The following is a 71,084-nucleotide window of genomic DNA, read 5'->3' as shown; positions in this document are numbered from 1 at the left end:
TTTATTTTGTCTCCAAACCTTTTCTCCCAAAGCAGTTTCCTCAAACTCACTTTCTTCCTCCAAAAATCATCTCCTGCAGCTGATTCAGCCCCAGTATTACTACATGAGGTCATCCAGGGCTGGTGGGTTGGCCCTGCCATCATCCACATGTGGGTTTCACGAACGTACCTAAGGAGGTGCTACAGTTGCTGCCACTTCCCAATTAGCAGGAAGGTAAAAAACAGGCAAAGAAGGACATTTAGTGTTGTCACTGAGAAGATGCAGTAGTCAGGGTAAGCAATCTGAGATGCCGTAACAAATAAGCTCCCAAGTCTCAGTGGCTTAACACAATAAAACTGTATATATGTCTCACTCACACAATGTCTAATGCGGGAGTTCCTTTTAGGGAGATGGTCTTCAGAGACCCAGTTCCTTTTCTTTTATGGTTCTGTTATCCACTGCATACTCAAACTTCTCTTCTGGATCCTCTGTCCAGCCAGAATTTGGGGAAAGAGAGAACACAGAGGATCCTGTGGTGACTTGTCCTGGATGTAGGTCATGTATTTTGATTGCATTTCATTGGCCAGAACCCAGACGCAGGCCAGACATAACTGCAAGAGAGACTGGGAGGGGCTTCCCTTGTGGCGCAGTGGTTGGGAGTCCGCCTGCCATTGCAGGGGACACGGGTTCGTGCCCCGGTCTGAGAAGATCCCACATGCCACGGAGTGGCTGGGCCTGTGAGCCATGGCCGCTGAGTCTGCGCGTCCGGAGCCTGTGCTCTGCAACGGGAGAGGCCACAACAGTGAGAGGCCCGTGTACCGCAAAAAAAAAAAAAAAAAATTTTCTTCATTTGATTCCTACTAACTTGGGCAGGATTATTTCCAGATATTTTAAAGTTTTTGTTGACAATCTGAATGGGATCCAATTTTCCACAATTTTCTAGCAGCCTGGTGTGTATTGACGTTATGACTTTTTATAAGTGATCTTGAATCCAGCCTCTTACGGAAGCTCGTTCTAATACTATATCAGCTTGTTCTCTAGGATTATTTCTAGGTAAATACAGATGCACTTTTTGCTCAGGGTCATTGCTACTCAAGATATCATTCTTTGTGCCATCATGAGGCAGCATTTGTTAAACGGTGCTGTTTTTGTCTCCAGGATTTTCCTCCAAGCCATTGTCACCCATGCACAAGGTTAGATGTACGCAGAGAGCCGATGACATCTTCAGGTGGACAGCTACCTGGCTGACCTTTGTTGAAGAGGAAGCCTGGATTCAGACACGTTAAAATGAGCGACCGAGAATTGATTAAATATGACATTATTATCCATCCATACGTTTATGTATATATTTTCTGAATCATTTGAGAATAAGTTGCAGACTTCATGCCACATTATCTCCAAATGCTCAAATGTGAATTTCCTAAGAACAAAGACATTTGCCTATGAAATTACAGTTACAACAATCAAAATCAGGAAATTCAGCAATGATACAATTATCTAATCTATGGAGCTTTATCAAAGTTTGTCAATTGTTCCAATTATGACCTTTATAGCAAAAAAAAAAAAAGTTTTTTTTTCCTTTATTTTATCCAGCCAGGATGACATATTCCATTAACTATCATACTGCTTTGGAACAGTCTGGAACTAGTCTGGAACAGTTCCTCAGTCTTTCTTTGTGTTTTATGACATGGACGGTTTTGAAATTTCATGTCAGTTATTTTGTAGAATGTCTGTTTGGGTTGGTCTGATGTTTTTTCACGACCAGATTCAGGTTATATAGTTTTGTTTTGTTTTGTTTTGATTTTTTTGCGGTACGTGGGCCTCTCACTGTTGTGGCCTCTCCCGTTGCGGAGCACAGGCTCCGGACGCGCAGGCTCAGCGGCCATGGCTCACGGGCCCAGCCGCTCCGCGGCATGTGGGATCTTCCCGGACCGGGGCACAAACCCGTGTCCCCTGCGTCGGCAGGCGGACTCCCAACCGCTGCGCCACCAGGGAAGCCCCAGGTTATATAGTTTTTAAAAAGAAAGACTGTCGTAGAAGTCATTCTGTGTCCTCAGTGCATCTTATCTGGAGGCAGATGATGCATTTTGTCCCATTACTGGCAATGGTGATGTTTCTAGCTGTAAAGTTACTCTTTTTCCTTTTGTAATTAATCTGCAGGGAAATACTCCAACACTTCGTAAATATCAGTGCTCATCAGACCTTCCTCTGCTTGCTTTAGATTACTTAATTTTTTCCACAGACTGCTACCCAAGAGCCATCCAGTATTGGACTTCCCTGGTGATGCAGTGGTTAAGAATCCACCTGCCAATTCAGGGGACACGGGTTCAAGCCCTGGTCTGGGAAGATCCCACATGCTGAGGCCAACTGAGCCCATGCACCACAACTACTGAGCCTGCGTGCCACAACTACTGAAGCCCGTGCGCCTAGAGCCCATGCTCCATAACAAGAGAAGGCACCACAATGAGAAGCCTGCACACGGCAGTGAAGAGTAGTCCTTGCTCGCCACAACTAGAGAAAACCTGCGCGCAGCAGCGAAGACCCAACGCAGCCAAAAAAAAAAAAAAGAACCATCCAGTCTACACGATGAGGTCCCCAAATGATGTACAGAACTCTTCAAAAGCAGGGCTATAATTAGTGCTTTTCTGTCTTTATATATTATTCTGTCATCATATCTTTTTCACCCCAGAAGTGTAGGACAGCCTAATCTCAATCCCTTCATTAACCCTCTCCCAGTACAGAAATGGCAAGGACCATATTCAGCAAAAATGCTCTCAGGGGTCCTCATTCATGTCTGCGACCATTAAACGGCAGTGCATGGGACCATTTGCACAGATTTCTGCCACCCTCTTTTCTTCCCTGGCAAAAGTGTCACAGACGTTAAATTTCTGGAGGGGATGATTTTGTACTCTGGAAGCTCATTGCATGTTTCACCTTGGGGCATCTGTCGTTGTGGGTTAAACTGATGTAGTTTATTCCATTTATATGGCGTACATCCCAGCTTGTGTGCAGTTCTGATGGGGACAGGTACTGTGAACCTGGATGACCCAGTTGTAGCAGCTTGTGCCCCTACAGGGGCAGGGAGCAGCTGCGGCACCGATGGAAATAGATGTTAGCCGCGGTGGGCCTGAAACACCCGCCAGCAACACCAAAACTGCTTCTTGCTCCAGATCCTGCTCTGATCCATACACCTTGTACCTCAATCTTCCTTGGACCCCCCACTGGATATTCTTTTGATTAGGAAGTTAGGAAAGTGAGGTGGCAATGGACCAGAGATACACAGATAGCGGCAAAGCTGGGGTTTGGACACTGGCCTGCCTGGCCGCAAAGACTGGGATCTTGACCTTGGTGTTTCCAGAATTACCCACTGAGTTATCTGGAGGTCTTTGGTAAGCCATTCAATAACAGGCAGGTCCAGCCCATGGATCCTTAAATATCCCTGCAAAGAGATACCTTCTCCCCAAATGACACCTTTTGTCCTCAAAACAAGTCTTGGATTCTTAGGGCTCTAAGACCAAGGCAGGGTTTTCAGCCTCCCATCTTCCCCCAGTAAAACACCCCCTCCTCCCAGAGAGTGGGCAAAGTGAGATCAAGTAGGAGAGTTCCCTCTACCTTATGCTGCCTTCAGGAGTGTGGCAGATTTTATTTTCCGGAGATGGCCACAAAAATGTCTCACATCCCACATGCTCTTCTAGAACCTTGCCATTCCTGCATCAAGAGTGGAGTCTGTGTCTCCTTCCCTGGAATCCGAGTGGGCCTTGACCAATAAAGTGGAAGTGATGTTACGTAACTCCAAAGCTAGCTTGTAAAAATGCTACGCACTTCTGAGTTGTTCTCTTGGGACGCTTGCTCTTGAAAGCCAGCTGCCATACTGTAAGGAAGCTCAAGCAGCCAGAGGAAGAAACCATGTGGAGAGGAAATGAGGCCTCAAGCCCTCAGTTCCAGCTGAGCTCCCAGAAGACAGCTCACATGAGTGTGCCATTTTGAAAGCAGATTCTGATGCTCTCCAGGTGATACCATGTGGAGCAGAGTACTGTCACTGCCTTCTCCAAATTGCAGGTTTGTGAGCAAAATAAATAATTGTTGTTTTAAGCCACCAGGTTTTGGGGGTGATTTGTTATACAGCAATAGATAACCGAGACAAAAAAACTAAGCCACTACCAGTTGTCTCTCTGTCTCCACAGGGGATTGGTTCCACGAAACCTCCCCCCCCCACACACACACACTGCCATGGGTACCAAAATCCTGAGATGCTCCAGTCCCTTACATAACATGCATAGTATGTGCATATAACGTACACACATCCTCGCGTGTACTTTAAACCATCTCTAGATTACTCATAATACCTAATACAGTGTATTTGCTATGTAAATAGTTGCTGGAGCATAACAAATTCAAGTTTTACTTTTTGGAACTTTCTGGAATTTTTTTCAAATATTTGTGATCTGAGGTTAGTTGACTCCGTGGATGGGGAACCCCTGGATACAGAATGACTATAATCAGAAAATGTCACAGTTGGTGCCTAGGTCCAGAAAGCACTTTTTGCACTGAGTCAGGGCCACACTCAAATCCAAATCCTGTCTCTCTTCCTAAATAGTGTAGTCCAGAAGAGCAGAACCCTTGGAGCCAGGCAGACATGCGTTCATAATCCTGATTCCAATACTTCCCAGTTGTGTAACCTTGGGCAATTTAATGGGCCTTTCTGAACCTCAGTCTCTTCTTCTATGAAATAGGCACAATAATTTTTCTCCCTAAATCTATCAGGAGGATTTAGTGAGATTATGTATCTTAAGTGCTTAGCCAAGAACATAGCACATAACAAGTGCTCAGTAGCTGTTAGCCATGATTTACCAGGACAATTATATGGTTGGATGTTGAAAGCCCCTTACTGGATAAGCTCTCTTGAAGGTAGATTGGGAGCCTTCTGGATCCCATCACACTTCCTCTGTGCTGAATTTCTCTGCCTAGAGTCAGAGAGACCTGGTTTTAAATAACTCATGGCTCCTCCAGTTTCTGGCTGTGTGACCTTGGTCAAGAGACTTAACCCCTCTGTTTTTGGAGTCCTCATCTGCAGAAAGCGGGAGGGTCATATTTCCTCCTTAAGGGGTTGCAATGATGTTGGATAGTGTGCAAGGCATGACACAATGCCTGGCACACAGTAGGTGTCCATAGCGTGTGCTGAGAGAGGGAGAGGCTATTCCTCCATCCTCTGCAGAATCTGCAAGGATCTCTGTCCTCTCTCTGTCCTCCATCGCGAGCCTGACCAGGTGGCTGGTGGTGGTGAGCGCTCCAAAGAGGAATGGAGGGGAGGTGCGGGGTGGGGGGGTCTCCTAGCAGGGCCAGACCTGTTGTTCTCTCATTTCCCACCAGCGGGCGCTCTGGTGAAGTTAGGATTGCAACTCACCGCCATCGCGGTGACCATTGCTACCGCCATTTGTGCACATAGTGGCTGAGCGCTTTGGTTCACTTAAATGAGTCGGGATTCTCAATGTCTTCCTTAAAAGTAAGAAATCTAGCAGAGTCACAGGCTTTTATTTCCATTATGTTTGTGGGAGAAAAGTGCCAACGATCCTCTTCGGATTGAGAGAGAGAGAGAGAAAACCGACATTTATTCCTTTTAACAATAGAGATGATGTTATCACTATGGCAACAAATGATCAAGGAAGAAAACCAATCAGAATTGCAGATTTCTCTCGGAGGTTATTTTTCTCAAGATATGGCAACAATTTCAAGGAGACTCTCAAAGACTCTTTTGTTCAAATTATCCTTCAAGGACAGTCTTAAATGAACAGAACAGGTTGGTGACAGGAACTCGAGCCTCCAGCTTGCACAGGAAAACCAGATGGGTGTTCTCAGTTTGTTTCCTTATGGGGCAGATTCTTTAGATGGGCTTTATTATGCATGTAGCTGCAGGGAAGAGAGAACATCTTCACCTCTTTTACTTTTTACTTTTTTTTTGGCCGCGTGGCATGTTGTGATCATAGTTCCTTGACCAGGGATCGAACCCGCGTCCCCTGCATTGAAAGCGCAGAGTCTTAACCACTGGACCGCCAGAGAAGTCCCTCTTTTTTATTTATTTTTTAATTTAATTTTATTTTTTTGCGTACGCGGGCGTCTCACTGCTGTGGCCTCTCCCGTTGTGGAGCACAGGCTCCGGACGTGCAGGCTCAGCGGCCATGACTCACGCACCCAGCCGCTCCACGGCACGCGGGATCCTCCCGGACCGGGGCACGAACCCGCGTCCCCTGCATCGGCAGGCGGACTGTCAACCACTGCGCCACCAGGGAAGTCCTCTTTTTTACATTTCAAACATTATTTTTATTAAAAATTTAAAATCACTTTTTCAAACTGCATTGGCTACTAGTTGAGAACTTGCATTTTAAGGAGCTGATTCTGAATCTCCTTGGTTGACACCACAGGCAAAAAGCAGCATCTTGATCTTGGACTTCTCAGCCTCCAGAACTGTGAGAAAATATATGTCTGTTGTTAAAGCCACCCAATTGAGGGTATTTGTTATCAAAGCGTGAGCAAACTAAGACATTGAGTTCCCTTCTTCCGCCCCTAGGCTCAGGGGCCCACAGAGTAACACACACCTCTCCTCCAACCCCATCCCCTACACACCCCTGAACAAGGGTGTTTGTCCCGGATCAGCCTGAGCGGGTAGAGGTTGAAAAAAAAGTTCTATTTTCCTAGAATTCGTCTTTAGTTGAGGCACTGTCATAATAACCACCCTTCATCTTGCTCCCTTTCCAGCTGTGCTCTGCCTGGAATAGAGATACACTCACAGAAATTGAGCTCTGTAGAGTTGTGTCTTCTCAACAGAAGCTACTCCAGGTGTTTCAAGCAGAGGAAATTTAACGCAGGGGATTTATCACAAGGGTGTCCAAAGGGCCAGGAGAGCAAGAGCCAGAAGGGGATGGTGGGGGGGAAGAAAAGAAGTAGTGTGTATCAGTCCTTCATTCCTTCTTTATGACTGAATACTATTCCATTGTACAGCTACACTGTACTTTGTTTATTCATTTATCTGTTGATAGCCATTTGGGCTGTCACTACCTTTTGGCTGTCATGAATAATGCTGCTGAGAAATTGATGTACAAGTTTTTGTTTGAACACTTCAGGATTTCTGTTGTCGGGTGATGACAATGTTCTAAAATTGATGGTGCTAACGGCTGCAGAGCTCAGGGAATGTACCCCAAACCACTGACTAGTACACTTTAAAAGGGTGGATTTTTCTGGCATGTGAATTACATACCTGTCAAGCTTACAAAAACCCTGAAACTGTTCGAACTTAATTTTATATTTACTCACATAAACTTATGATAGGAGGCAAAGCACACAGATTCTTTTCAAAACTCCAGCAGTTTCTCTGGCCCTTCTGCTCGAGGTGATTTAATTATAACTGGATTAGTGACGATGTCATGAAGGGTTAAATCTCAGACTTGAGGGATAAGTTCTATTTCGCGCACACACAATAATTAAACACACCTCCCGGTAGCAAACGTGTAAGCCAAGTTTGTGGTCATCTCAGCCTCAGGGTTAAAGATGAAATTCCAGAGATTTCCCTGGTGGTCCAGTGGTTAGGACTCCACTCTTTCACTGCTGTGGGCCCAGGTTCAGTCCCTAGTCCGGGAAGAAAGATCCCACAAGCCATGCTGCGTGGCCAAAATTTAAAAAAAGAAAAAGAAATTCCAGAATGAATGAACACAGGTGATGATGTGGAAAGGCACCTCTCATTAGCAATCTGTTGGCTAAGAAACCAGTCAGGAAACACTCTTCTGTCACAAAACGGAAATCATTTGTATAGATCCAACCTTCTTTTTTAAAAAATTTATTTATTTATTTATTTTGGCCGCGCTGGGTCTGAGTTGCAGCATGAGAGCTTCTTAGTTGCAGCATGCGAACCCTTAGTGACCACATGCGTGTGGGATCTAGTTCCCTGACCAGGAATCAAACCCGGGCCCCCTGCATTGGGAGCTCAGAGTCCCACCCACTGGACCACCAGGGAAGTCCCTAGATCCAACTTTCAATCATTCATTCCTTCGAGAAATATCTTTTGAGCACTACTGCATGCCAGGTGCTGTTCAAGGCTAGATTCTCTTGAAACCAAATCTATTGACGTTTGGGGCCTGTATTGGTTTCCTATGGCTTCTGCGACAGATGATCGCAAATTTACTGGCTTGAAACAACACACATTTATTCTTTGACGGTTCTAAAGGTCAGACGTCCAAAATGGGTCTTAATGAGCTAAAATCAAGGTGTCAGCAGGGCTGTATTCCTTTTGTGGTGGTGGGGCTTTAGTAGAGAATCTGTTATCTCTTTCCTTGCCTTTTCCGGTTTCTAGAAACCACGTGCTTTCCTTGGCTTGTGGCCCCTTCTTCTATCCTCAAAGCCAGGAACATCAGGCCAGGTCCTTCTCATGCTGTCATCTCTCTGGTTCTCTCTTCTTGTTTCCTCTTCCACTTTTAAGGATTCTTATGATTACCTTGGGTCCACCAAGATAATCCAGGATAATCTCCCCATTTTGTTTTATTTTTAATTCCTATGCGGTTGGATTTATTTATTTATTTATCTAGGCCGCACCGCGTGGCTTGTGGGGATCTTTGTTCCCCAAACAAGGCTCAAACCTAGGCCCTTGGCAGCGAGAACTGGGAGTCCTAACTACTGGACGGCCAGGGAATTCCCAGTCTCCTTAATTTAGGTTGATTTAGCAGCCTTAATTTCATCTGCCACCCTAATTCTTCTTGGCCATGTGTTCTAACATGTTCCTCGGTTCTGGGGATTAGGACACACAGAGCTTTGGGAGGTCATTATTCTGTCTGCCATGGTCAGGATCATTCTTAGGGGGGTGTGTGTATGTGTATGTGTTCAGGAGGCTCTCTTGTTCACTGTGGGGCATTTAGCATCCCTGCCCCACCTCCACTTCTGACTCCAGTTGTGACAGACAAAAAGGTTTCACTGCCAGATGTCCCTTGCCGCCCCCCCCCCCCCACCCCGGTCAAGAGCTGCTGTTCTAGGTCCTAGGAATCCAGAGGTGGACAAAACAGACAAGTCTGTGCTCTTTCGGATTTTCCATTTTTCCAGTGGAACTGGCGCATTAACCGCATCTCACCGGGAAACACTGTGTCTCCAGTCCCTCCATTCAAGGTTCCCATTTGTACCTTTGGAACTCGTCACCCATGGTTTGCATGTAATTGCAGCCGAGGCCCAATGGGACCTGGTGCTCCGGCAGCCGGGCTGGGTGCGAGAGCCGTATAGGGAAGACATCAGCACGGAGATGACGTGGGGACCATCCCTGAGAAGTGGGAGCTCCACGCCCACCCCCACCCCCACCCCCCACCCTACATGAATGACAGGCGTCAGCCCTGGGCTTCTGTCTTTTGCACTCTGATCATCTCTCTGATGGCTTCTTACCAGCCTCCCCCAGGGCCTCCCCTTCCCTGGTCTGTGCATGGTACATGGCTGACCCCTCCCCCCACCCCGTGCTCAGGCCCTCTAGGCATCTTCAGCCTTTCACCCTGATCTTATTCATCTCTATGCTTCTCTCTCTAATGACATTTCCGGTCTGCCCGCCTGCATCTTTGTCCTCAGCCCAGCCATATCAGTTTCCTGTTGCCGCTGCAACAAGTCACCACACATTGAGTGGCTTAAAATAACACGTACGCATTTTCTTACAGTTCTGGAGCAGAGGTGATTGACGTGGGTTACATACGACTAAACTAAGGTGTCAGCAGGGCTGTGCTCCTTCTGGAAGCTCTGGAGAGAATGCATTTCCTAACCTTTCTCCAGCGTCTAGAAGCCACCTGCCTTCCTTGGCTCGTGATCTTGAGACAGGCTGGGACCTGGGACCCTTTGCTGCCATGCTTGCACCTGGACCCACCCCTCCTCCAGCAACAAAATACAAAGAAACTGTGTGGGACTAAAAATAACTGCGTGCATGTGCACTTGGGGCAAATTCTGGACCAAAGATACAAAGAGACCAAAAAACCCAACTGCCACTTTTGAAGAGCCTGGAGCGAAAGCAGGGTACTGCTGCATGCCCCCTGCACACACCACCACCTCAGGGGTGGGCAAAACACCTAAGCCACCCCTCCGGCCCGGCCCCTGGACACACCCCTACCCTCACCCCATATAAGGAACAAGCTCGCCCCCCAGCCCCCTGGCCCCAGGGAGTGAGCCAGCAAGGGAAACTGTTGTTTGTTCTCGCTCCCCTCTGCTGCAGCAAGGGCCCCAATAAAGCCTTGCCTGAATTTCTTGTCTGGCCTCTGATCAATTTCTATTGATTAAGGAGGCCAAGAATCCTGGTCAGTAACCGTCTCTTCTCCATCTGCAAAGCCAGCAGCAGAGCATCTTCCATTCTCTCCCTCTCTGACCTCTACCTCCACCATCACATCTCTCTCCCTCTCTCTGGCATCCCTCTTTTCCTTACTGTATTAGTTTTCTAGAGCTACTGTAACAAAGTACCACAAATTGGGTGACTTGTAACAACAGAAATTTATTATCTCATGGTTTTGGTCCAGTGGTTAAGAATCTACCTTCCAATGCAGGGGTGAAGTATCGATCCCTGGTCGGGAAAATAAGTTCCCACATGCCTCAGGGTAACTAAGCCCGCGCGATGTAACTACTGAGCCCGCGTGCTCTGGAGCCCCGGCGCCACAACTAGAGACAAGCCCGTGCGTGGAAACGAAAGATCCCGCATGCTGCAACGAAGATCCCGTGTGCCGTAACTAAGACCCGATGCAACCAAATAAATAAATAAATATATTTTTAAAAAAACAACAAAGGAAATCAAGGTGTTGGCAGGGCCAAGCTCCCTCTGAAACCGGTAAGGGAATCCTTCCTTGCCTCTTCCAGCTTCTGGGGGTGGCCGGGGCATTCCTTAGCTTGCAGCTGCATCACTGCACTGTCTGCTTCCATCTTTACATGGCATCCTTCCCTCGCATCCTCACCTTGTCTTCTTATAAAGACGCCAGTTATATTGGATTAAGAACCCATGCTACTCCAGTCTGACCTCATTTTTTTAAAAATTTATTTTATTTATTTATTTTTGGCTGCTTTGTGTCTCCGTTGCTGCGCGCGGGTTTTCTCTAGTTGTGGCGAGTAGGGGCCACTCTTCATTGCGGTGCGCAGGCTTCTCATTGCGGTGGCTTCTCTCGTTGCGGAGTACGGGCTCTAGAGCGCAGGCTCGGTAGTTGTGGCGCACGGGCTTAGTTGCTCCGCGGCATGTGGGATCTTCCCGGAGCAGGGCTTGAACCCGTGTCCCCTGCACTGGCAGGCGATTCTGAACCACTGCGCCACCAGGGAAGCCCAGACCTCATCTTAATTTAACTAATTACATCTGCAACATCGCTATTTCCAAATAAGGTCACATTCTGAGGTCCTGAGGGAGAGGACTTCAATATATCTTTTGGGGGAAAGTTCTGAGGTCCCGGGGGAGAGGACTTCAATATATCTTTGTGGGGAACGTTCTGCGGTCCCGGGGGAAAGGACTTCAATATATCTCTTTGGGGAACACAATTCAACTCCTAACACTTATCAAGACCATGGTGTTTATAGTGGGCCTACCCAAGGAATCCAAGATAACTCTTGATCTCAATAGCCTCTTTTTGTTTTTTTTGGCCACTCTGTGCGGCATGTGGAATCAGTTCCCCCACTAGGGATGGAACCCATCCCATGCCCTGCGGTGGAAGTGTGAAGTCTTAACCACTGGACCGCCAGGGAAGTCCCCGATCTCAACAGCCTTAAATTAATCACAGCGAAACATTCCCTTTTGTTATGTAGAGTAATATTTTCACGGGTTCCGGGGATTCAGACGTGGACATCTTTGGGGGCCATTATTCTGCCGACCCCACCAGCCCTGTGTCTGAGTTCCGGGCTGGATAGCCAAAGGCTCCGTGGATGCCCCTCCCTTGGTGTTCAATGAGTTATTTTTTAGAATAAGTATGTACGGATCATTGCATGGGACATACCTTACACTAAAAAAGGTATTCGATGTTTTTCTGAGATTTAAGTTTAACTGGGTGTCCTGTGTTTTCTGTGTTTCATGGAGTCCGAATTGTTAAAACTCCCCAGTTTGTCACATATTCTGTTGTTTACCAGCATTTCCCACCAGATGGAGCCGTGGTCATATTTATAATCACCTTAACTCATGTACTTGGGATAGGCAACCTCTAAGATGGTCTCCAACGATCCCGCCACCAGGCATTTACATCCTTCTGAGATTTATACCCCTTTGGGGGTAGGTCAGATGTAGTGGCTGGCTTCTAACAAATACAATATGGCAAAAAAAAAAAAGGTATGTCGCTTCTGGGATTAGATCACAAAGCCTCTGGAGGATGGAAGCTCAAGAAAGTGAGAAAAAAGGAATCATCAGGAGGACCAGGGGTAGCTGTGATGTAGAAGAACAGTGAGAGACACTAGAAGCCAAAGGAAAGTGGCTGTGGAGAAGGAGGAGGGCGTTTATACATTGAACGATCCAACAGACATTTATCAAGTACCTAGAAACTGGAGTTCACAATTTTGTGGGTCAGGAAGTCAGAAAGGCCTTGGTTGGATGTTCATCTCGGCTCTGCGTGGCATCAGCTGAGGCAGCTGGGGCTGGAGGATACATTTTCAAGATGGCTTCTTCACTCACAGGCCTGGAGCTTCGATTCTCCTGGGCCTTCTCACTGCAGGATGCCCTTGGGGTAGTTGCAATTCTTACATGGCAGATCAGGGCTCCAAGAGGTCACAATGGAAGCTGCTTGTCCTCTAAAGGCTGGGTCCAGGACTGGCATAATGTCACTTCTGTCATATTTTGTTGGTCAAAGCAGTCAGGTGTTCTGGCCCAATCAGTCTAAGACCACCAGAAACAAACCTATTGTATTATTTGTTAGGGCTGCCGTAACAGTACATATCGCAAACCGGGCGACTTGCGGTAGATACAGTCCTGCTGTTCTCTCACTGACCACCAGATGGCGCGCTGGATCCGATAGCAATACTTGCCATTAGCAGGAGAGTAGACGTTGTGATAAACGCTTTTGTTAATTTAGTTGGGATGAGACTTTCGATTTCTTTGTTAAAAAGCAAGTCTAGAAGAGACTTGGGCCTTTATTTCATAATGTTCGTGGAAGGATAGAAATAGTCTTTTCCTGATTTGATAGAGAAGACCTATGGTTATTTATTCTTTAAAAAATAGACTATTTAATCTTGTTAACACCATGGCAACAAATATCAAGGAAGACAGCCAATCAGAAAAGTAGGCTTCTTTGGGAGGTTATTTTTCTTTGGAAATTGCAACAGTTTCTAAGAGAATCTCCCAGACTCTTGCTCAAATTCTCTTTCCAAGGACAGGCTTAAATTGAACAGAGAACAGAGGAGGCTGGTAACAGGAAAATTCACTCAAGCCTCCTGGCTGTACAGGAAAACAATATGGATGTTTGGGGATTATTCTCAATCTGCCACTTTATGGAAACTGATTTTTATTTTATTTTTTAATTTTAATTTTTGTCTTTTGGCCACACCATGCGGCTTACGGGTATATTGGTTCCCCGACCAACGTCCTGGGCAGTGAAAGCGCAGAGTCCTAACCACTGGACGGCCAGGGAGTCCCCTCGAAGCTGATTCTTTAGAAAGACTTATGATAAGAGGTAGTAACCCTCCCACTGAAGCTGCAGGAGAGAAGGGACAGCTTCATCTCTCTCTCTTTGTTTTAATGTTTAACAATAATTTTTGTGGGCTTCCCTGGTGGCGCAGTGGTTAAGAAGCTGTCTGCCAGTGCAGGGGACACAGGTTTGAGCCCTGGTCCAGGAAGATCTCACATGCCATGGATCAACTAAGCCCATGCGCCGCAACTACTGAAACCTGCATGCCTAGAGCCTGTGCTCTGCAACAAGAGAAGCCACTGCAATGAGAAGCCTGCACACCGCAATGAAGAGTAGCCCCCACTCACGGCAACTAGAGAAAGCCTGTGTGCAGCAATGAAGACCCAATACAGCCAAAAATAAATAAATAAATAAAATAAGTTTATTTAAAAAAACTTATAAAAATTATTTTTTTCGGTGGGCATGAGTGCACCTCAGTCGTTAATAATGTTGATTGGCTGATCTAACAATCACTTCCAGCCCCTTTCCTACATACTACTGTGATACTATAAAAGCTAAAAAAGCCAGCTCCCTTCTTTCCCAGACTCCCCTGCAGCTACTGGTATGCAGTGAGCCAGTTCTGGCCAATGAGTATGCTGAGGGCTTTTGGGAAATATTTTCGCTGCTGGATAAAAGAGGAGAGGCATGAGAGGAAAGGACTCTCTCATCACCCCCACCTCCCTGCTTTTTGCTTTTTGTGTGAAAAGGTGATGCCTGGAGCTTGGCAGCCATTTTGTAACCATAAGGCAACAAGCTGGAAGGCAAAAGCTAATAAGTGGAGGAATAGAAACATTCTAGGTTCTTGATAACATACTTGACCGATTAAACCCAGAAGCCTCCTTCCTCCAAAATTTTAGTTAAAAATCTAAGAAATATCCTTTTTGCTTATGTCTGCTGTCAGTTTGGTTATCTGTAACTTGTAGCCAAAACACCCCTTGCTGATCCATGCTCCTTTCCAGATTGCGCTAGAGCAGAGCTCCCAAACTCAGATATCCAGAGACCAGGTAGCTGATGTGAAAATGAAGCTGCTATAACTTTATTTTCCTTTTACTTACATAAACTTATAAAAGGAGAAAAAGCACACCAATCTGTTTCTTAACTGCAGGAGACCCTTCCCACTTTCTGGACAAGGTGAGTTAATTATAACAGGATTAGTGATGCTTTAATCAGGGAGTTAAATATTTCCAGCTGGAGTGATGCATTCTATTTCCTATTTTTTAGATGTGCAGTGAATGAAGTTTCTCACCACAAATATTTTTTTAAATTAATTAATTTATTTATTTTTGGCTGCTTTGGGTCTTCGTTGCTGTGCGTGAGTGGGGGCTACTCTTCGTGGCGGTACGTGGGCTTCTCATTGCAGTGTGGATCATGGGCTCTAGGAGCGCAGGCTTCAATAGTTGTGGCATGTGGGCTCAGTAGTTGTGGCTCACGGGCTCTAGAGCACAGGCTCAGTAGTTGTGGCGCATGGACTTAGTTGCTGCGCGGCCTGTGGGGTCTTCCCAGACCAGGGCTCGAACCCGTGTCCTTTGCATTGGCAGGCGGGTTCTTAACCAGTGCGCCACCAGGGAAGCCCCTCTCACCACAAACATTTGAAACACGCTTTGTAGGAACTATGGCCTCAGGGTGAAGAGTTACATTCCAGAAGGTATCAACACAAAACCAGTAAGGTTAAAATGGCCTCTTACAGGCAAGCTTCTCATTCATTCATACATTCATTCATTCATTCAACGAACATTTATTTTCTTCTCTGTGCCACACACAGTGCAGGGCATTGGGGATTTAACAGTGAACAATCAGGCACTGGTCCCTGTTTGTAAGGATCTTACATTCTTGAAACTTAACCAGAACCTTCCCCCACCTGCCTGGAAAATATTTGTGTCAACAGTCTCTCCAGGCCAGAGTTTCCTATTGTTATGGGCTGAATTGTGTCATTCTCCAAATTCATATGTTGAAGTCCTAACCCCCCAGCACCTTCGAATGTGACTGTATTTGGAGATAAAATGCTTAGAGAGGCAACTAAGTTAAATGAGCTTAAATTGGATTAAAAGGCCCTAATCCAATAGGACTGATGATATAAGAAGAGGAAATTAGGACACAGACACACACACAGGGCAGAGCTTGTGAGGACACAGGGAGAAGACAGCCACCTGCAAGGCAAGGAGAGAGGCCTCAGAAGAAACCAACCCTGCTGACACCTTGATCTCAGACTCCTGGCCTTCAGAATTGTGAGAAAATTAATTTCTGTTGTTTAAGCCACCAGGCTGTCATGCTTTTTTATACCCATCAGCACCTTTGGAACTTGCAGCCAACAGCTTCAACCCTAGTCCTAATCAATGCAGAATGTAAGTCCTTGAGAATTATTTTTAAAAATTTCCAAGAATTCCCTGGCGGTCCAGTGATTAGGACTCTGTGATTCCACTGCAGGGGGCACGGGTTTGATTCCTGGTCAGGGAACTGAGATCCCACATGCTGTGTGCAGCCAGAAAAAAAAAAAAAAAGGATTAAAAAAATTTCACCAGAAGATGAGTGATTCGTCACCATGCATATATACCCAAGCTTCCTGTTGGAAAACAGGAAACTTGGGTATATACATTCCTCCTATACTCTTGGGAAGTCCTTCTTTGAACAGTCCTAAAAGGTTTCTGGATTTGCTCACTTTCCTGGGACATACATAGTAAGCCCAAATTACAAATACATAGGTTTCCCTCAGCCATTAGATCTAAATCTTCTGCTACAAAGGATTTGTTTTGGGTGGGGTTCTCTACCCTCCATCAAATGGTATAGTGTAGTTTAGGGAACAAACTCTTAGTGCCTCAGCTGGGATTCTCAACTGCAGCGTCTACCCACAGCCTCTCCATGTGGCTCGGCCTTCCCAAAACTTGGCGGCTGGGTCTTCCGACAGAGTTTCCCGAGAGCAAATGTTCCAAAAGTCCGTAAGCAGAAGCAGGCAGCCTCAATGTGACTACCACTTCATTCTAATAAACTCCACCTCCAGATGGGGAGAAGGATAAAGAATTTGCACTTACCTTTAATTCATCATATTACTCTAGTAATTTTACATGCATTAACACCATCAGTCCTCAAGCAATCGCACGATGTTGACATCATCGTTAGGTCAGGGTTACAGATGAGGTTCTGAGATGCAGAGTGGTCCCCGGCCTGGGCAGCCCTGCTGTTATGTCTTCTTCCAGCAGAAGGCGCTCCAAACCCACGCATCATCCCAGCCTCCAGCTCCTAACACCCTCATAGCCAAGGCTTAGGTTTATCTCGTGCCCTGGGCTGTACTAAATGCTTTTCATGAACGATCACAGCCCAACCTCATAAGAACACCCGAAGCTGAATTTTACAGATGAGGACGTTGAGGCTCAGGGCAGCAAGGCGCTCAGCTGAGGACAGTCTGATCCCCAAACCTGACAGACAAGTGCACAGCCTAGTGCAGGAGACAAGAGCTCAAAAGCCCCACGGGAAGAGGTTTTGCCTCTGCTGTGTGACGGTGGAGGGTTAGATTATTCTATCGTTCCATTCGTTCACCGATCCTCTAAGGAGGGTACACATTCCTGATTGTCGCCAAGGAGCTGGCGACTCCCAAGAATCAAGGCGGCTTGTGATTTGCCTTGGTCCAGTTGCGAGGGGATGTGCCGAGTGCCCGATGCCAGCGGAAGCTGTGACAGACGCTGCAGGTTTGGCCATTGACCTGCCAGCATCAGAAGAAGACACCCAAATGAGGGCTGCCCCTTAGGCTTCTAGAATGGGGAGTATCCACAGCCCACTGCACAGATGTGTAACAACACGCCTGAGAAACAAGCCTTTGCTGCCGCGAGCCGCTGAGATGTCGGGGTATTTGTTACAGCGACACCTACAGTCACAGCTATGACTCATAAGCAGTGAGTCAATCAGAAGCAGCCCCACACGCCCCCGCCACCCGCCGCGTGTCTCCAGCAGGTCATAGGTAACCTGTGCTAACGCAGTACAAGTCAGCACGGGATGCGCTCGATTTTATAAACCAGAGTGGATTCGGAGCTGTTTCTATAGCAACCACACTCTGCCCCGCTTTCATTGTCATGTGATTTCTGGAGGGGGCAGGAAGAGGCAGAGTGCATCCAGAGAGCTGGGAATTACTGAGCTTAATGGAACAGGCTTTGGAGCCCAGAAGGTTTGGGTTCAAAGAGCCCAGCTCTGACACACACCCTTTGTGTGATGATGCAGAAGGCTCTAAACTTCCCTGGGCCTCATTAAAATGGAAATCATAGTAACTCCATTATAGGGGTGCTGCACAGAGTCCATGAGATCAGGCATGGGAAGCACTTGTATCGCACATTCCATGGTATGTGAATCGATTAGGAATAGTTTTCTTGGTGACAGTCAGCCCAAACTTGCCAGCCAAAGGGGTGAGGTATCTTAGAAGAGGATCCTTAGCTCTCAGTAGAGGTATCCCTAGCCAATGCCGCATGGAGAAGAGATGAATGTGTGCAAAATATTTGTTGATTTAAGGCATGAAGTTTTGGGGTAGTTTGTTATTCAGCAATAGATAACCAGAACATGTATGAAATACTGTTTACTGCCTATCCACAAAGCTATCCCTGCCCCTCTTTCTTCCTAACAAAAACTGGATTTTATTCAGGTGTCAGACAGAGCTTCCTTGACCTTAATCAACTCCACCCTTTGTCAGGGGGGTAGCCATGTGATCACGTACTGGTCAAAGTGATATAAAAAAGGAGGTCTGCTGGAGGCTTCTGGGAAAAGGCTTTCCTACCCTTAAGGAGGAGAAATTTCCTGCTTTCTGCATTCCCCTACTTCCTGTCTTTGAACATGGTGTATGAATATGATGTCTGGAGCTGCTGCAGCCATTTTGTGACTATGAGGAGAAGCCAGGGAAATTGCACACTCTGAAATTCACATTGTTGAGCTGCTAAATCAAACCCAGCACCTCCCACTGCTTGACTTCTTGCTATGTTTAAATCACTACTAAATGAGTATTCTTTAACTTGTCCCTGAAAATGTTCCTAATGAGGCACTGGGCTTCCTTTTTGCCCTGTAATGAATCTCTGCTGTAATTTCCCTATCTGTCTCAATGTGCCCTAGATCTAGACAGGACGGAAACTGTGAATTCCTATGGAACCAGAAGGTGCTGTTAAGAAATGAAGGAATCTGCCCTTGAGCCCATTACATACATTTTACCTCTTAGTCCCAAGCAAATCCTTATATGCATGAGCACGTGCTGTGATGGAGAATGGAGAAAATCCCAGGAACTGCCAACCATTTCTCCCCCTATGCAAATGCAGCTTTAATTTGTATGGTTTGGCAGAAAATGAGCCAAGAAATGATAAAGATCTCTGTGGTGATCTTACAATATGACCACAAATTCTTTGATGCTCTTCCCTTCAAGAGGTGGAGCTTAATTCTACTTAGCCCAGCATCGTCTCATCCTACTTGCTCAGGATGAGATGATGCTGGGCTAAGGGCCAGGCGGGGGCCCAGGCACTGAAGAAGCAAAGGACACTGGGTGTAAAACAGAGACAGGGTGTTTCCAGGGTGTTCTGGCCACACATCAGCCATGACACGTGGGCATGTGTTACCCAGCCTCAGATGCTCCCCTCCCCCATTGCACGGAACACCCAGAGACCAGGCCAGGTGCTTAACTCAGTTGACTGCAGGATCCCAGGTGACACAGGGAGAAGTCGCACGTGGGGCCTCGCCACCCCACACATTGCCGGAGGCTGCTCAGCCCAGGGCCAGGCCCCCAAGGTCCCTCAGCCTCCCGGGGAGGAAGGGGCTTTGTCCCCAGCCCCAGGTCCACCCTGGCCTGTTCCAGGGTCGGCTCCTCTCTGTCCCCGGGAAGGTCCCTGCAGCCCAGAGGGGGCCACTTCCGACCACGACCGGGGAAGCAGCTCCTGAGTCACCTTCTGCCCCTGGGTGTCCCGAGGTGGGGCTCGGACCGTCCAGCTGGGCTGTGGGGACACCCCCCCCCCCCAGGCCCCTGTGCCTCCCTCGAGATGTGCAGGGCTCCCTCCCGGCACGGGAACTTGGACACAGATACACAAATGGCCCCAGGACAAGGGGACCTGGAGGGGCAGTGGTGGAGATAGCGATTCAGGGAAAACATTGCGATGGGCAGAGGGGGCTGGTGCCCGTGTCACCACACGGACGCGGACACAACCCGGAAGCGTCTTCACTTGGACAGCACGTGCTGACCCCTGACAGCGCCAGGCCAGGCTACTTGGGGGGACTCTAAGGCCAGGATGTGGCTCCTTTCTGGGGGCATTTCCTCCCCTCTAAAGACAGGTCCTGGGGCAGCTCCGACACTGGCCCAGACCAGCCTCAGTCCCTCACAGGTCCCCCCTCAGAGTTCCCTCTGGCCTTTGATTTACTCAGACAGCGAACTGGGGAACCCTATCACCTTAAGTCAGGGGCTACCAGGCCAGCGCTGAGGGGAGTCAGCCCATGGGAGGTGGGGGCAGCTCGTGGGACATGCAGGGGGAGGCACCGGCCCATGGGAGGAACACCGCCTGGTACTGCAGAGAAAAGCCAACACTCTGTATGGGAATTGTCCCAAATTGAAAATGTTGCAAATAGGACGTCCCTGGTGGCGCAGTGGTTAAGAATCCCCCTGCTGATGCAGGGGACACAGGTTCGTGCCCTGGTCCGGGAAGATCCCACAGGCCACAGAGCAACTAAGCCCGCGCACCACAACTACTGAGGCCCACACGCCTAGAGCCCGTGATCCACAACAAGAGAAGCCACCGCAATGAGAAGCCTGAAAACTGCAACAGAGTAGCCCCGTTCGCCGCAACTAGAGAAAGCCTGCGCGCAGCAACGAAGACTCAACGCAGCCAAAAATAAATGAATAAATATTTTTTAAAAAGGAAAATGTTTCAAATAATACCCATTTTTTGAAAACACCGTGCAGGTTGAGTGACAGATTCAGTGTCTGGGCACCAGCAGGTGGCTCTGGCCTTGAGGAGCTGGTGCATTTGTACCAGCTACATACACTTCAGATGGGCAGGGCAGGTGTGGGTCTCTCTCTCTCTCATCCTTCCCCTCCTTCCTTGGTCCTGGTCACCAGAGCCCCGCCCCTCCCTTTCCCTCCCCCACCTCTTTTCCCCTCCCCCAGGAGCAACCCCTCTGCCTCTCAGGCTTCTCTTCCTGGAATCATCTCCTCCCCCAGCAGGGAGGTTCAGCCTTCCTGACTGAAGGCTCAGCTACATCCTGACACCCCCGCGCGGCTGGGTGGCCGAGCCTCCATCACAGAGCCCGGCCCCCATCAGATTGGGGTGGAGGACAGGGGCACAGAGACGCTGGCCAGAAGCATCAGTCTGGAAGGGATCGGGGCTCTACGAACAGCCAGAAAGAACTCACTGGCACTGCTGGCCTCGCCCGGTGCCCGGTGTCCATGGACACGCTCACCCCTGCGCTAACGCGGGAACCCAAAGACAATCCCGCTGGGGGGGCCCTGAGACCCCGTCCCATCACCTAGGGCTGCTGCCTCCGCGGGCGCCCGTTACACTCTTCCTTCTTCCCTTGGGCTTGCTCGCGCCACCTGCAAAGAAGGGACTGAAAGGACAGGGGAGCGAGCGGTGGGCGGACGCGCACCTTAGAGCTCAGTGCCCACGGTTCAGAGGTTGCCGCCTCCGCGGTGGGGAGGGCCGAGGGGCGGAGCTGGGGCCCCACCGGCAGCTGCAGCCTCGCCGTGGCCTTAGCGGCACTTGGGGCGCAGCCTCTTGCCCCGACCAGCCTTCTTCCCACGCGTGGACTTGGAGCCGGCGGGCGGCAGAGCCCTGGGCTGGCCGCCCTTGGCCTGCGCCCCAGCGCCCGCGCGCCCCTTCCTGCTATTGCTTCCTGCCTCCTCGTCCTGGGCTTCCGTCTCGGAAGGGATGCCCAGCCCGCCGGGGCCGCCGCCTCCCCCTCGGGTTTTGCGGGTCCCCGACGGGGCGGGAGCCGCTGCCCAGCCCGCCCGATCCGGGGCCCTAAAGGCCAGGCGGGCCCGCTTGGCCCGGGGCTTCCTGGACGCGCGGTCCTCGGGCTCAGACTCCTCGCTCTCCACGTCCTCCGACTCCCTGTTCCCGCGGGCCGCCCGCAGCGCCAAAACCTCCCCGAGGTTGCCTTTGGCGCATCTGAACCTCCCGCTCTGCCAGGCCTTTTCCTTTTCTTCCTATCACCTCGGCCATGTCCTGGGCATCCAGGAGCACCGCTAGCTCCAGGAGGCCGCCCTCATCTTCCTCGTCCTCGCCCCAGCCCCCCAGCGGGCCACCGGGAGCCTTCTTCCCTTTGCAGGTGGTCCGAGGCTCAGCCCCGGTGGAGATGCACCCCAGCAAGTGAGCGCCGGCTTTGGCCTTCCTCAGGACCACGGCGTCCACCTGGCGGCCCGCCTCCTCCACCTTCACTCGGGTTCCGGAAGTGTCCTTGGCCATGACGGACAAGACCTCGGGCAGGGCAGCTTTCTTGTCTTTCTTTTCGCTCCAGCCCAGCGACTGGATCACAGAAGCGATTTTCAACGTCTCCCTGCAGGTTTTGATGTCTGATGAAATCTTGTAGGCCATGATGTCTAGAACTCGGGGTTCTCCATGCCCTTCTGGGTGACCTGGTTGCCTCATTCCTCAGACTCACCTCCTGAAGCACTGCCCTTGAGCACCTCAGCAGGTGTGTCCCTCGTGGCCACGAGAGCCACCGTGTTGCAGATGCCGCTCCTGGCTTCTGTGATCAGCTCAAGCTGATCACCTCGGGGGCTCTTTCTCTGTCACTTTCTTCTTGGCTTTGTCCAAAACGGTCCCCAGGGCCAAGAACTCCATGGAGACTGACTGCCTCATCCACGTCTCTCTGCACGGCTTCCTCGCAGCCGTTTGGAGTGTTGCGTAGAGCGCGCTGGCATTGCCACTTATCCCTGCCCAAGTCCTCCTCTTCCAGCTCTGCGATCTCGAGGCCCAGGCTCTGATGGAAGAATCCTTTGCAGAGGTAAATGGCGGTCCTCCTCGGCCCCTCTTTTTGTCTCTGGCTCTATTTCTGAGACCCCCCCCCGCCCCGCACTGCCCTTGCTAGCCCTGCTGGCTGCACCAGGAACGGGGCCTGGGTCTCTGAATCGGCAGGTGAGTCCCTGGGGGCCCTGGCCACTGCGGCCCGTGGGAGCCTTCCATGCAGCAGCTGCCTCAGGACAGTTTCTTCCGCCTCAGGACTCTCGTGTCCTTGCACAGAACCCTCCAGACGCCGTCCTTGCCCGGGGTCCCCCTGGGGGTGGCACCGTGATTAATGTCTGCCACAAACTCCATGAAGGCGGCCTTGGCCTTCTCCTCCCTCACGTCCCTCGTGTTCCTCAACCTGAACGTGCCCTGGCGCGGGAAGGCTGGCTGCAGGACCTGCCTTTTCCAGGTCCTCCGGGATGCTGGTGACCAGCAGGGCCCTGTGCACGTCCACAGCCAGCCCCCTGCACGAGTATGGGCCTCCTGGGTGACGGATCACTACTCTCCCTCCCACTCCAGCCAAGTGTGACACACACCCCCTCCCGCTTCGTCCTGCCAGTTTTTCCGCATCTGCATCAGAGTGGGCAGCAGGCTTTGGCTCCCGGGCATTGGCAGCTCTCCTTCCCCCACGGGCTACTGCCGGTTCCATGACAACCGCTTTCAGGCTGTTGCCAGGGTCTGAGCATTTGTTTGAGGAGCCCAATGGAAATGAGAATATTCGCCTTGTAGTTTCACTGGGCAGGCCTCACACAGAAAACTCAGCCCCGCTCACTCGCGGATCAAGTCTCAGGAGGTCCAGGCCTTAATGGGGGGTGATCAGCCCTCACTCGGGGTTACTCCGGGTCTGGAGTGAGTTTGATGCTAGGGCCAGGAGGCGGGGTCTGGACTGAAGCTGAGGCCGGGGATGGGAGCGCAAGTGGCAGGTCTGTGTCCCGGTGGGGCTAAGGGCCCCGAGGTGGCTGTGTGAGATGGAGGCTGAGCCCGAGCAGTGGGCCAGGCCTGGTTCAGGGGCACGACCGCTGTCCGGGTTTCACAGCCCTCCGGGCAGCCACAGCTACCAGGACCGCGGTGGGACCTTCTCTGTAGATCAGAGCGGGTGGTGTGCTCAGAGGGCAAGGCATGCTCGTGGGAAGGGCCTGCGGCCACTGCAAATCATATCATAGTGACCCCCAGGGGGCCACTTGAATGATATCTCAGTAATTACCCCATTAACACCCCAAGCTACCTCCAGAACTGCCCCTTCAAGCCTTAGGGCCTGTCCCTCCCCTCCCCTCCCCTCTCCTCCCCTCCCCTCCCCTCCCCCTCCCCTCCCCTCCCCTCCCCTCCCCCTCCCCTCCCCTCCCCTCCCCCCTCCCCTCCTCCTCCCCTCCCCCTCCCCTCCCCCTCCCCTCCCCTCCCCTCCCCCTCACTTGGGACCTGGACACACTGTGGTGGTGACCCAGGCCCCAGGCTGCAGGATGAGCCCCAGGTAATGACGTTCGTTCATTCCCTCCTTCCATCTGGGCAAACTATTAGAGATAAAATCAGATTCCTTTCTCCTCAGCCCATCTGATGGCTGAGCTGCCAGTCTGCGCAAGCGTGGGCCCATCCAGCAAACACTGACTGAGAACTTTCCTGCCATTGGGATGCTTCCAGAGCAGCAAGACCGCCTTTACTGGTTCCCTGTTGGCATGAGACCTGGGGCCCCAGGAATGAGGCAAAAAGCCTCAGGAACCTATGGCAGGTGACGGTGCCGGGTCTGAGAAGTCAGGAAGACCCTTCCCTGGTCCCCTCAAGTCCTGCTCCAGCACTTGGAGCCAGAGGTAATGTCTGGCAGGGTACTGAGAGGCCCCTGTGCCCCTCCTTCTTGGGGGCTTGGAGAATGCTTTAGGGGGAACCAATTACACAGGACACTTTGAGTTCCAAGTGCAGAAACCGAAGCTGTCCTGGATTAAGCAGAAAAGGGAATTCATTGGCTCACGTTACTATAAAGTCCAGGTTGTATTAGCTTCAGTCATGGCTGGTTCCAGGGCCCCTTCATTCATTTATTCAACCAAAGACTCTGGACCAGCTCCCATTGGATCAGCTGGGTCACGTGCCTGCCCCTGCACCAATCACAGGGACTGGAGAGGGAGGGAGTGCTTTGATTGGCCAGGCTTCGGGGAGTGATGGGTGAGGGTTAGTGATTCCCACAGGAACCACCTGGCTCCCTCCACATGAGGGAGGGGATGCCACAAGGAGAAATGGAGGCAAATCAGTTAGGAGACGGGGGTGGGAGTGTGGGGGGTGGATACTGGGCTGGAAAGCAGGAGATTCTGTCCCCAGGGGAGGAAGGGCAGTAGTGAGACTCACTGTACCTGGATAGGGGAGGGCCTGAAAGGGAGTATGGGGCCCTCTCCTTGGCTGGGGGTGTCTGTTGTCGAATCTCTGGAACACTGGTTGGGGAAGAACATTCACCCTTTCAGGTGCTCACTGAAGTCATTCCCGCCCAGAGACTTCATTCACTCATTCATTCAGTGTTTCTCTAGTGGCTGTCCTGGGACCCACCTGTGCAGGTCGCTGGGAGCAGTGATGACTGAGGCAGGCTCTGCCTCCTGGAGCTCAGGAGCGGAAGCGGAAGCGAGTGCTAGGAGGGAAACGCCTGCATTCTCAGGGGAGGTGGGTCGGAAGAGCTGCAGCTGATTCTGGATTGGGGCCAGCTTCCCGAAACAGGTGACACTGAGCTGAGTCTGAAGGGAGGAGGTGACCCTCTGTGAAGTAGGGAAGAAGTGTTTTCGAGGGGGTTGGTGTATGAAGACCCCAGTGGCTGGATGGAGGACAGGAGACCTGAAGAGCTGAGGGGAATGAGGTGTGGCCGAGTGGGGGAAGAGGCAAGGCCAGGTCCACGGGGAATTGTGAGTTGGTTACACCAGGGATGTGGCCAAGGAGCAAAGGGCGGTTGGGTCTCCAAGGCCAGAGTGGGAAGCTTCTCTGCAGTTTAGGTGCTGTGTGACGCTGGGAGAGTTAAACAACATCTCTGAGCCTCACTTTCCTCCTTTGCACGATACTTTGAGCTGCTGTGTTGGCTTAGGCACGTGGAGGGTTTAGCACACGTCCTGGGGTGCAGTAGGGCTTTCAGTAGCGGTTATTGGTATTAATCCTCTTCAGTATCGTAATACCTTTTTGTACGAAGAGCGGGCTGAGTCGCTGCTTTAGGGATTTGCTGGGTCAGAGCGTCCTCTGGTGGGCACAGGGAGACGTGGCTCAGAGAAGAAAGATGGACCAAAGGTTTAAATTTTAAAGATCTTTCTTCCCTCTCTCCCTCCGTTCCGTTCTCCCTGTCGTCTTTCCTTCCTTCCACACACATCCCCCCAGAACCTGCTTCCACCTATCTGGAGACCCAGTGGTGACTGTGACAGCCCAGGCCCTGCCCTCCCGGGATTCACAGCCTAGTGTGTTTGTGGGCAGAGGGGTGCCCGTCATAGGACACTCCTGAGTAGAGCTTAACACGCAAGCCGGATACTTTAGGCTGGAAAGAGACCCGGGAGGAGGGCGGGACCGCAGTATGCAGAGCCTCATAGGACAAGGCGAGGAGACTGTGCTTTCTCCCGAGGGCACTGGGGAGCCATAGAGAGGTTTAGAGGAGAGGAGAGACAGGGTCAAGTTTGTGATGTCACGTGGAGGATGAATGGGAAGGGCGGGAGTGGGGCTGGATCAGACTCTCGCCCTCCCTCGGAGTCTTCCCAAGTCTGGCAGTCTGATGGCAGCTCCCCGACACACACCCACGGACCTGGCCCAAGTCTCCAGGCCAGTGTCCACACACAGAGCTCCAAGTGGCGGTGGCACCCCCTCAGCCTGCAGGTCCAAGCTCCCTGCGCCCCAGGGCAGGTTCGGTTGGCCTTGGTGAGCCTGAGGGAGAATCTGGCGGGCCCCTCCGGGCGGGGTCCGTCCCTTCATGGGCAGGAGCAACCTTCCCGGCTCCAAGAGCGGGGCGAGAGTGGGCGAGGGGTGAGGCGTCGCTTGGTCCCTGCATGCTCTCTGGCGGTCTCCTTGTGGAGTTGGTGGGTTTGTTCCCGTGTTATAGATGAGGATGTGGGTGTTTCGGGCTGAGGCATGTGTAGTGTATCTGTGTGTTTCATTTGTTAGGGCTGTGTGTGTCTCTCTGTGGATGTAGGTGGGGCGAGTCTCGGGGTGTCAATGAATGGGTTTCTGTGTATGTCTCAGGTTATGTGCGAATTGTGTGTGTGTGTGTGTGTATGTTTGTAGGAGGGAATAGAGTAGCTCAGTCCAAGTGTGTGTCAGTGTCACCTTGTGTGAATGCAAGTGAGTGTGTGTGAGCCAGTGTGTGTTTTGTGTGTGTTAGTGTGACTGTGGTACGGGCTGACACGAGCCTGATGTCACACCTTGAATCTAGCAAACCTCCAACACCAGCCCCTTCAGTTTTGGGGGGCGGGGAGATAGATCCGATGCCCGAACCTGGGACTCCCTCCCTCAACACTCTTCCCCCTCTCAGGGATGTACCAGGTCCCAGAACCGCGGGGAGGGAATAGTGGGGGGGCTGCGCGCGCAGTAGATGAAGTTCTGCGGCGCCCGTATTGACCACCAGGCGGCGCTCCAGGGCCGCTGCTTAAAGACGCACCTGCGAAGGCGCTTCCCCAGCGTTCAAGTGCGCGGGCGAAATAATTTGCTTAAGTTGATTCAGCTCTGAAGTGGGGTGCTGGGGTTCAACACTAACAGCAAGAACAACAATAGCTGTTATTTATATATCTCTTAATACATGCTCTCTGATGATTTCAACGCAAGTTTAGGTGCCCTTACTGTGCCCATTTTACAGATTCAGAGAAGGCAGATGACTTGTCAGAGTCACACAGAGCCGGAATCTGAACCCAGGCGATCTGGCTTGACTCAAGTCACGTCCGTGTGACTCCAGGGTCTGTGAGGGGACCCCTTCCTTGCCGTCTCCGCAAACTCTGGGGGGAGGGGAAAACTGGGTGTGGAGGAGCGAGGGACGGGGAGAGGCCAGGGTGAGCTGGGGCAGATCATTAGGGGCCCAAGGCACCGGGATGGGGACGGTACACGGTCTTGGGGCTCGCCGTGGTCTCTACGCAAGCTGCCCCCATTGCCGTCATGGTCAGCTGTGGGTAATCTGGAAGTGACCGGCCGCTGATTCATAACTTCAATAGGACTTGCTGAGTGCTACGGGGGTTCGCTGGGCACGAGCACGCCACAACCTCTCCTATCTTCCTGACGACGCTAAGAGAACGTGATCCCCATTTTCAGGGACGTAAATGGAGGCACGGAGAGAGGTTAGTTACCTGTCCAAAGCAGTAAGGATGTGATGGGTGTGTGCTGGTTACTTTTGCTGCATAACAAACCACCCTAAACTCACTGGCATAAAACAAAAATGTTTTATTATGTTCATGGAATCTGTAGGTCAGCATAATGAAAGGGAATAATGGGGAATGGCTTTTTTTTCAGTTCCACAACATCTGGTACCTTAGCTGGGGTGACTCCAATGGCTAAGGTCTGGAATCATTTGGAAGCTTCATCAGTCATGTCTGGTGCCTGGTCTGGGATGACTTGAAAACTGGGCTTAGCTGGAGGTGTTGACTTGAGTGCCTCTATTGGTCTCTCCGTGTGAGGTGGGCTTCCTCACAGCATGGAGGTTAAGTTTCAAGCAGGAATGTCCTGGGAGGGGGGTCTTGAGAGCAAATATTCCAAGAGAAGTGGGCAAAAGTCTTTTATAACTGGCCTTGGGAGACAGATAGCATCACTGCTGCCATACTTGTCGAGGCAGTCACAGCATGTCTAGATTCAGATTCAAGAAAAGGGTATGTGGACGCCGCTTCCAGATGGCGGTCAAAGAACTTGTAGCCAGGACTTCCCTGGTGGCGCAGTGGTTAAGAATCTGCCTGCCAATGCAGTGGACACATGTTCGTAACCCTGGTCCAGGAAGATCCCACATACCGCAGAGCAACTGAGCCTGTGGCGCCGCAACTAGAGAAAGCCCGCACACAGCAACGAAGACCCAACACAGCCAAAAATAAATAAACAAATTTATATAAAAAATGAAATCTATTCTTAAAATTCATTTCAGCTGTTTTTTATTTTATTTTATTTTTATTTATTTATTTATTTTGCGGTACGTGGGCCTCTTACTGTTGTGACCACTCCCGTTGTGGGGCACAGGCTCCAGATGCGCAGGCTCAGCGGCCATGGCTTACGGGCCCAGCCGCTCTGCGGCATGTGGGATCCTCCCGGACCGGGGCACGAACCCGTGTCCCCTGCATCAGCAGGCGGACTCTCAACCACTGCGCCACCAGGGAAGCCCTCACCTGTTTTGTATTTATTGAAGGTGGACGTTAGCAAACTTAACGTTTTGCATGTGGCTTGCCTGGGGGGCTCGCATTATATTTCTGTCGGACAACGCTGCTCTAGAGAGAAGGATAACATCCATTTGGGGACCAGGAGGGCGAAAGGAAAAGAGGAAAGCCGGGAAAATAAAAGCTGCAAGGGCGTGGGTAGGAGAGTAAGAAAGCCGTTTGGTTTGCCCTAGGCCCAGTTTCCATGGTAACCTTGCAATAAACTCTTCCTACGTTAAAAAAAAAAAAAGGAAGTGTTTGGGTTTCTTCTTTATTTATATACTTATTTATTTAGCAATTAAATTAATTAATATATTTATGTTAAATGATTATATCATACGTTCTCAAGAAAGAAGTCCCATAGGTACCTTTCATGGAGCACCAGCTCTGGGCCAACCTCTGTTCCAAGGGCTTTCATGGCTCATCGCCTTTAATCCCCCTAAGGATCCTGTGAGGTAGGGTTAATTGTTATCGCTATTTCACAGAGGAGCAAACCGAGGCGTAGAGAAGCCCAGGGACCTTCCCAGAGTCACTGCGGGGGCAGCGAGCAGCAGTAGAAACTCAATAGCTGGACCACAGCGCCTGATTTACATAGTTGCGGGTGGGGGAGGTTTATAAACGATGGCGATGCAGATGTGTATTTAGAGTAGCTATGATATTCACCTGTCCCAGCCTGTGGACCCAGTCAGCGGAAATGCCTTCTTGCAGAATTCACGTCTGATCTCACTGAGGATCATACACGTACAGAAACTGTGTACAAAAACACACGGTGAATTGCACGTGCATCGTTATGGCTACAGAAACATCTGCAAGAGCGAGGCCTCATTGAACGAGGCCCGTGCCCCGTCAGTGAGAGCTGTGGACCCCAAATGATGCCCGCACCTCACAGCTGAGGCCTGTGTACCCTTATTGAAGCCCGTCCCCACTGAGTGAGGCCTGAAAACTCTGAGTGAGTCCTGGTTCCACCGTGGAGGCCATAGGCTTTTTTGTTGTTTTTTCTTTGTCCACGCCGGGCCGCTTGTGGGATCTTAGTTCCCGGACCAGGGATCGAACCTGTGACCCCTGCTGTGGAAGCACGAAGTCCTAACCACTGGACCGCCAGGGAATTCCCCCCCCACCGCTTTTTTTCCCCCATAGCCCTTGATTTACGTCTCTCTATCCTGAACTCCACCTACACTGTGGAGGGGAATTGCAACCCTGCAGGAAGCCGGTCCTCTACTGAAAAGAGGCCTCTATCCCCTGAAGGAGCTCGGGTCCCCCTGACTGCTGTTTCACCCCCTGTGAATATGGCCTTTTGGGGCTCATCACTAATGGTGATCCCACCCCCTGAGTCTTCGTTCCTCAGGCTTGTCCAGAGCCGGCTCCTCAGACCCCACCAACTCCGACCCCTGCTCCAGCCCGTAGTGTTGCCATGGAGATGGGGTGCCGCTGGGAGGCGGGGCTAGCCCGTGTGCGCAGGCGCAGGGCGGAGCAGATCCGTCGCCCGGAACTGCTGAGATTGAGCAGAGGGTGCAAGGCCAGGCCCGACCACAGGCAGGCGAGCGTGGCGCCCCTCCCCGCGCCGCTCCGGGGGCGCACGGCGTCGCCCTCCCTAGCACCTGTCCCGGGCGCCGCGGTGTCACTCAGCCTCTGTCAGGAACAAAGGGCGGAGGGGCCGGGCTGGTGGCACCCCTGGGTTTGACTCGTAAGCTTCCTGTGGATGCTAGGACCCCTGTGGGGAGGGGCCTCGGGAAAGGACGCTGCGTCAGCCGCCCAGGGGCAGCTGGAGCCCGAGCCTTGCCACATTCACCTGAACCTGAACTCCAAGCCCTGTGGCGCTGTTCCAGAGTGGCATTTGCACAGGGGACCGCAGCCCACGTCCGCCTCGGGCTCCCTCCTGCTCCGCTGTCAGCGCCAGCGGCGGCACCGTGGCCATGAGCCTTTTGGGGGACTGGTGCAGGGGGCTGGCCGTGGACGTGCACAGGGCCCTGCTGGTCACCGGCATCCCGGAGGACCTGGAGCAGACAGCCATCGAAGCCGTCCTGAAGCCGGCCTTGCTGCCCCTGGGCAAGTTCAGGCTGCGGAACACGCGGGCCGTGAGGGACGAGAAGGCCAAGGCCTCCCTGATGGAGTTTGTGAAGGGCATTAATCACGGTGCCATCCCCGGGGAGATCCCGGGCAAGGACGGCGTCTGGAGGGTTCTGTGCAAGGACAGCGCGGAGGGCACGAGAGTCCTGAGGCAGATGAAACGCTTGCTGTTGGATAAAAGGCCCCCACCGGACGCAGTGGCCAGGGCCCCCGGGGACACGCCCACCCCTCCCGCTTCGGAGACCCTGGCTCTGGGGTCGGAGCCGGGGGTCAGGGAGGCTGGCCCCCCTCCTGGTGCAGCCAAAGGTGCTAGGAGGGGCCGTCGGGGTCGCAGAAACAGAACCAGAGGCAGCAGGTGGGCCAGAAGAGCGTCGTGGAGGGCGGCCATCCACGTCGGGGAGCGGGAGTCCCAAGACTCTCCCGACTAGAGCCTGGGTATCACGATCGAGGAGATGGGCGAGGAGGACTTGAGCGGGGATGGCGAACAGAGCGCGCTGTACGCCACCCTCCAGCCCGCCGCGAAGGAGCCTGTTAGGAAGTGGGCCCTCCAGAGGGAAGGAGATGATGGAATGGTCCCGGCGAGTTCTTGGCCCTGGCAACGGTGACGGACAAAGCCAAGAAGAGGAAGATGGAGAACGATCTCCCTGGGGCTGAGTCGATCAGCCAGAACATCAAAGAAGACCGGAGCGAAATTCCAGACTTAGTGGCCCTACTTACTCGCAGTGAGAGACACGTCGGACGAGGAGACCATGGGCAGCGACGCCTCCCAAAGCGAGTCTCAGGAAAACGGGGATCAAGAAAGAGGGGGGTGGACATTCCCGAGTTTGTGGCCATTGTGCCTTGTACAGACCCCGCGGGCCACTCCCGCCTGCGACGAGATGTTTGAAAATTGCTTCTGTGATCGAGTTTCTGGGCTGGAGCGACAAGAAGGCTGCCCTGCCCGAGGTCTTGTCCGTCATGGCCAAGGACACTTCCGGAACCCGAGTGAAGGTGGAGGAGGCAGGCCGCCAGGTGGACGCCGTGGTCCTGAGGAAGGCCAAAGCCGGCGCTCACCTGCTGGGAGGCATCTCCACCATGGCTGAGCCTCGGACCACCTGCAAAGGGAAGAAGGCTCCCGGTGGCCCGCTGGGGGCTGGGACGAGGACGAGGAAGATGAGGGCGGCCTCCTGGAGCTAGCGGTGCTCCTGGATGCCCAGGACGTGGCTGAGGTGATAGGAAGAAAAGGAAAAGGCCTGGCAGAGCGGGAGGTTCAGATGCGCCAAAGGCAACCTGGGGGAGGTCTTGGCGCTGCGGGCGGCCCGCGGGAAAAGGGAGTCGGAGGACGTGGAGAGCGAGGAGTCTGAGCCCGAGGACCGCGCGTCCAGGAAGCCCCGGGCCAAGCGGGCCCGCCTGGCCTTTAGGGCCCCGGATCGGGCGGGCTGGGCAGCGGCTCCCGCCCCGTCGGGGACCCGCAAAACCCGAGGGGGAGGCGGCGGCCCCGGCGGGCTGGGCATCCCTTCCGAGACGGAAGCCCAGGACGAGGAGGCAGGAAGCAAGAGCAGGAAGGGGCGCGCGGGCGCTGGGGCGCAGGCCAAGGGCGGCCAGCCCAGGACTCGGCCGCCCGCCGGCTCCAAGTCCACGCGTGGGAAGAAGGCTGGTCGGGGCAAGAGGCTGCCCCCCAAGTGCCGCTAAGGCCACGGCGAGGCTGCAGCTGCCGGTGGGGCCCCAGTTCCGCCCCTCGGCCCTCCCCGCCGCGGAGGCGGCAACCGCTGAACCGTGGGCACCGAGCTCTAAAGTGTGCGCCCGCCCACCGCTCGCTCCCCTGTCCTTTCAGTCCCTTCTTTGCAGGTGGCGCGAGCAAGCCCAAGGGAAGAAGGAAGAGTGTAACGGGCGCCCGCGGAGGCAGCGGCCCTAGGTGATGGGACGGGGGTCTCAGGCCCCCCCAGCGGGATTGTCTTTGGGTCTCCCGCGTTAGCGCAGGGGTGAGCGTGTCCGTGGACACCGGGCACCGGGCGAGGCCAGCAGTGCCAGTGAGTTCTCTCTGGCTGTTCGTAGAGCCCCGATCCCTTCCAGACTCATGCTTCTGGCCAGCGTCTCTGTGCCCCTGTCCTCCACCCCAATCTGATGGGGGCCGGGCTCTGTGATGGAGGCTCGGCCACCCAGCCGCGCGGGGGTGTCAGGATGTAGCTGAGCCTTCAGTCAGGAAGGCTGAACCTCCCTGCTGGGGGAGGAGATGATTCCAGGAAGAGAAGCCTGAGAGGCAGAAGGGTTGCTCCTGGGGGAGGGGAAAAGAGGTGAGGGAGGGAAAGGGAGGGGCGGGGCCCTGGTGACCAGGACCAAGGAAGGAGGGGAAGGAAGAGAGAGAGAGAGACCCACACCTGCCCTGCCCATCTGAAGTGTAGCTGGTACAAATGCACCAGCTCCTCAAGGCCAAAGCCACCTGCTGGTGCCCAGACACCGAATCTGTCACTCAACCTGCACGGTTTCAAAGAGTGGGAATTATTTGCAACATTTTCAGTTTGGGACAATTCCCATACAGAGTGTTGGATTTTCTCTGCAGTACCAGGCGGTGCTCCTTCACGGGCCTGTGGCTCCCTGCACGTCCCACCAGCTGTCCCCCACCCCACCTCCCGTGGGCTGACTCCCCTCAGCGCTGGAGGGGAGAGGTATGGCCGCCAGATACCCGAGGGAAGCGCTCTCAGGAGGCAGGAACAGCCCGAGCAAAAGCCCCGAGCCAGGGCTGTGGTGATTGGGGTTTATTCGTGTGTAACCCCTGACCGCTCAGGTGCCAGGATTCCCTGCTAAGCGCAGGGGAGACCGTGTCTCCAAAACAGGCCACCTGCCTTCACGGGGGTGGCTGTCTATTTGGATTCCACGTTACTGGAGTTTAGATTGTTAGCGTGCAGAGGTCCCTGGGGTCGGGGCGAGCAGACAGGTCGGGAGCGTGCCCCCCTCCCCTTCCTGGTACCTCTAGGAGTAAGCTGTCCCACTCCTCGGTCTGCTCAAACGGAGACAGGGGCCCCCTGAGACTCCCGGGCATGTGACCTGGTCCTAGAACGGCCTGGAGGGAGAAGCCAGGGCTCCAGAAACAGAAAACAACAAGCCTTTCCCTCTATTCGGTTCCTCAAAGTCTGTTGCCCACGAGGCCCCGCCTTCCTTATTGCAGGCCCCGCCCCAAGACAGGACGCTCCGCCCCGCTACAACTAGGCCTGAGGAGGTAGTGTCAACTCAGGCGAGTTGCCGTGGCCCATTTTATCCATCAGGTGGCGCTCCAAGACCGATGGTTAAAATCCCAACGTGGTGGCTCTCAGGGTGCGCCCACTGTCCCAACCAGGAAGCGCTCCGGGACAGATGGTTAAAATCAAGGGGATAACGGCCCTTCTTGAGCACTAAAGGTGCGCGGGCACTGGTCCACTGCCTTGAAACTTCAAAGCTCCGCCTGTTTTTTGAACTTTCGGCCAGGCTGCCGCAGTTCTCAAAATAAGGTCCTGAAACCAGCTGCATCCCCGTCTCCTGGGAACTTCTTAGGAATGCATATTCTCGCCCCCCCCTACCCCCAACCAGCCCTACAGCTCTACTGAGTCAGGTCTAAGAAGCTCAGGCCAGGACTGCAGCTTCAGGAGGACCCAGGTGACCTTCAGACCTCCCTCCAAGAATTCCCTTTTTTCCTACCTGTATCGAGGTTGGGCCAGGGTCATTTGCTGTGTTTTTCCCCCAGTGAGGTTGGGTGAGGGGACACAAAACAACACAGAGAAATGTCCCCCAGCTCCCACAGCATGTAGCAACCTGATGTCTCCCGATTATAAGGGCCAGTCACAGCGTACTGCTCACTACCACACCACAACGCACCTTTTGCCCTGTTCCTATCGCAATGAAGTTTTTTCAATGTGTCCAGGAGTCAAGCTGCCCCAGGAGACGTTTGTGGGGCGTGACCAAAACGGATTCCTGGGCCTCACAGCCTGCACCAGCAATTCACAGCTCTGGCACAAAGGGCTCCAGAACCCGCGTTTTGGCCACGTTTCCCAGATGATGACTCTGTACTTGGTAGCCAAGATGTGACAAAGCATGTAAACTGCGGGCCCTGTACCCACCAAGACTGCAGAACCCAGGAATGTGGGGATGGCAAGCAAAGTGACTTAAACACAAGTCGCCGTCATGGAGGGGGGGAGGGGAGGGGACACAAGGGTATGACAAAACCACCCTGGAGCACTCTTCAGTTGCCAGAGTCCACAGCCAAGAAATAAGTTTGTAAACACTTTTATTTGCATGTTGACCTGCGCCCTCTTTTTAAGTTCCAGGAGGCAGTGAGTTTAAGTGTGCAGGCGAAAGGGCGAAGAAAAAGGAGAAGAGGAAGGAATTTCTCCCTCACCTCTCTCCCTTTTTCAAGCTGAGCACCCAGAATTGCATATGAAGAAGTTAAAATCATGGGTGATGCGACTCCCTTGTATGGGTTTCTTTATTTACATTCCTTGGGTTACTATAAAGAGTCTATATTTAAAAAAAAAAAATCAATGCATGGGGAATTCCCTGGTGGTCCAGTGGTTAGGATTTGGCACTTTTACTGCCGGGCCCAGGTTCAATCCCTGATCCAGGAATTAAGATCCCACAAGCCACGAGAAAACAAAATTAAATCAATGCCTGAGAGCCACAATTTTAACAAGAAAACAAAGAGGGGTGTTAGATGGAGATGTGCGGGGCACTGCCAAGCCCTTGCTGTACCTCCATTTTCAAGTACGGAGATAGCACCTCTGTCCAAGGGTCGGAGTTAGGGACACACCCTGAGCGGCCCATACTGTGGCAGGTGGCGAGGTCCTCCGTGGCCCCCCTGCCCTCTCCTCACAGCTGGTTTTCCTGCTCCCCGTGCTCTGCCTCTGCTCTGGCCTCAGCCCTCAAGACCCTGAGGCTCCTAGCCCCGCCTGCCCTGGGGACTCTCTTGGGCAGGGTGGGCAACCGGGGAGTGTACCAGAAGGCTCTCCGGCGCTTTCGAAACCAGGAAAAGCGTCCAGGGGTCTGGAACCTCACTGTCTTGACCTGTTTCCGGGTCCTAGATCCTGGGCTGACCCCTAGGGCCCTCCCAGCGGCCGAGGATTCAACTCCCTGGACAGCTGGGGTCTCTGCCCTCTGGTCAGATATGGCCTCTGCCTCCTCAGATACAGCCTCTGCTCCCTGGACATCTGGTGCCTCTGCCCTCTGATTATCTGCATCCTCTACCCTCTGGACAGCTGGGGCTTCTGCCCTCTGATTATCTACATCCTCTGCCCTCTGATTACCCACAGCCTCTGCCCCCTGGACAGCCATGGCCTCTGCCCCCTGGACAGCCATGGCCCCTGCTCTCTGATCACCTACGGCCTCCACTCTCTGATTATCTACGGCCTCCACTCTCTGCTCATCTACAGCCTCTGCCCCCTGAGCCCTGGCTGCTGCCTCCTCTCTCCTGCGACGCCAGAATGAGGCCCAGTTGATCTTAGGCCTCCACCGTCTTGGGGGGCTCTCAGGCACCTGCCCGTCTCCTGCATTTCCCACATTATCCCCCAGGCTGGCGCTGCGTGGCACTGATACGCCATCCCTCTCCAACCTGGTAGAGGCCTGCCAGGCTTCGCCCACCCCTGGGCTGGACCTCGGTGCCCAGCCCTTCACCCTCCGCTTCAGCTTCCCCCAGGACACCTGGGTGACGTACTCCCGCCACCTGTCCGCCTTGGACAGCTGGGGCACCGGGTTGTCCTCAAACATGGGCACTGGCAGGTTCACCCGGCGGCGGGCTGGCGGCGCGCTGGGCTTCTTCTCCCCTCGCCGGAGGAAGGCCTCCACCAGTTCCTCGTCATCCTCGCTCTCCAGGTCGCTCCCAAGGAATTTGCTGCCCAGGTAACTGACAGGCATTTTGCGCACCTTCCTGCCACGCCCCGTGCCTCTGTGGCCCTTGTCACCCTTGTCTCTGGAGGTCTCGAAGTCGCTGAACTCGCTGTCACTGGCGTTGCTGCTGTCATAAGTGCCCACGACCAGCCGGGGAGGTGGGGTCACCATCTGCTGGACTCTCCTCATCCGGGGCCCCTTGGGTTTTTTGGGGGGTTGGGGTGGATGCGGAGTGCTCTTCTCTATGATGCGGGCCACATCCTCCAGGGTGCGGCCTTCTTCCTCCAGAAACTGGATCAGCCGCTCCCGAAATTCCGCCTCCTTGGTGGCGGGCTTGGAGATGACCCTCCAGACGCCTCCCGCCAGCCTGACTTCGCGGGGGATGAGCAAATAGTCCACGTCCTCCCCGATTTGCAGCATCCCCACTGTGGAGTCCTCCTCCCGGCGAAACACCTTGCCGATCTTCTTAAAGGTCCCCACAGGCTTCAAGGCTTCCACGAGGACGTCCAAATCCACATCTTTGCAGACGTCGGGGACGCTCCAGAGGATCAGGCAGTCGGGGGATGGGAGGAAGCCCCAGGGGAACCAGCCCCCCACATGGCTTTTCTCGAGGGTCTTTAAAATCTCCAGGGTGAAATCTGGGGTGGGGGCAATGAGCCCAAACTACTCGTAGCCCCGGGTCTTGGGGGTGAGGGTGGGGTCTCGGTGGCGCCGCCGGGAGAGTCTCACCTCCCAATTTCTCCGCCTGCAACGAGTCTGGTCTTGATCAAGTCCCGCTCCCCTCAAGGACTGGTGGGGATCAATTTCCAGGATGCTTACGTGAGCCGGAATGAGGTCAGTCCTGAGGCTCCAAGCCCACCGCAAGCTGCAAACGGGTGTCCCGGCTGCAGCTGCGATACAGGGGCTGCCCGGAGGCTCTTCCTGTTCCAGGGACGTGCCTGGAACTTGGGAGAGAACTTCGCAGACAAAGAAGGCTCAGCCGTGGCTATTCAATATGGCCGAGGCGCTTGGAGGCCGCAGCCCAGTTCCCCAGGAGGGTCTCCCGCCCCTAGGCAGGCTGCCACCCCGGTCCAGGCTGACCTTGACGCACCTCCCACCTCCCAGCCCGAGCGCTCAATGCCTAGGAGCGCGCGCGCGCAGGAAGCTCCTCCTCGCCTTCCCCCAGGATGAGGCCCACCTACCCCCTTCTCATCTTACACTCCGGGACTCGGGAAGACTGACAAGGGGGCTGTCCACTCCCTTCGGGACGCCCTCGCTCCCCTCCCCCACAGGGGTGTGGCCGCGCCCCGGGCCTCTCAGGGGCCCTATCTTCCAAGCTGAACGCCCGCGCCAAAGCCCAAGCCCACGTCAGCACCTTACCCCAGGAAAGGCAGCAGTTCCCAAACCTGCCATCCTAAACGTGCGGGTTCCAGCCAAGCCCTGAAGGTGGGCGTGCTAATGGGACAGTCCCTTTGAAAGCCATTGGCACTGTATATTACCGTTTTAAAATCGCGTGACTTGTGGTACCAGCAGTTCCTACCTATATACCGAGATGTGTGGGTGGAGACCTTGGTACCAGGGTCTTTCTGCACCAACTGCAGTGTGGGGCTTGGCACACAGTAGGTGCCCAAGAAATATTTTGGAGTGAGTGAATGCGTAACCGACCAGGGTTCTTGACCTTGATCAATAGAAATTGATCAGAGGCCAGACAAGAAATTCAGGCAAGGCTTTATTGGGGCCCCTGCGGCAGCAGAGGGGAGAGAGAACAAACAACACGTTCTCTTGCTGGCTCGCTCCCTGGGGCCGGGTGTGTGTGTGGGGGGAGATGCTCATATGGGGTGAGGGTAGGGGTGTGTCCAGGGGTCCGGCTGGAGCGGTGGCTTAGGTGGTTTGCCCACCACTTAGGTGATGTTGTGTGCAGGGGGCGTGCGCAGTACCCTGTTTTTGCTCCAGACCCCCTGCTTTTGTTCTGGGCTCTTCAAAAGTGGCAGTTGGATTTTTTTGGTATCTTTTGTCCAGCATTTGCCCTAACTGCGCATGCACGCAGTTATTTTTAGTCCCATATAGTTTCCTTGTATTCTGTTGCTGGAGGAGACGTGTGTCCAGGTGCAAGCATGGCAGCGCTGCAGCAAAGGGTCCCAGGTCCCAGCCTGTCTCAGATGAACCTAATTGTTCATTTGTAGTATTTGACTAAACTGCACAGCTCTGTTCTTAAAGTGATATATACTAGGCAGCTATGAAAAAAAAGAAGTGACTGAGAATAGTCACCTTTTATGGAGCACTTCCTATGTACTAGGCATCTTTCTAAGTGCTCTCTACGAATTAACTCATGAAATTAACTCACCAAAACATTATGAGACAGGTAATATGATGATCATTCCCATTTTATAGCTGAGGAAATAAAATCACTTGCTCAAGGTCACATGGCCAGGAAGTATTGGAACCTGGATTTGAATCTGAAACAGTCTGACGTGTGCGTGTGAGCGTGTGCGCATGCGAAGGCCAAAGGGTCTAGGTGCATATGTTTACTCATCACGTATATAAGTACCGCCCAAAATGGCTGTGTCTGGGGAGGGGCACTAGGGACCCCCAGAGGTGGCAGAGACATGTACTTTTCACTCTCTATCCTTTGGGATTCCTTAGATTTTTAGCAATGAAAATGTTCATTAAGGGAATTCCCTGGAGGTTCAGTGGTTGGGACTCCGCGCTTTCACTGCCAAGGGCGCGGGTTCAATCCCTGGTCGGGGAATTAAGATCCCACAAACCCTGCGGAGGGGCCAAAAAAGAAAAGAAATGTTCATTAAAGTAAGTTAAATTAAATGGAAGGTCCTCAGACTTGGCCACAGACATAGTGCGTCAGGATCCCTGGGACGTGTTGACCAGGATTTGCAAAGCTTCCCAGGTAACTCTGAGGCCCACGAAGCCCTATGAAATCTCCCCACTTCCCTCTCTCTTCCTCTCCTCCTCACTCCACTCCAGCCACACCTGCCTCCTAACTGTTCATCCAACACACAGGCTTACTGCCACCTCAGGGCCTTTGCACTTGCTGTTCCCAACACCCAAAATGTTCTGCTCCCACTTCCTCTTGGCAATCTCCTACACCTCAAAGGTCATCATTTTAGAAAGGTCATACTGCCTGCCACCCCCAAACTACTAGTTGGCCTCCACCCTCTTCTGGGCCCTCCAGTCCAGGAATCCTTAACCCTTTCGGTGCCATAGACCCTCTTCAGGATAGCTTTTCAACACATAGAATTGCATCCATGGGATTACAAAGGAGACCAATTATAACGAACTAGAACTGTTAAAAGAAATATCGCAACAACAAAACCTGTAAACTAATGACTTTAATATAAAAGTATAAAAATGAACACGTGTAACTTTAACTCACCACGTGTGATTTTATTTCACTCTTGAAGGAAGCAGGCAGATGTTTAGGGAAAGAAGGAAGGGAGAGAAGGAAAGAAGGGAGGCAGAAAGATGCTTGCGGGGGCGGGGGATGGTTAAGGTCTCGCTGAGACCTTTTCACAGTTATTGGCTCATTCGGGTTGTTTTTGCCTTTGCAGAGCCGGATCGTTAGGCTTCGCTGGATTTTCTCCTCCTCCTCTCACAAGCTCCATCCCAGCCGCCGGGGTCACTACGCCCCTCCCTCTTGCACAATTTCTCTCCCCGCCTCCCAGCGTTCTCCATGGCAACGAGGAAGATGCACTCCTTCCCGATGGTCCGCTCTGAGAGGGTGGGCGGAGGCGGAGGGCGGAGCAAGGTAGCCACTCCTCTCAGCCTCTTATTACTTCCCTCGGCCTGATCCCACAAATCAGCTTCCCGGAGAAGCTGCTTTGTAGAGGTCCGAAACTGAAAATTTCTGCGACACCTCTGGTTGAGGAATGTTGGCTTAAGAATCCAACTCTGATAAGTCAAGACTTCCACGTGGGAATGGCCTCGCAGATGAGGCATTGGGTTTTGTAACTGGTAAAAATTGTGTTTGGGGGTGGGGGGGGGAGGATTATCCTAGAAATAAAACCCTCAAATGTTCAACATTGTTACACAAATTGCCAATCCCTGAGCAGTTCCGCTGTGGGCGATTTAGATTACCCAGCTCTCTGGCAGGCGAGATTCTCCAGCCGCCCCAGAAAAACCCGATAATTATAGCTCCTACTATACTTGTTTAAAAGAAATGAAAAATCCAGAAAGAATGGAGGAAGAAAACAAAACATGGCTCAACGCTCTCTACCCAGCTACACTTGGTTGCCACTTTAAAAAAAATTAATAAAAGTAACACACACACATTTAAGAAAATGCTGAAGTTTACAGAAAGGCTAAAATGAAAAACAAGTCTCCCAGTCCCAAGCCTCCAGCCTCTCCCCCCAAAGTAACCACAGTTAAATGCCTCTGTACTTTGTTTTCTAAAAAAAAAAAATGCTGGCATGGGTAATTTTAGAATTTAACCCATGAGGATTTTTAACATGATCCTGAATTATTTTCATCACATCATTTACCACTTCCTCGTATTTTCTTATTTATTCATTGTCTCACCCTATTAGAATACTAGCCCCATGACAGCAGGGATATTTGTCTAGTTTGTTCGCTGCTGAATTTGCAGAATCTAGAACAGTGCTGATCGGAGCTCAAAGTATTTGTTGAATGAATGAATGAGGGGATTATAGATCTAGTGCTATAAAACATGCTTTTTTCACTTAGTAGCATGTCTTGACGTCTTTCCATATCAGTACAAGCAGATCGATCTCAGTTTTCTTTTTTCTCAGCAGCTTTCATCCTTGCATAAGCCCTCAAGCCTGGAATGTAATAATACTGATAATAATTCATTTTTCTTGAGCATCTATTTTACCCCCAACCCTGTGCATTTTCTCTTTTAATCCCACAACCCCTCCTAAATAAGTATTATTCCCATTTTTCAGATGAGAAAAACTGAGGCCAAAGGCAGTCACACAGCTAAGAAGTGGCAGAACTTTGAATCACTCAGGATTCTTAGATCCCAGCCTCCTACTTCTTTTTTTTTAAGTCTTTATTGAAATTGTTACAATATTGCTTCTGTTTTATGTTTTGGTTCCTTGTTTGCAGGCATGTGGGATCTCAGCTCCCCCACCAGGGATCGAATCCACACCCCCTGCATTGGAAGGGGAAGGCTTAACCACTGGACCACCAAGGAAGTCCCACCCCATACTCTTTTTAAATAGTGTGGGATCTTAGTTCCCTGACCAGGGGTCGAACCTCTGCCCCCTGCAGTGGAAGTGCAGAATCTTAACCACTGGACTGCCAGGGAAGTCCCTCCAGCCCCATACTCTTAAGCCTCCTTTATTTGCCCTGTTGCCTGTGGTGGTTGTGGGTAGGGAACAAGGTTGGCGGGCAATCCCCGAAGACTTCTCTCCCAGGTGACATTTGTAACTCTGGCACAGTCACCAGATTTGTCCTAAATGTCCCAAAATCAGATCCCTATCTAGAATGAACAGGATATAAATTATCCACACTTTTGAACCAGATATCACTGGGTGAAGTGACAGCACATAGTAGGTCCTCAACACATACAGCAGGAAGCAGCCTTGTGGCCCACACTCCAACCACATAATTGGGTTGCTCTCCCCTCCCACCCTCCCCAATCCCAAATCTGAAGGCTTCTGGTGAGTATGGAAGCAAAGCTGGTAGTTAGAGCAGCCGTATGTTTAAAGAATCATTCATTCATTCATTCATTCGTGTGGCACATTTCTCTAAAGCAGTGATTCTCAAATCTGGTTGCACATTAGAATCACTGGAAAGAGTTTTAGAAATCCCACTTTCCTGAGTCCAACCTACTGGATCAGAATGTCTTAGGGTGGGGGTGGGGTACTACATTTAAAAATCTTCCCAAATGACTCTGACAGAGGTGATGGCTGGTAAGGATGGACAGAAGTAGGTGAGGAAATGAATGTCCCTAGAGGAACTTGACCAACTGGAAGTACCACAATAGCAGCGAAGAACCAGATCGGAAATTACGGTTTGTCCAATTTTAGCAACATAGAGGAGCCCCTTAAAGGGCGCGGGGGGCTCTCAGGTTGAATAATATCTACCCAAAGATTTCAGGTCCTCATCCCTGGAATTGGAAAATGGTGCTTTATCTGGAAAAAGGGTCTTTGCAGATGTAGGTAAAGATTTAAGATGAGATTGCCATGGATTATCTGGGTGGACCCAAAAACTACCATCAGGGATGTCCTTATAAGAGAGAAGCAGAGGAAGCAGATGACAGAGACACAGAAAAGAGGTACAGAATCGGAGGAGGCCATGTGAAGATGGTGACAGAGACTGGAGTGATGGGGCCACAAGCCCAGGAACACCTGGAGTCATCAGAAGCTGGAAGAGGCAAGGAAGTCTTCCCTAGAGCCTCTGGAGGGAGCTCAGCCTTGCCAACACCTTGATGTTGGACTTCTCTCTGGCAGGACTGAAGAAAACTCCAAATTAAAGCATTCGAGTTTTATTCCTTGACCTTGTCTCTCAAGAATAATTATTCCTGAAGTGAAAGAATTCTTGTGCAGTGTCCTGATCCCCAGGAGTCAGTTTTGGGTGATGGGAACCTTGGAAATGTTTTAAAATGCCCCCCACCCCAGCCTGCAGAGCTTCTGTCTGCTGCCTGCCCCCCGTCGCCAGCCTCACACGAGGGCGTTCCAATGGTTAGACCTCCCTTCTCTCAGGAGTCTATGAAACTTTTGGCATTCACATATCTCACACTGAACTTCCCTGTAAAATCGCCTCCCCCTGACTGAGCACTTGATCTTCAGATAGCATCTTTTTGAGTCTTCATGATCACCCTCAACAATAGGTACGATTACTATCAACCCATTTCACAGATGAGGAAATTGAGGCACAAAAATGAAGTACTTTACCCAGGCAGCCCACCTCCAGACCGCCCCACTCTTTATTTCATTAAGTCAGTTTTATTGAACGTATACTTTATATCTTATACAACATAACCTTTTTAAATGTCCATTGTGGTAAGTTTTAGAGTCATCACCACCATCAAGATATAGAATCCTTCCATCAGCCCCAAAACTCCCCTTGTACTGTTTATGGCCGTCACCTCTGCCTACCCCCAACCACTGATCTGACTTCTGTCCTATAAGTGTTGCTTTTTTTAGCGTTTTATATCAAAAGAATCATACAATGTGTCCTTTTTGTTTGGCTTCTTTCACTCAACATCATGATTTGGGAATTCATCTGTGTTGCTGTATCTGTAGATCATTCCTTTTAGTTGCTATGTCATCATTTATTGAGTGAATACTCCACGATTTATCCATTCACTTCTCAGTGGAGATCTGGGTTCTAGCAGCTTTATATCTAACGCTCCTATGAATATTTCAGCGCCTACGTTTTTCACTGCAAGCTGTATCCTCTCTCTGTTGCAAAGAATCTGCAGCATGGGTAGCATTAGCCCCACTTTACAGATAAAGAAACTAAGGCCCAGAGAGGTGAAGTCGGCTCCCTGAAGACACACGGCTAAACAGGCAGCAGAATCCAGAATTGAACCCAGGACTGTGTAGCCCCAAATCCTTTGACACTCCTTCCATTGTGTGCCCTGTTGATGCCAGGGACCTGTGGGTACTGTCTTCCGAAGGTCATGACCTTGGTAGATTCACCAGGCTGCCTTTCGGCATCCCATTCTGAAGCAGCCTTTTGTCAGCACACAGAGAACACGTAGTCTGCTGTGGGACCTGGGTACGCTTTTATCAAGTTCAGGAATCTGAGCTCTAAAACCAGACTGTGTTCTTTGTCAACGCAAAACGCAACTGTCACTGGATCCAGGATCCCAATGGCCAACACTTAACAGCTTCCCCCTCTCAGCCACTGTGCTAAGTCCTTTATATGTCTGAACAGATTTACTCCTCCCCCAAACCTGGTGAAATAGGTTACTACTAGCCCCATTTTACAGATAAGCAACCCAAGGCACAGGGGGATAAGAGGCGTGCCCAGGCCCACGCTCTGGGAAGTGGAGGAGACCGGACTCGTACCCAGGCCATCCGTCCAACACTATTCCTCACCTCCAACCTCCATACACCAGACAGAGGCTTCTGCTGCCTTAACTGGCAGGTTGCCTAATGAGCAAGCAGATTAGAGGAATTTAGTTCCACTATGAACTTACAGAGATAGTTATCCATGTTGTATGTTTATCACTGTATTAACCATGTCTTTTATTTTCTGTACTCTGATGCTTTGACATCTGGGGACTTGCTGACCCTTGAGGGGCTGCCCTTCCCAGGGTTAGGCAATTCCTAGAGAAAGGGAACAATGCTTGTCCTTGAACGTGTTCTTCAAATGCAAACGAACCAACCAATCCAGAGCCCGTGCCCCCAGCTACCTTCTTTATTAAGCCCTCACACTCTGGGCCACCATCCACCTACCCTATTCACTCCGGGGCCAGGTCCCAGACACCTAGGGACAGCCCCTTTACCCCAGAGCCTGCTGAAATTTTTCAGACTAGCCAATCCTGAGCCTGCCTTCCCTGCCTCACCCATTCCTTCCCTGAAGAAACCATAATAAAGTTCTTGTCCACGGTTCCCCCTCTCCCTCTCCCTCTGCCTCCTGACCAATCCTGGAGCTTCCTCGTATGCCCCCCCACTGTGGTGTGACCTGTCCCCTTTTCTTGGGATCTGTGTTAGGGCACAGACTGTAGTCAGAAAGACCTGGGCTTCAATTTCTTTTGAGCTTTCCTGTGTGGCCTTAGGCAAGTCACTTAACCTTTCTGAGCATCGCTTTCTTCAGCCATAGAATGAGAAGATGGTCACGATAAAATGATAGTTCATAATCACTTAGCTCCTCTTCTGAAATCCAAAAAGCTCTGAAAGCTTTGCACCAAAAAATGTATCCAAAAAATGAAAAAAAATTGGAAGCAAAATCTAGACTGACATGAGGCTATTTACAGTTTTAATTTATTTCACTTAATGTCAGTATTTCTCTACTATTAGAATACTAATGGATATGATTATGGGAGCTGCCCAAATCCCCCCTGGGGGTGAATTACACAATATAAGACATAGTCTCTGTATCACTTTTCTAAAACCCAATACTCTGAATTCTGAACCACACCTGGCCCGAGGGTTTTGAATCAGGGGTTGTGGACCTATAGTCCCATACCCCAAGGGATGGGAAGATACAATGAATTAGTGGATATGAAGGACTCTGCACAGTGCCTGGAACACAGGATAGCTGTTATTGTTTTTATTCCAGATAAATTGTTTCACTTTTCCCATCAGCCACTGGAAGCCAGTGAGATAGAAGAAAGCTGTGTGTTTTGTGTTCTCTTGGCCATGAGACCTGATAACACCCCTTTTAAAAACAATGCAGGGCTTCCCTGGTGGCGCAGCGGTTGAGAGTCCGCCTGCCGATGCAGAGGACACGGGTTCGTGACCCGGTCCGGGAAGATCCCACATGCCGCGGGGCCCGTGAGCCATGGCCGCTGAGCCTGCGCGTCCGGAGCCTGTGCTCTGCAACGGAGAGGCCACGGCAGTGAGAGGCCCGCGAACCGCAAAAAAAACAAAAACAAAAATACCCACCTTTGCTCACACTAGTCAGATGTTACCCATTCTTACTGAAATGTTACCCACTCCCTTGACTGGGTAACTCATCCTCACTCGCATTATCCACATTCACTCTCATCCCCCGACCTTACTCAGAGGGCACCCACCTTTCCAAGTCGCCACCCACACCCACTCAGCTGACGCCCACCCCAGGTCACCTCACAGCTTCCTGTCAGATGCATGGTGTCGTCGACGGTTTTTCTTGTGCTTCCGCTTGCCTTTCTTGCCATCTCCCGCCTTGCTCTCCTTCGTGGAATCCAGAGGTGGCACCCCGTCCCCTGCAGCAGTGGCCCCAGGCCCCGGTTTCTCCCCTGGCCCAGGCTCATAGCAGTTTCTGGCAGGAAGTTCTCTGGGGCCCGTCACTGTCAGGCACAGTTCCTGCCTTAGGACCCAGGCCACATCTTCCGCCGACCTGCCCTGGCTCTGCAGGAAGAGGTTCAGCTTGGTCAGGAATTCAATATCCTGCTTCTGGGGCATGTAGACCACTCTTCACATGCCGCCCTTGCCCTTGATCTCCCTGGGGATCACGGCATAATTGATGTCCTCTGCCAGCCTAATGATGACAGCCTTGGATCTCTCTTCTTCCACAAAGGCCGTCCCAGCCACTTTGAACTTACCCAGAGGTTTTAGGGAGACCTGTATGATCTCTTCGAATTCCTCACGGTTGCAGTTTTCCGGGATACCCAGGATCATCAGAGACTTGTAACTGTCCACCTCAAAAGCTTTGCATCCATGCTCCAACAATGCAATGTCCTTGACGCCGAAAAGCATCTTGCCCAGCTCTCCGAGGCAGCAGTATGCCCGATGTCGCACACCTGAGCTGCCTCGAGACTCCAAAACGTTATCCAGGACGCCACGACCGCTTCCCAAGGCAAAGAGAGAGGCCTCACGGGGCCTAGTTTGTCCACCTCGGCCAAAGATGCCCCAGGCCCTGCCCACAGGGCTGCACAGTGTCCAACCTTCTGTAACCTCCCTCCCAGGGGGCTCTTGGGAATTCCTAGGGACTTACAGAGTGTGAAGCAGGGGTGGGTGTCTGCCGGCTAGCTCGTGGATCCTGAGTCCTAGGCAAGGCCGCACCAGAGAGAGTATGAAGATGCTGGTCCCTCTTTCTGGCGGTGGTCCTCAAAGGCCTCGCAGGCCCTGTCAGTCTCAGCAGATCTGGGACAGCTGATCGCCCTGGGGCTGCTGTCACCGGGGTGTCCTGCGAGGGTGCCTGGCGGGCAGGGCGGCTCGTTCCTTGCCGCTGGCCCAGAGGCTACCCTCACTGCCCTGTGGCCTGGCTGAGACAAGGATGTGGCCGCTGCACTTGCTCCCACAATGACATCACCGCCTCCTTCCGCTCTGCAGCTCAGCGGTCTCCATGGCAACTCCTAGAGCATTGCCTCTGCCAATGGCCCGGCCCGCTGTATTTAAATCTGAGTCTGAGGGGGGTCATTCAGGGGTGAGGGGTCAGCCACCCGCCTTCAGAAGTACCCTCTCTTCTCCCTTGAGAAAATGGCTGATTCTAGGGGTCGGGGGACAGGGAAGATACAAGAAGAGCCTGGAACACTTTTGGGGTCAGAAAGTAAGGAAATACTCAAAGAATGATGAGAACAGGTGGAAGGGCATAGAGCCAGCTTGAAGGGCTCCCACTGGCCAAATCTGGGACATTTTGAGCATCAACATTAAAAATGAGCGCAACAGATCATAACCCCTTAAATAAAACAAGAATCCATGAATCTATGTGGATATAAGTAAACGGGTAGATGGAAAGTTTGGTGGAGGAATGTGGTCTATTATGTTGTCTCATATAAAATGTATGAATCAAAGGGAACAAAAGTATCTTTACCGTGGAATGTCCTTGTTTGTAGGACACACCCACTACAATATTCAGGGATGATAGGGTACCAGATTTGCAATTTACTCTCAAAACCGTCGGTGGGGGGGAAAGTTCTTTGTACCATACATGCAACTTTCCTATAAGTTTGTGACTGTTTCAAATATATTTTTTAAAAGGAAAAAGAAATGTCCTGCACACGTGTTCACCTTCACAATGGCCATTTCTCCTCTTACCATCCCAGTAATAAAAGCCATAAGTTTGAATCAGACTGACACCCTCCAAACTCCCAGCTCCAGGGACGGGCACTGAAGGGTTTGAACTAATCAGCATAATCCCACCCCCTTGCCACAGTGATTGGTTCAGAAGTGGTCACCCAGGTAACCCAGGCCCAAGCCAATCAGTGCATTCTATCTCCCTGGTCATGGAGATTGGTTAAGGGCTGGATACATGGACTTAGTCCAATCAGAAAGACGCTCAGGAGTTTTGTGACTAGTTACGAGGAGGAATACCCTCTCTTTCCCCCTAGATGGGAAAGAATAAATATGGGAGCTGCAGGAAGCCATCTGGGAACTACAAGAGAAGACATCTTGAGGATGAATTCTACTTCCAGAGGAAGGCAGAGCTGAGAGAATCACAGAGACCTCTCAGGGCAACCGCCTTCATGCTGTGGTTCAGTGATGCAGGCTGCTTTTCTATTTCCAAGTCATCGTGTGCTCCCATGACTACCACAGCAAGCGAATAGAGAGCAGAGGGACTCAAGCACCAGCATTTGAATACTTCCACCAGGAAGCTACCTGTGACTTTTGCTCATATTTCATTGGCCAAAGCAAGTCACATGACCACACCTAACTTCCGGGAGGTGGGGAAGTACAGTCACCCTTGCACGTAGAAGTGCAGGGGAATTGGAAATAACAGTGTACACAGTCATGCCTGCCACAAGCTCTCACAATGTGCCTGGCACCATGCTAAACTCTGCACACGCATTTCATTTTACAGCAACCCTATGAAGGGGTATTATTAATGTCCCCAATTTTATAGGCAAGAAAACTGGGGATCAGAAAGGTTAATTCAGTTACCTAAGGCCACATAGCTAATGAATGACAAAGCTAGACTTCCTTCCTTGGGCACCCTGACGCCTGGGCCTAAACATTTAACCTCATATAACACTATGCTGTTCCCTGAGAAGAAAGTGCCCTATTGTGTCACCTGGCTTGGTTCCTGTCCCATCATACAGTTGCTGTGTGACCTTGGGTAGGCTGCTGTCCCCCTCTGGGCTGTGTGGCAATTTAGTTCTGTCCAACTTAGCTAAGTGGGGCCTCTGTATCCTAGAACACCTTTCCCCTGGTGGCTCTGGGTTAGAGTTGTCTAAAAGGAAATTTGCATGAGATTTAGATAACAGAAGTGACGGAATAGCTATTATGGTGGGAAGGTCATAAATATTTGCCTTGGGGAATGTAACTTGGTGCAGCTGCTATGAAAAACAGTATGGAGGTGCCTCAGAAAATGAAAAACAGATCAACCATATGATCCAACATTTCCACTTCTGGGTATTTATACGAAGGAAAGGAAAACACTAAAAGATATCTGCACACCCATGTTCACAGCAGCATTATTTATAATAGCCAAGATATGGAAACAACCTAAGTGCCCATCAATGAATGAATGGATAAAGAAAATGTCACACACACACACACACACACACACGAATACCGTTCAGCCACTAAAAAGAAGGAAACCCTGCTATTTATGACAACGTGGATGGACCTTGAGGATATAATGCTAAGTGAAATAAGTCAGATACAGAAAGACAAATACTATATCATCTCAAATATATGTGGAATCTTTAAAAAAAAAAAACCCACAAACCCAAACTCATACATAAAGCAAACAGATTGGTGGTGGCCAGAGACAGGGGGTCAAGCGTGGAAAAAAATGGGTGAAGGTGGTCAAAAGGTACAAACTTTGAGTAATAAAAAAATAATAGGGATGTAATGTACAACATGAGGAATTTAGTTAACACTGCTGCACAAGATATGGGAAAGTTGTTAAAAGAATACCAAGAGACGGCTTCCCTGGTGGCGCAGTGGTTGGGAGTCCGCCTGCCGACGCAGGGGACACGGGTTCGTGCCCCGGTCCGGAAGGATCCCACGTGCCGCGGAGCGGCTGGCCGCTGAGCCTGCGCGTCCGGAGCCTGTGCTCCGCAACGGGAGAGGCCACAACAGTGAGAGGCCCGCGTACCGCAAAAAAAAAAAAAAAAAGAATACCAGGAGGGACTTCCCTGGTGGCGCAGTGGATAAAAATCTGCCTGCCAATGCAGGGAACACGGGTTCGAGCCCTGGTCCGGGAAGATCCTGCATGCCGCAGAACAAGTAAGCCCGCGCGTCACAACGACTGAGCCTGTGCTCTAGAGCCCGCAAGCCACAGCTACTGAGTCCACGTGCCACAGTTATTGAAGCCCGCGCGCCTAGAGCCTGTGCTCCGCAACAAGAGAAGTCTCGGCAATGAGAAGCCCGTGCACCGCAACAAAGAGTAGCCCCAGCTCACCTCAACTAGAGAAAGCCCGCACCCAGCGATGAAAACCCAACGCAGCCTTAATTAATTAATTAATTTAAAAAAATAAAGAATACCAAGAGTTCTTGGCAACGACGATTTTTTTTTTTTGCAATGACGATTTTTAAACGTATTGTTCACCTGATAAATAACTATAAGGGTGTAAAAAAGAAAAAAAAAAGTACTAAGAGTTCTCAACACAAGGAGAAACAAATGTTTCCTTCTTCCCTTCCCATGGATTTATGAATCCTTGGGGTACTATTGCATATCCCTGGGTTTATGCACGTTACATATTGAGAGACAGACGACAGAATGGTGCATTTATTGGATCCACCAAGATTGCTTGAGAAGTTTCCTTGTTCCAGGCTCTGGGCGACGTGTTAGGCATACTTGAGTGAGTGAAATAAGCTCTACTTTTAGGAGCTTAGAGTCCAGTGGTTATGACAGGCCAGGCCAGCCTGTTTACAGGGAGAAAAGCCCTATAATTATCACGAAAATGTGTTCTGATCTTTGGTGCGGGGCAGAGAATACAGAGTATACTAATTGGGACGTGTCTTGCTGAAGTTTAAAGAGAAAACTACATAAAGTGCTTTGGGGACCATGAGCAACTGATCCTGTCTGGTCTCATCCAGTAAGGCTTCCTGGAGGAGGTGACACTGGAAGGGATCTTGAAGGTTGCGTATAATAACCACAGCAATAATACTATTTTTAAAAGGAGTCATCACTATCACTTACATAGGGCATGCGGTGTGCCAGACAACATTCTAAGCCCTGAATCTGTACTAAGTCATTTAATTTCTTTAAACCATTTTTTTAAAATTGAAGTATAGTTGATTTCCAATGTTGTATTAGGTGTACAGCAAAGTGATTCAATTATATACATATACATATATACATATATGTATTCTTTTTCTATATATATATATTCTTTTTCAGTAAGTCATTTAACTTTTACCACAGTTTATGAGTTATATATTGTTTTACTGATTTAGTTGCTCATTTATTCAATGAGTATTTATTGAGCAGCTCCTGTATTTTATAGTCAGGGAAAGGATCAGAGAGGGTAAATCACTTACCTAGGGCCACACAGCTAGTTAATTTTTAAATTTTTAATTTAATTTAATTTTTTCTCTAAATTTTCTGTTCATATCTTTACTCTTTTTTTTTGCGGTATGTGGGCCTCTCACTGTTGTGGCCTCTCCCGTTGCAGAGCACAGGCTCCGGACGAGCAGGCTCAGCGGCCATGGCTCACAGGTTCAGCCGCTCCACGGCACGTGGGATCCTCCCGGACCAGGGCACGAACCCGTGTCCCCTGCATCGGCAGGCGGACTCTCAACCACTGTGCCACCAGGGAAGCCCTATCTTTACTCTTTTAAAAAAAAATTTGAGGTTCTTTTTTTTTTTTTTTTTTTTTTTGCTGAGGAGTAGGAAAGCTTTACAAATAAAGGAAATTAGTGTATCATCTGCACCACGTATGAGTTGGATTCTAGGCAGTGGGGATAGAGCAGTGAACAAGACAGACAAAATTCCCTGCCGTTTGAGAGCTGGCACTCTGTTGGACAGAGCAGAGACAAAATAAATAAGAAAGATATAGAATATGTCACAGGGTGATAATGAGTGGTTTTGGGAAAAAATAAAGCAGGAGAGAGGCTTTACAAAATAGGTAAAGCCGTAGGGATATAAAATTGATTAGTGGTTGCCAGGTATTGAGGGAGGGGGGAATGGGGGGTGACTGCTTAACGAGTATTGGATTTCCTTTGGGGGTGATGAAAATTCTTGGACTAGATAGAGGTGATGGTCGCACAACATTGTGAAGGCACAAATGCCACTTGTACACTTTAAAATGGTTGATTTTATGTTACATGAATTGCACCGCAATGAAAAAGTCTTAATGACTCTATTTTTGGCTCAGATGTTTAGAACGATGGTGGGTCTATTCACCATGATGGGGAAACTTTAGGGAGAAATGAGCTGGGAGATCAGGAATTCCTTTTGGGGAGGTCTTCAATGTGATATGCCTATCAGACCTCCAAACGGAGTTAGACATGCGAGCCCGGAGCTCGGGGGAGAGATGGGGTGGAGATATAAATATAGAAGTCATTGGCACATGGAGGTATTTTAAGCTGAGGGGCAGGATGAGATCATCTAGAGAGAGGGTGTGGAGAAAGGAGAGAAAATGGCCCTGGGGTGGATCAATGTCAGGCAGAAGAGGAGAAGTCAAGAAGAGGGATTGCACAGGAGGGGAGGGGGCAGAAGAACCCCAAGAGTGTGTGCTTGAAGAGCAAAGAAGAATAGCAAAATATTGGAATTGGCCCAAGAATCCGCTTATAGAGGGCTGTTTAGCAAATCATGATGCATCCGTATAACGGGACAATTGCACATGTGAAAGAAAAGCAGGAGGGCGTCTCCCTGTGCAGGTATCAAGATTCCCTTTCTAGGAAACTGAAATCCTCAAGAGGTATTGCTTACAAAACGAAGGGAAGTGTGTGTGTGTGTGTGTGTGTGTGTGTGTGTGTGTGTGTGTGTGTTTAAAGCAAAGAGAGGAGTTACAAAGGGAAAGGTAGTGATTCATGCCAGAGCAGCCTGGCAGATGCCACTTTTTTTTTTTTTTTTTGCAGTACGCGGGCCTCTCACTGTTGTGGCCTCTCCCGTTGCGGAGCACAGGCTCCGGATGCGCAGGCTCAGCGGCCATGGCTCACGGGCCCAGCCGCTCCGCGGCATGTGGGATCTTCCCAGATCGGGGCACGAACCTGTGTCCCCTGCATCGGCAGGCGGACTCTCAACCACTGCGCCATTAGGGAAGCCCTGTGGCTGTCTTCTTACTGGACACCAGTCACATGGGATTCGGAGCCCATTCTACTCTAGTAGGACCTCATCTTTATTGATTACGTCTGCAGCCACCCTCTTTGCAAATAAGGTCACATTCTGAGCTACTGGAGGTTAAGACTTCAACATATCATTTTGGGGGGAGGGACACAGCTCATAACAGAGGGAGAAAGGAGGACGGCTGGGGAGAAACAGAGAGATGGAATGATGACACATACCTGCCAGAATGTTACAGGGATGCAGGAGTTCTTGGTCCTAGTTTGCAACTCAGCTGTAAGTTTGTAATTATTTCAAAAGAAGAATGTAACAGCACAGAGAAGAGAGGGTTTCAGGGAAGGGGTAGCAGTCAGATGAGGGCAGAGAAGTGGCTGTTTTGCTGGCTTTACAAAACGGAGGCCCCTGTACTTTTTGAGAGGTGGGAACAGAAATCAAAGCACAAGGGGTTGGAACAGTGACCGGAAGGTGTGTCTTTCGAAACCCAAGGGTAGCAGTTCTTTCAAGGTGTTTTGCTATAAAGAGGAAAGGGGGGGAATGGGGTGGTAGCTGGAGATGGGGTCAAAGAGGGCTTCTAAAAACCAATAAATGATGCAAGAGAGACTGTGAAACAGGTTAGAGAGAGATGGAGCCTTCCCCCAGTAAGGAAGGTGGGACCCCAGTGCAGAGAAGGGACTGGCTTTTGGTGGGAGCATGGCCATTTCCTCCAAGGATGGAAGAGAAAAGCAAGCGTATGTTGGCAAAGGTGGGTTTCACCATGGGAAGCTAAGGAAGCAAATTTTAATTTTATTTTCTTTTTTAACAAAAACTTATATAGTGCTTACATACCAGACCCTGTTCTAAGCACTTTGCAAATATAACTCGTTGGATTTGCATAAAAATCCTCAGAGGTAGGTACTGTTACGATTTCATCCCCATCTTACAGATGAGAACACTGAGGCCCACAGCGGGGAATGGCCTTCCCCAAGGTCACACAGCTGGTAAGAGGCAAGTCTTTCTGAAGTTGGGCAGTTGGGCTGCAGAATCCAGACTCAAATTCTATCCCATAATACCTCTGCCTGTCTCGCCTCTGTTCTTAATAAAGGAAGATGCGCGATCAGCAGTTGGGGATTCAGGATGGGTGGGGGCACTTGGAGGTTTGAGGAGAGAGGAGAATCGCCAGCCACAGGCTTGGTGAGGAAAACTTACTAGAAAAACAGGAGGGTTACGCATTTGAGGTTTGTGGTTCTGGGTTTTCTGTGAAATCTGGGAGGCTGGATGTTTGAGTCTTCCCTGCATCATGGCAGGGCATGGTTTTTGCAGAAAAAGTGGGGCCCCTTCCCCAGCCCAGCTGCAAACCCTCCCTGTGCTACGGGCCCAGAATCTGGCGCCGGCTGGCCCCTCGGTCCTTCCAACACGCCTGAGCACATCCCCGGGCTGAGGGGGAGGGAAGGGCCTGGAAGGTTGTTCACAGGCCAAAGTCCAAAGGAAACAAGTTGCATTCCAGGAGCAGAAACCCAGTGGCAGGGGGTGGGGAGCTGGGGGGACGGAGGGAACGCGGCGCGCAGAGCTTGGAGGGCCTCCGAGCGGCTCGGGAAGCTTCTCTTTGTACCCCAGAGAAAGGTGGGGGCTGTGACGGGTCTCCTCCCGCAGTCATGGCGAGTAGGATAGATCGGGGGCTCTGCAGCCAGCCAGATGCGAGTTTGGATCTCAGCGCTGTGGATTATTTTCTGAACGTAACTACAGGAACTGTGATGGGGTGAATAATGTCCCCCAAGGACAGTTGCTGTGCTGACCCTGGGAACGTGTTGCCCCGCTGCGGCAAAAGGGACTTCACAGATGTGATCAGGTTAAGGACCCTGAGATGGGGACAGTAACCTAGATCATCCAGGGGGGCCCAATGGAATCAAAAAGATCCTTATATAGGAAAGAGGGAAGCAGGAGGGTCAGAGTCTGAGAAGGAGGGAAGCAGAGTTCCGAGAGAGGCACGGAAGGGCCGTGAGCCAGGGAATGCAGGCAGCCTCTATACAATGGAAAAGGCAGGGAAAGGGATTCGTCCCTCGAGCCTCTAGAAGGAAGACAGCCCTGCTGACCTGTTTAGATTTCTAATCTCCAGAATTTAAGACCATAAGTGTGTATTGTTTTAAGTCACTGAGTTTGTGGTAATTTATTACCGTAGCAGAAACTTGGTAGAGCAGCTCTCTTCATCTCCCTGGGCCTCAATTTCTCAATCTGTAAATTGGGGATAACTGAATCCTCACAGCATTGTAATGGTTTGGTGCATGGATACACTGGAGGCGCTTAGGGTGGTCGCTGGCACACAGTAAGTGCACCATCAACAGTAGCTCTCTTTATCTTCCAAATGGAGATCAACCATTCCTGTATCCAACTAATATTTATTGAGCATCTTCTACGTTTCAGGCACCGTTCTAAGTGCTGGAGATGCAGCATGAATGAGACAGGCAAACACCCCAGCCCTTGGGGAGCTTCCACTCTAGAGAAGGAGAAAAACAAAAGAAATGAATAAACTCTACGGGCAGTTAGATGGTGCTAAGGGCTAGGCAGCCAACAAATCAAGAATGAGGAACTGACAGAGCTGGGGGACTGGGTCAAGGAGACCTTGGGGAGAAAGGGGCATCTCAGTAGAGACCTGAAGGAGGCGAGGGAGCAAGTCCTCTGGAAATTGGGAAAGAACCTTAGCAGAAGGATTTAGCAAGTGCAAAGGTCCTGGGGCAGGAGCATGCCTAGAGCTTGCAAGAAAAAAGCAAGGAAGCTAGTGTGGCTGGCAGGGTGAGAAGTAGGGGGAAATGAGGTCAGAGAGATGACAGGTGGAGGGAGGGCAGATTGCCTGAGGCTTTTGGGTCCACGGCAAGGACTCTGGCTTTTACTGTGAGTGAGGGAGGAGCTGTGGGGGGGCTCTGAGCTAAGGAGAGACATAATCTGACTTCAGTTTTAAAGATTCCCTCTGGCTGCTGAGTGGGGAACACACCGTGGGGAATACGAGTGAAGCTGTGAGCCCAGTGAGGATATGATCATAGGAGTAATCATAGGGTTTGTTGGAGCAATAAATGAGTCTGTGTTTGTAGAGCAGGTGCCTGGCACATATGTTAGTTGCTAATTATTACTGTTGTATTATTATTGTTGTTTCTGTTACTTCTCCCTTGTTGCAGAAGATTCCAGAGTCACAACTGACCATGGATTGTCCCCCAGCTGTAAATTACACCCCCCATAGAAAGGAATCATCCTCACCCCCCATAAGAACTTCTGTTTCCTCCTTGTCTCAGACTCTTCCTTATTCATCACATTCATGACACTGAACTCCAGTGGTTCCTATGGTAACCCAAAGATCATTCCCAGCCCCCTTCTTCACTACCCACCACTGTTTTCGAGGCTGAAAGACAGGGAGTCATTTTCCCAGCATCCTTGACTATTACTCACAGTCATGTGACACCATCATGGCCAAGGAGATGAAAGCAGAAGTCAGCTGGGAGGCTTCGGGCAAAGCTTTGTGTCCCTGATAATAAGGGTCAGAAAGGGCTTTCCCCTTATTCGTACCTTGATTGTGGATGTGATGGTCAGAGCTGTAGCAGCCATCCTGTGGTCATGAAGCAACAGGCACAAACATGAAAGTCAACACTCTAAGGATGGTGAGGCAGAGAGACAAAGAACCTGGGACATCAGATGTCATTGAACCAATACCTTCAATACCATTGAACCAATACCAAACCACATTCTTCAGGATTTTTTGTTATGTGAGAAAAATAAGTACATATTTTTTATATCATCGTTACCTATTACTTTCAGTCAAACACATTCTTTACTGACTGACTTACAGAAGAGAAACTGGGCCCAGAGAGCCATGGGGTGTTACTCAGCGTTACGCAGACAGTTGTTGGAGATGCCAGGACAGGATTGCAGGAGGGGACAGGTGGGCTCTCAGACCTTAAGACCAGAGACAGCCTCAATTCTTCTTTGGAAAAATGAGAATTGGGGGAATGTGCGCTTAGAATGTGCCAGGAGCTTCTCCTGAAAAAAAAAAAAGGTGGTCTCAGATTCAAAAAATAAAGCCAACAGGCAGAGACGTGCAGAGAAGGCAGACTCAGAGGGACAGTCATTTATATCCCAATTGTTGTAAAGGTGTCCAAACAAACGAACAATACAACCCACTCTGCTCTGCCCGCACTGTATTTCCAAGAGCCAATTCAGCTTTTTTAAAACAGAAGCCTGAGCTTCTGTAGCTTAAAAGTAAAATAGCCTAATAAATACAGCCTCTTAAGTTGATGTGATCAATACATAGGGAAGAGGGTTGCTATCAGTCCTCCTTGGAAAGACACTCCATGAATTTTATACAAGAACCTGCCTTTGACTACTAGGTCCAGAGCTGGGAAAGGAATATGTATCTCTCTATCAACTAGACTTCACCTGGGGAAACTATAAACTTCATTTCTCCCGTTGTCTTAGTCAGGGAAACATTAGCTGCTGTAACAAACACGCCCCCCAAAAATGTCTAATGGCTCAAATAATGATAGGAGTTTATTCTTGCTCATGTAAAGAATGCTTTTCCTCAAGGTGTGATCCAGGAACCCGAGTTCCTTCCACCTTATAGCTCCTCCATGTTCAACTTTTCGCTTCTGAGGTGGTGCCGGGAGGCTTCTCTGTTCCAGTTGGCTTCAACGAGGAACAAGTAGAGAGAATCATGGGCAGGAGGTTTAAATTCCCTTCCACTCAGGTCATGTGGTCAGAGGAGGCTGGGAAGTGTCTTACAGAGGTGTGCACAGCAAAAGAAGGAAAAAGGGGCTTCCCTGGCGGTGCAGTGGTTAAGAATCTGCCTGCCAATGCAGGGAACACGGGTTCGAGCCCTGGTCCGGGAAGATCCCGTGCCGCGGAGCAACTAAGCCCGTGCGCCACAACTACTGAGCCTATGCTCTAGAGCCTGCGAGCCACAACTACTGAACCCGCGCACCTAGAGCCTGTGCTCCGCAACAAGAGAAGCCACTGCAATAAGAATCCCATGCACCGCAAGGAAGAGTAACCTCTGCTCACCGCCAGCTAGAGAAAGCCCACACGCAGCAACTAAGACCCAACGCAGCCAAAGAGAAAGAAAGAAAATTCCTGCCCTCATGGAGCTTATATTCTAGTAGGAGGAGACAAATAATAAATAAATAAATAAAACAGTAAGTGAGGAAGTGATAAGTTCTAAAGATACGAGGGTGGGGAGGACGGAGGCATTTTTTGGTAGAGTGGTCAGAGCGTGTGTCATTGAAAAGATGCCATTTGAACAAAGACTTAAAGGAAATGAGAGAGTAAGTCATGGAACTATCTGGAGCAACAGGAGTTCAGGCAGACAGAACAGCCAGTGCAAAGGCCCCGAGGCAGGACTATGCGTATTGTGATCAAGGAATAGCAGGGTAGCTGTGTTACGGACCAGGGTTCTTGGCCTCCTTCAACAATAGAAATTGATCAGAGGCCAGCCAAGAAAGTCAGGCAAGGCTTTTTGGGGGCCCCTGCGGCAGCAGGGGGGAGCGAGAACAAACAACAGGTTTCCTTGCTGGCTCGCTCCCTGGGGCCAGGGGGTTGGGGGGCGAGCTTGTTCCTTACATGGGGTGAGGGTATGGGTGTGTCCAGGGGTCCGGCTGGAGCGGTGGCTTAGGTGGTTTGCCCACCCCTTAGGTGGTGTTGTGTGCAGGGGGCGGGCGCAGTACCCTGTCTTTGCTCCCGACCCCCCACCCCCACCCCGACCCCTGCTTTTGCTCCAGGCTCTTCAAAAGTGGCAGTTGGGTCTTTTTGGTCTCTTTGTATCTTTGGTCCAGAATTTGCCCCAAGTGCACATGCACGCAGTTATTTTTAGTCCCACACAGTTTCCTTGTATTTTGTTGCTGGAGGAGGGGTGGGTCCAGGTGCAAGCGTGGCAGCACTGCAGCAAAGGGTCCCAGGTCCCAGCCTGTCTCAGCTGGAGCAGAGTAAACAAGGGACAGAGTGGAGGGAGGCGAAGGCAAAGAAGTAAGTAGAAGGTAAAGTTAGTAGGGCCATGATGAGATTTTGGGCTTTGATTCTGAGGGGTATAAGAGCCAGGGTTCTGAGCAGAGAGGGACATGATCTGACTTAGGGGCTAACAGGAACCCTCTGGCCGCATGTGGGGAATCTTCTATAGTGAGGCTAGAGGTTGCTGGATATAATAAATTAAAAGGTAGGTTGCCCAGTGAAATTTTAATTTCAGATAAACAATGAATATTATTTTAGTTATAAGCATGTCCCATACAATATTTGGGACATACTTATACCAAACAAAATCATTTATCTGAAATCTAAATTTCATTGGGTTTATGTGGCAATCATGGGAGCAGGCAGGGAGGTGGGAGGAGATGGAGACCAATCCAGGGTAAAAAGTGAATGGATTCTGGGTCCATCCGGAAAGTAGAACTGATGATATTTCTTCATAGATCCTGCGTGGGGCTTCCCTGGTGGTGCAGTGGTTTAAGAATCCACCTGCCAATGCAGGGGACACGGGTTCGAGCCCTGGTCCGGGAAGATCCCACATGCTGCAGAGCAACTAAGCCCACGAGCCACAACTACTGAGCCCGCATGCCACAGCTACTGAAGCCCATGCACCTAAAGCCCATGCTCTGCAACAAGAGAAGTCACAGCAATAAGTCCACGAACCACAACGAAGAGTAGCCCCCACTCGCTGCAACTAGAGAAAGGCCCGCGTGCAGCAACGAAGACCCAATGCAGCCCAAAATTTAAAAATTTAAAAATTAATTAATTAATTAATACAAAAATAGATCCTGTGTGATATATAAGCGACTATTTGTGCTGTTATCACAGACACATATACAAAAACACATACACACCAACATATATGCATACATTTATACACACATGCACACATATATATGTGTACATATCCAACTAGGTATGCAGATATAAATACACATAAATACATATGCCTCTATATACATATACATACATTTACGCACATGTACACAAGACATATAGACACAGACACGTATACACACACAAATATATGCATACGCACACGCATAGAGAGATGTACGCCAGTATACACATAAACATTTTTTCTCTTTTAGAAGGAAAAATGCGAACGTGTTACGGCCATTGGCTTTAGAGGAGGCAGAGGACAAGTGGGATGGGATCGTGCTTTCTATTTTCAATCCTGCACTGCCTCAGTGTCTAACACTGTGCATATCTTATTTTTAAATGTCCACAGGGGCTATTTTGGCAGTAGGTTAATGGGTCACTTCTTGTTTTCTTCTTTATATGGGTCCTTATTAAATAAAAACCAAGCCGCCACAACCTAAAAATAGAATCTGTTGGAAGCCAAGACCACATTATTGGCAGCAACCACAGTGATGCTTTTTTCTTTCTTTCTTTTTTTCTTCCCCTTCCTTTTTCTGCAGCTCTGATTGCGCTTGTAAATCTGTCACTGAATAAAACACTTATAGCCGTATCTGAATAGTCCGGCCCTGGCACGTCCTCGCCAGTGAGATTGTTTAAGCCAGCAGTTGCCACCTCTCACATTCCTCAGGCTCCACAAAATGACAAGAGCATCTGCTAAGGATTTATTCAGCCTTGTGACATAACAGCTTTATAACAAATGACTGGGTGACAAGTTTGAACACAAGGGTTTGCTATTCTAGATGGCTTCATGCTGGCAAATTCAGGGTATTTCCCTTCTCATCTGTGGTAAGAAATGACAAGAGTTTCACAATTCCATTCAGATGTTAAAAAAAAAAAAAGTCCCCCACTGCACCACTTTGAATCCTTCTGGACCTGCGTAACCAAGATTAGAAATGACAAGAATTTCACAATTTGATCAAAAATTTAAAAAAACCTCACAACTTCCTCATTGCCCCACTTTGAATCCTTTTGGATTTGTGTAACCAAGATTAGAACTGACAGCTGTTTAAAAACTGGTACCAGAGCTGGGACATTGCTGAAAAGAAAGTTGAGAACAGCTCATTTAACAACCATTAAAATGTTAAAAAAAATCAATTAAAAGGTTTTGGAAATGGAGAAAAAAAAAAGAACACATCAATGGAATGATTTCAAATATAGGCATTCAGTTTGTCAGTTTTTTAGACTTTACAATTCTTTGATCGTATACAAGCTTTCAAATTCAAATGTATCAAGCTTGCTCCTCATAGCGTCTGAGTTCTGTTTTTCCACTTAGAAAAATATTTCCCCCACTTCTAAGTGCATATATTAATTCACCAGTTTTTTTTGGAGTGCTTGATGGCTTCACGGTTTGCATTTAACTTTCGGATCCATCTGGATTTCAGTGAAAGGAACGTAGAAATCCAGCTTTTATCCCCTCACTCTCCAAAGAAAGGTTTGGCTGCTTGGTCCTCATCTTGCCTGGTGAATAGCAGCGCTGCCTTCATTAAAACCAAAAACCTTGTACCTGGGGGCACCAAACAGTTAGGACGCATTTTGCTGTCTGAAAAGGCTTACTCTTGCCCCTACCTTCAAAGTTTCTCCATTATTCTCATATGGTAACAATTTTTCAGCAGCTTATCCTGAAAGTATATGTCAATTTCCAGGAGGTGGACAAACAGGTAGGGGGGGATTTTCATTTTAGAGTTAATAAGAATCTCAGCTGTTCGCACTCCTTAGCCTGAATGTCAAAGTCACGGGGAGGCACCCAACCCGTGTCCCCGACAGCATGTGATCACGCCTCAGTTGTTACACATTCACTGGTTTTTATAGAACTATTACTCAGGGATTGGAACTTTCTCCCTGACAGCAGTGCCCAAGGTTTACTTGTCATTACGTTGAGTGTGACAAGGCTTGTGCTTTGCAGAAATGGTGGAGTTTTTCAGGCATGGACCTGCCCAGACGAAAAATGTTCAAAAACTAACGAGCGTCCAAAGGGATACACCTTCCAAGACAAAGATACTTTATAAGAAGTACATATTTGTACAGAAACGACAGGAAACACTGCCAAGAAGAGCAGAAAAATCTGGTTAACTTAGCAAATATCTGTGAATGTGGTGTGTGGGTAATTTCATTTTTTTTTTTAAACTACAGTGTCATTTTTTAATGCAAAGAGGTACAGAGAAAATGAAAAACATCTTACTATCTCGCCATGTCGGCATTCTAAAAAATAATGTGCTTTCAAATGTGAGAGCTACAGACAAGGATGGCAGCAAAGCCCTCCCACACCCACACCCACCCACCTTCCACTCATTTCCCTACCTCAGAAGAATCCCTTTTCAAAGTTTGTTGTTTTTCCTTCCAGGGGGGAAAAAAAAAGAATTGATGCATATACTACCATTTGTAACCACATAACATTTTTTTTTTTTTTTTGTGGTACACGGGCCTCTCACTGTTGTGGCCTCTCCCGTTGCAGAGCACAGGCTCAGCGGCCATGGCTCACGGGCCCAGCCGCTCCGAGGCATGTGGGATCCTCCTGGACCGGGGCACGAACCCGTGTCCCCTGCATCGGCAGGCGAACTCTCAACCACTGCGCCACCAGGGAAGCCCCATATAACATTTTTCATTTATACCAAGGTGATCCCATGTGCCCTACTGCACCTGGGTATTTAAAAAATATTTTCCGGAACTTCACTGGTGGCGCAGTGGTTAAGAATCCGCCTGCAAAAAAAAAAAAAAAAAAAAAAAAAAAATCCGCCTGCCAATGCAGGGGACACGGGTTGGAGTCCTGGTCCAGGAAGCTCCCACATGCCACGAAGCAACTAAGCCCGAGCTACACAACTACTGAGCCTGCGCTCTAGAGTCTGCGAGCCACAACTACTGAGCCCACGCGCCACAACTACTGAAGCCCGTGTGCCTACAGCCTGTGCTCCGCAACAAGAGAAGCCACCGCAATGAGAAGCCTGCACCCCGCAAGGAAGGGTAGCCCCCGCTCCCGCAACTAGGGAAAGCCGGCGCACAGCAACAAAGACCCAATGCAGCCAAAAATAAATAAATTAAAAAAAAAAAAGAAATGCTTAGATGTCTATCACTGATGTATTATAGTACAACTTGGAAAATATTTTTCAATTAATTAATTTTATTTATTTATTTATTTTTGGCTGCATTGGGTCTTTGTTGCTGCGCGCGGGCTTTCTCTAGTTGTGGCGAGTGGGGGCTACTCCTTGTTGCGGTGCGCGGGCTTCTCATTGCGGTGGCTTCTCTTGTTGCGGAGCACGGGCTCTAGGCCCACGGGCTTCAGTAGCTGTGGCACGCGGGCTCAGTAGTTGTGGCTCACGGGTCTAGTTGCTCCGCGGCACGTGGGATCTTCCGGGACCAGGGATCGAACCCATGTCCCCTGCATTGGCAGGTGGATTCTTAACCACTGCGCCGCCAGGGAAGTCCTAAGCATTTCTTTTTCATGTCTATAGAGTGTCCCATCCTCCCAGCGTTGTACCCCAGTTCATTTAATCAGTTCCATACTGATGGACCCTTGGATCACTTTCATTTTCCACTCTTTTTTTTTTTTTTTTTTTTTTTGCGTTATGTGGGCCTCTCACTGTCGTGGCCTCTCTCGTTGCGGAGCACAGGCTCCGGACGCGCTGGCTCAGCGGCCATGGCTTATGGGCCTAGCCGCTCCGCGGCATGTGGGATCTTCCCAGACCGGGGCACGAACCCGTGTCCCCTGCATCGGCAGGTGAACTCTCAACCACTGCGCCACCAGGGAAGCCCCATTTTCCACTCTTACAAACCCTCCCCTTTAATAGCTCTTGAGAGCTATGGCATATATTTGAGACTATGTGGCAGGAGAAAACTGTTAGCAGCAGGTTCCCTGGGACCCAAAACAGAAGTCTTTTGAAACTTTGACAGCTATTGCCACATGGCCTTTGGACCGGTTCACACTCCCAATAATAATGAGTGACACTGTTTCACCACATCCTGGTCAACACTGGCTATTACACAACTTTTAGAACTTTTGCCAATCACGTACGTGGACAATGGTATCTCCTGGTTGTTTTCTAGGCTCTCGGCTCTACTCCCCTGATCTCTAAGTCCATCCTTATCTTGTGACTGTTTCTGCTCTGCTTTTCTTTAAGTGTGACGCTGAGCATCTTTTTTTTTTTTTTTTTTTATGGTACGCGGGCCTCTCAGTGTTGTGGCCTCTCCCGATGCAGAGCACAGGCTCCAGACGTGCAGCCTCAGCGGCCATGGCTCACGGGCCCAGCCACTCCACGGCATGTGGGATCTTCCCGGACCGGGGCACGAACCCGTGTCCCCTGCATTGGCAGGCGGACTCTCAACCACTGCGCCACCAGGGAAGCCCTGAGCATCTTTTTATGTGTTTACTAGCTGTGGACGCTTGTTTTCCGGTAAACTTCCAATCCGTGTCTCTTGCTTATTTTTCTCAGCTGTTCCTCTTTCTGTTGAACATTTACGTGAGTTTTTTGTAAAGGGAGGCAGGAAACCTCTATTTTCCCCCAGTATGTCACTATCTTTTGACTTTGTTATTTTTTTCTTGTATAAAAATTTTAACTTTTCTGTGAATCACAGTGGCTGAGAAGCCGGTTTCCTTTGATGGTTTCAGGTCACATGAGACTGGAACCCCTCGCTGGGTCCCGGCTGAGCCTCCATTTGTGTTAAGATCTTTGAACTCTGCGAGTCCGCTCAGCTTTGAAAAGCTTCCTCCCCTCCAGAGGATGTGGAGAAAAGGGAATCCTCCTACACTGTTGGTGGGAATGTAAACTGGTGAAGCCACTATGGAGAACAGTATGGAGGTTCCTCAGAAAACTAAAAATAGAATTACCATAAGATCCAGCAATCCCACTCCTGGGTATATATCCAGACAGAACTATAATTCAAAAAGATGCATGCACCCCTATGTTCATAGCAGCACTATTTACAATAGCGAAGACATGGAAACAACCTCCCTGTCCATTCACAGATGAATGGATAAAGATGTACATATACATAATGAAATACTACTCAGGCATAAAAAAGAACAAAATAATGCCATTTGCAGCAACATGGATGCAACTAGAGATTAGCATACTAAATGAAGTAAGTCAGAAAGAGAAAGACGAATACCATATGATACCACTTATATGTGGAATCTAAAATATGACACAAAGGAGCCTATCTATGAAACAGAAACAGAATCGGGGACCTAGAGGATAGACTTGTGGTTGCCAAGGGGGAGGGGGCTGAGGGAGGGATGGAGTGGGAGTTTGGGGTTAGCAGGTGCAAACTATTATACATGGAATGGATTAAAAAAAAGGTCCTACTGTATAGCACAGAGAACTATATTCAGTATCCTATGATTATCCATAATGGAAAAGAATATTTAAAAAAGAATGTACATATTTATATATATGTGTGTATATATATATAAAACTCAATCACTTTGTACAGCAGAAATTAACACAACTTTGTAAATCAACTATACTTCAATTTAAAAGAATTAAAAATAAAAAAGAGACAAGCTTCCTCCCCTCCAAGATGATCAACGATCCACCCATCTTTCCCTCTGCAACTCTTACAATTTCATTTTATACACTTGGATCCGTCTGGAATTAATTTTGATGTAAGGAGTGGGCTGTTTTTCCTCAAACTGTTAGCTTGTTGTCCCAAGACCACTTTTTGAATAATTCACCTTTCCTGTGCCGATTTGAAACCCCACCTATATTTGTAAACACTCTTCGTCGATTTACGTTGCTCTGTTTCTCCCTTTCTTCGGTCTGTACTGGACTGTTTTAATTATTGCAGGCTCATCATACAGTTTCATATTTATCCGAGCCAATCCCCTTGCGTGACTGATCTATCTCTCTGTTTTCCGGTTGTTTATTCGGGATGTTTCCCTCCCTATTCCTACATGTTGACAGTTTTAAAAACAGCTCAGCCTGCCCTCATAGGAAATGCTTCAGTTAAGTGCGTACAGGATCACGGAAAAGCAGTGGGAGGAATTTTTACTTCAGCGTTTTGCCCTTGAACATTCTGTAAATGCTCTCATTTCTCATCGAAGTGTGAAAGTCATAGGGGAAACACCCAGAACACGCCTGGAGCATGAAAGTGGGCTGTAATCGTTGACATTAGCTACACATTCACGCTTGTTTCAGAACGTTCCCACTGAGGCGGGGGCCCCATGGCTTCGCTTTGCTTGAGCATGACCAGACTTGTACTCTCTGCAAGCCCTCTTCCTTTTCCAGTTTTGTGAGAATGGAAGAGCCCAGGCTGGAATTTTAAAAACTGACCCTTGGAAAGCTAAAAACTTTCCAACCAAAAACATGTTGATTAAAAAAACTCAAATACGTCTTCCCTGGTGGTGCAGTGGTTGAGAGTCCGCCTGCCGATGCAGGGGACGCGGGTTCGTGCCCCGGTCCGGGAAGATCCCACGTGCCGCGGAGCGGCTGGGCCCGTGAGCCATGGCCGCTGAGCCTGCGCGTCCGGAGCCTGTGCTCCGCAACGGGAGAGGCCACAACAGTGAGAGGCCCGCGTACAGCAAAAAAAACAAAACAAAAAACAAAACAAAACAAAAACTCAAATACACATCTAAAGAGGACAGCAAAAGTTTTCTTCCGAGATCTGCAGCAGAGCTACGTTCTCCAGCAGCCAGAGCTAACACGGGCGTTTGGCTTTGTGGCTTTTTAAATTCAAGGTAAGGTATAAAGAAGAACCTCGACCGTACCCCCCCTCAAAAAAGGTCCATGATCCAGATGCCAGATTTTTTTTTACTACTTAAAAACATTGCACTGAAATTCACGTGACATAAAACGAGCCATTTTAAAATGCACAATTCCGTGGCATGGAGTAGATCACAAGGTAGTGGAACCGCCACCTCTATCTGGACCCAAGATCTTTTCATCACCCCAAAGAGAAACCTGCACTCATTAAGCAGTCGAACCCCATTCGCCCTCCCCCAGCCCCTGACAACCACTAACCCGCTTTCTGTCTCTACAGATTTCCCGATTCTGGACGTTTCATGTATAGAGATCGTAAGTATGTGGCCTTTTGCGCCTGGCTTCTTTCACTCAGCTTAATGTTTTCGAGGTCCAGCCACATGTAGCACGTAGCAGCACTTCACGCCATTTTATGGCTGAATATTGACTACGGAAAAGAAACACCTAATACGGGACTTCCCTGGCGGTCCAGTGGTTAAAGACTCCTGCGTTTCCACTGCAGGGGGCACAGGTTTGATCCCTGGTCAGGAAACTAAGATCCCGCATGCCACGGAGCGGCCAAAAAAGAAAGAAAGAAAAAAAGACACTCAATATGATTGTATGGTTAGAAATTGACAAAGCACAGGAAACCAAAATGAACCCTGAAGGTCCCCACCTTGCACCCCTTCCACCTGCCCTCTACCCCGTCCCTCACTCTAAGGGCAATCACTATTAAAGAAAAAATACCTGTGGCTTCCCTGGTGGCGCAGTGGTTGAGAGTCCGCCTGCCAATGCAGGGGACACGGGTTCGTGCCCCAGTCCGGGAAGACCCCACATGCAGCGGAGCGGCTAGGCCCGTGAGCTTCGGCCGCTGAGCCTGCGCGTCCGGAGCCTGTGCTCCGCAACGGGAGAGGCCACAACAGTGAGAGGCCTGCGTACCGCAAAAAACAAACAAACAAAAAAAAAACCCTGTACCTTCCTGAAACAAATATATCTGTATGCATGTATGAACAATATCAATGCGTTATTATTCCTTCTTAAAATATTCAACAAAAGGGATCAGAATGCATCTTTTTTGCAGCAGAGTTTGTTCACTGAAAAGTGTGGCATGGAGAGAACCTACCTCTGCGAGTGAGGTGGGGGGGTGGGGGAAGGGTGGAGGATGGGCAGGGCTCTCAATAGAGTTTGGTGGGGGGAGCCTTAGGCGTTTTCTGGGGGCTGTTGCACAGGTGTGTTCCATTTGTGAAAAAGCGTCCAGCTGAACACTTAGGATACACATACTTCTCAATAAAAGGTTTTAAAAATATGGCCCGGCAATCAGCACTGAGATCCATTTCATTCTGACAACTGCACAGTGTTCCTTCCTATGGTGTCCCATAAATCATTTAACCATATTGCTTCCAGTTTCCTCCTCCCTTTTACAAAAATGCTGTAACCAGCATCCCTGGCATACCTCAGCACAGTTGGATGAGGATACTTTAAATCTTGATGGCTAGAACCACATCGCCCTCAGAAGGAAGTACAAATGTCCATGCCTATGAAGAACACCTGAGTAGAATATCTTAAGTTGCAGGGTTTTCCCTTTCAGCACTTTGAATATATCAAAAAAAAAAAAAAAAAAAAAAGGAAAAGAAAAAGAATAGCCAGGTGCCTGCTTCCCCAAGCCCTCGCCAGGCTGGGCATCCCTAAACTTTTGCATTATTTTTACGTTGATAGGTGAATGATGAGATCGCATGGCTGTTTGGCTTTGCCCTTATTTTAATCATTCATGAGAGAGGTGGGGAAGCAGTCTGGCATCCTGGTTAAGAGCCTGTCTTGGAAACCCAGGATCCCAATCTGGGCTCTACCATTTGCCAACAGAGTGACCTTGGGCTGGTTATTGACCTCTTTGGGTGATGAGTTTCCTCATCTATAAAAATGGGGAGGACCATAATAGCACCCCCCTGCCCATTTTTTTTTCTTTTTTGTCTTAAATAAGTAGATATTAGGAAAATGCTTATGAGTGCTTGGCACATTGTGTTATGTTACATAAACATTTGGTAGGAAAGTAAACCCTTTGTTGGCTTTTTGTTTATTATTTTTTTCTGTGAATTTCCTATTGAGATCCTTGCCAGATTGTTCTATGTTTTCCTTTTCTTTGATATGTACAAGCTCTTTGTAAATTGAGAAAATTCATCTTGAGTCCATCATACTTATGGTAAGTGTGTTCTCCAGTTTGTTGCCTTTTTTTTTTTTTTTTTTTTTTTTGCGGTACGCGGGCCTCTCACTGTTGTGGCCTCTCCCGTTGCGGAGCACAGGTTCCGGACGCGCAGGCTCAGCGGCCATGGCTCACGGGCCCAGCCGCTCCGCGGCATGTGGGATCCTCCCAGACCGGGGCACGAACCTGCGTCCCCTGCATCGGCAGGCGGACTCTCAACCACTGCGCCACCAGGGAAGCCCCAGTTTGTTGTCTTTTGACTTTGTGGATTTTTTTTTCTAAGTATTTAAGTGTTTAATATAATCAGGTTGATTTCATCTTTTCCTTCATGACCTCTGGGCTTTGAGTCCTTCTTGGAAATGCCTCCTGCTTCCAAAATGGTAAGTAAAGTTACTCCTGTTTTTATCTAAATATTTGTTGATTTTTTTTTACATGTACGTCTGTGATCCTTCTGGAAGGTATTTTGGCAGAAGGAAGCAGAGAACCCAACTTTAGTCCTGTTTTCCAAGTGGCTGCCCAGTTTTCTAAGCACTAGCTATGCCTAGAAAATCCCCTTTCTCCCCTGCTAACTTAAAATAAATAGCACCATAGAGTCTAACTTCTCAGATGTATGAATTTCTATTTATGTACTCATTATTGTCTCACTGTTTTGTTGGTTTATTTCTTTTCTTTTTTTTAAATTAAAGTATTTTGAATTGAAATACTGTGTTAGTTTCAGGTATACAGCAAAGTGATTCAGATATATATATATATATATACACACACACACACGTGTTTTCTTTTTTTTGATTCTTTTCCATTATAGTTTATTACAAGATATTGAATATAGTGGTTGGTCTATTTCTTCAGCATAAACAAACTAAGTGATATCTCAGCTTCATAATCCATTTCACTATCTACTAGGACTCACTCCCCTATCTTAATTTTCATTTTCCTGAGTGTTCTGGCCGTTCTCAGAGGGTGGCAGATTTTAAATAGTTTGCCTTTATAATGTCAGGATGTGGTTCGGTTAAACCAAATGCTTGTAAGTCAAGTATGGGGAATTTGGTTCATTTGAATCATTAATATCCTTTAATAACTGAGCACCTTCCCCTCAGAAGTGTCAAGGTCACAGGATCCAACAGGAAAATCCATTCCAACAGCTCCTCCTCCGGGGCGGAGATTTGTTGCATCCTCACACTGGACCAAGCAGCCTCCACCCCTCTGTCTGAGCCCCCGACCTTGAACTGAATGTGACTTCCACACCCCTGAGATGTGACTCACATGCACAGTTTTATGAGAACGGACGTGTCAGACCTGAATTGCAAACAGAGACCCAAGCTGGGCTATAACAGTCTTAATCCACATCGCGTTGATGGGTAATGTAAACAGGCTCACAAAGTGAGCTGGAGCTGGCTTACCACAAGATGTATAACCACACACAAAATGCGTTAAACCAGCCCCGTCACGGTGATGTGGCTTTTAGTGTGCAACATAGTTATGGTTTTGGCTGTTAATCATTCAGTGCACAGAACTATAAAGATGAAAATAAAATCACCCCCCTTTTTATTTTTAAATATTTATTTTTATTTTGGCTGCGCCAGGTCTTAGTTGCAGCACGCAGGATCTTCTTTTTTTTCTTTTAGGATCTTCTTGCAGCATGCAGAATCTTTTAGTTGTGGCATGCAGGCTCTTAATTGTGGCATGCGGGATCTAGTTCCCCAACCAGGGATCGAACCCGGGCCCCCTCCACTGGGAGTGTGTAGTCTTACCCACTGGACCACGAGGGAAGTCCCCCCTTTACTTTCTGTTTAAAATAAATTTATTTATTATTTGTTTTTGGCTGCGTTGGA

General features: G+C 49.9%; 3 protein-coding genes across 3 annotated transcripts; 1 reads left to right on the top strand and 2 right to left on the bottom strand.

The window, feature by feature from the left end:
* The first annotated feature begins 30,439 nt into the window (after positions 1-30,439).
* PNMA8B (PNMA family member 8B) lies at positions 30,440-33,068 on the top strand. The gene is given in 8 exon segments (XM_079907441.1): positions 30,440-31,361; positions 31,365-31,500; positions 31,503-31,648; positions 31,650-31,734; positions 31,737-31,801; positions 31,804-32,056; positions 32,059-32,149; positions 32,151-33,068. Coding segments are annotated over 8 exon segments (1,812 nt in total). The 5' UTR covers positions 30,440-30,782; the 3' UTR covers positions 32,608-33,068.
* A 2,046-nt stretch (positions 33,069-35,114) lies between these two features.
* Positions 35,115-37,915, bottom strand: CCDC8 (coiled-coil domain containing 8). The gene has a single exon (XM_079907444.1). It carries the CDS (start codon positions 37,183-37,185, stop codon positions 35,752-35,754), a length of 1,434 nt encoding a protein of 477 aa, XP_079763570.1. The 5' UTR covers positions 37,186-37,915; the 3' UTR covers positions 35,115-35,751.
* Positions 37,916-46,460: 8,545 nt separating this feature from the next.
* On the bottom strand, positions 46,461-47,072 carry PNMA8C (PNMA family member 8C; the record flags this gene model as incomplete). Its single annotated transcript, XM_079907445.1, is given in 2 exon segments — positions 46,461-46,790; positions 46,794-47,072. Coding segments are annotated over 2 exon segments (609 nt in total).
* Between the last annotated feature and the right edge of the window lie 24,012 nt (positions 47,073-71,084).

Source organism: Stenella coeruleoalba (genome assembly GCF_951394435.1).
Source record: "Stenella coeruleoalba genome assembly, chromosome: 20".
Classification (NCBI taxonomy): domain Eukaryota; kingdom Metazoa; phylum Chordata; class Mammalia; order Artiodactyla; family Delphinidae; genus Stenella; species Stenella coeruleoalba.
The sequence above is the reverse complement of the archived record's forward strand: the minus strand, read 5'-3'. Positions and strand labels throughout refer to the sequence as shown.

Coding starts and splice junctions, on each gene's coding strand:
- CCDC8 (XM_079907444.1), bottom strand. CDS start 37,185: ATGCTGCAAATCGGGGAGGACGTGGACTATTTGCTCATCCCCCGCGAA.